The 60,948-nt window shown below is 35.9% G+C and overlaps 3 protein-coding genes and 2 long non-coding RNA genes across 7 annotated transcripts in view; 2 read left to right on the top strand and 3 right to left on the bottom strand.

Moving 5' to 3' along the window:
• Positions 1-1,424: 1,424 nt before the first annotated feature.
• On the bottom strand, positions 1,425-17,485 carry apip (APAF1 interacting protein). Of its 3 annotated transcripts, XM_028014644.1 has the most exons (9): positions 17,393-17,425; positions 12,915-12,983; positions 8,038-8,138; positions 6,593-6,641; positions 6,381-6,498; positions 3,802-3,937; positions 2,169-2,336; positions 1,921-2,029; positions 1,425-1,837 (listed from the first exon to the last, which is right to left on the bottom strand). In XM_028014644.1, the coding sequence occupies exons 1-8, from the start codon at positions 17,408-17,410 to the stop codon at positions 1,930-1,932; spliced, it is 759 nt and encodes a 252-aa protein (XP_027870445.1). In that variant the 5' UTR covers positions 17,411-17,425; the 3' UTR covers positions 1,425-1,837; positions 1,921-1,929. The 3 variants fall into 3 exon arrangements, with proteins under 3 accessions (XP_027870445.1, XP_027870446.1, XP_027870444.1); XM_028014645.1 differs by having other exon boundaries at positions 1,425-2,029; positions 17,333-17,485; XM_028014643.1 differs by having other exon boundaries at positions 1,425-2,029.
• Positions 17,486-20,908: 3,423 nt separating this feature from the next.
• On the bottom strand, positions 20,909-29,155 carry LOC114142979 (uncharacterized). The gene is made up of 3 exons (XR_003595137.1): positions 28,784-29,155; positions 26,251-26,396; positions 20,909-24,220 (listed from the first exon to the last, which is right to left on the bottom strand). It is a non-coding gene; the product is annotated as an uncharacterized LOC114142979 (long non-coding RNA).
• LOC114142977 (mucin-5AC-like) lies at positions 27,661-31,033 on the top strand. Its single transcript, XM_028014642.1, has 5 exons — positions 27,661-27,791; positions 29,162-29,824; positions 29,932-29,976; positions 30,061-30,139; positions 30,232-31,033. The coding sequence occupies exons 1-5, from the start codon at positions 27,713-27,715 to the stop codon at positions 30,410-30,412; spliced, it is 1,047 nt and encodes a 348-aa protein (XP_027870443.1). The 5' UTR covers positions 27,661-27,712; the 3' UTR covers positions 30,413-31,033.
• On the bottom strand, positions 30,767-44,371 carry LOC114142976 (excitatory amino acid transporter 2-like). Its single transcript, XM_028014641.1, has 11 exons — positions 43,738-44,371; positions 40,575-40,714; positions 38,559-38,711; positions 37,555-37,805; positions 37,342-37,450; positions 36,750-36,876; positions 36,423-36,656; positions 35,377-35,571; positions 34,911-35,045; positions 34,293-34,503; positions 30,767-33,356 (listed from the first exon to the last, which is right to left on the bottom strand). The coding sequence occupies exons 2-11, from the start codon at positions 40,702-40,704 to the stop codon at positions 33,285-33,287; spliced, it is 1,617 nt and encodes a 538-aa protein (XP_027870442.1). The 5' UTR covers positions 40,705-40,714; positions 43,738-44,371; the 3' UTR covers positions 30,767-33,284.
• A 13,449-nt stretch (positions 44,372-57,820) lies between these two features.
• Positions 57,821-60,948, top strand: part of LOC114143415 (uncharacterized) — an 8,849-nt gene continuing 5,721 nt past the window's right edge. Inside the window, exons 1-2 of the long non-coding RNA XR_003595242.1 lie at positions 57,821-58,000; positions 60,454-60,948. The exon at positions 60,454-60,948 is cut by the window's right edge and continues 5,721 nt beyond it. This is a non-coding gene — a long non-coding RNA (uncharacterized LOC114143415). The remainder of the gene's footprint in view (positions 58,001-60,453) is intronic.

Here is a 60,948-nt window from a genome sequence, read left to right as displayed (position 1 = left end):
AGCACCCTAGTTGAGGTACATATGTGCTTTATGCTGAAGAACTAGCCTAGATCACTACAACCAAGGAATTCACAATAAAAATGGCCATACTGATTATTATTATACAAACACTTAACATAATTCCTGAAATATCAGCTTCATCAATAATCAATTCCAATGCAGGTTCTGTTCCTTTCTTGTGTAATTTTCAGAAGCTGAAAACTGTTTTCTCTCCTTAAAAATCAGTTTGTGAATATTAAACAATTAAATTTATATCCTTTAATAAAAATGTAAACATCAAATGTAACTGATTTTAAGTTGTGTGTCATCCATCAGCTGGAAAATGCCCATAATTCCCCCTCTAAAATCACTGACTGTTTTAGTTACACACCTTTCCAATACTGTAACATCTTAAGCCTAAAACCACACATTAAGATTGAATTAGTGGTTTATCTTCAGAAGCATAGTGCAGCCACAGTGCAGTCAGATTCACTTTGTACCTCAGTTTGTCTTGAGCTCTCAATAAAACCCACCCCCATCTTTCCTTGACTTAATGTCATGTTCAAACCAGGTCAAGTTTAGAAAAAGACATAGTGGGTCATTTTTCTACTGTATGACAGTACCTGTCCAGCAGTTCAACTAAATCATAAGGTATCTGTGACAAAGATTTCTGTGCCAAGCTGGCCTCGTTCCATGTGTGATTGATGTGCCGGTGTCCCTCCAGAGCGCTCATATTGTAGTCTTGATGTGACTGTAAGTAAACTTTTCATTCAGCCATAAATATTAATATAAATGCATAATAAAACAAGTATTTGGAAATACGAAATATGCAACATTTGCCAGTATTAAGACATTTTTCCCCCCCAGTCTGACATTTGAGAGTACAGAGTATTTGCATGTTTTTATTTTTTAATGCCTTGAATGTGAATATGCTTCTAGACTACCAAAAATATCTAAAACTTATTATTTTTTTTCCAGATACTTGTGATGTTCAGACGGTCTTTTTCATCCTTTGGACTTGTTTAGGAAGACGCTTTATCTAAATTCTTTATTAGGAGGTGAGAAATCTTGGCAGCACAAAAAAGACTTTGGTTTCACTTCAACCAACCCCCACCCACCACTCCAATAAGCCTACGGCACATTTGACAGCGCTCTGTTTTGAGTGAGTAAAGTTGTGGAAGCGCTGGGATAGTGGCAGCAAAGGGAGCTTGTTAAAAAAATGACAGCTCTGCCTTTCATGAGAAATAAGTGTGCACACAACTTAACGCATGCTGTGCAAGGATCTACAGGCACTGCACAAGTTTTGCGCTAAACATGCTTCCCTGCTGCTGGGATGGTGGAGGGGACTGAAAGGATGTCCACGAACACAGCACGAGTTCTTTCGTGCCACAGAAAGTTATTTTCTGTAAAAGATGTTTGACAAAATGACCACAGGCACTCGAGTGTACGCTGTGATTTTTATTCCACCAGTCAAAGTTTTGTGTCATTTGTAAATGAGTTGTTTAATATGAAATGTGGCTTACAAAAATGAAAGGGACAGATAAGTAAACAAAAAAATCATCAAGTCACAACTGACATCTCATGTTTTATTCGCCGAGGCAAAGTTAAAAGTATTACAGATTAAGTGAGATCTGTGCTCTAGTTTTCTCTGACATACAGCAATTCCTTGATTTCAGTGCAGCCAGGCTTGAACAGAAAGGCATTTGAACCTGAGGACATTGGTTTGACAGCTACTCTCTTGTGAGTTGTCCCACAGTGCTTTACAGTGTACCTGCAGCTACCTCCAGATTGCAGGCATTCGATCTTCAACCCCAAATTTGTCCTTACCATCACATTTCATCCATTTTGAGGCGAGCTGCTGTGAAAGGCAAATGATTACAATCTGCTCCCCTGATTGAACTCGACTAACCTTTCTGTAACAAATGTCTCAAAAATAAGCACCAGTAAATGTCACACAATTCCCTTTTCTTCCACCGGAAGGGCTGAGGGGTCCAAACCGCACTGCTTCATCTGGACAGCAATATCAAACAGGTAATCATAGCATTCACACCTGAAAAACACAATGATTTAAGGAAATAATTAACATAAAAAGCAGAATTTGAATGTGTTTGCTTAACTACAGTAAGACAAATACTGTAGACTGATTTGATTTATTAGGGATACACTTGCTGGAAAAAATAAATGCTTACATTGTTTTTGCTTTTTCCCAAGACTCTCCCCAAACATAGACGCCATGCCGGCGAACAAGAACTGCACATGAATCCGGGTATTCTTCCATCGCTCGGGCCATCCTGTCCTTCAAGTCCTTCTCCTCTGGTGTGTTTTCAATAATAGGAACTACCAGCATGTCATCATACCTACAAAAGCCAAGTATCAAAACCAAAAAGGCACGCATTATTGAAACCTTCTGAAGCTGTACATTTTATAGCAAGAATCTCAGTCCCTTGCAAAGCATCATCACACCTTGAAATGTTCCACAACCCAGGCTGTTACAACCACAAACTTCAATACACTTATAACAATCTGAAAAGAGCAAAGTGTGTTGCTATTTAGCCTCTTTGAATCTGATATTCCTGATTAAAATCAAGTCTATATTTCTTCAGGAACCACCTCATTTCTAAATAGAGAGGCAACTGCATATAGTTTAATTTCTATACACATAAAGCTGTTCTGGAAAAGCCTCAGAGGTTTGTTAGAAAAAAAGGATGAATGAACAATGAATCATGAAGACCAGGAAGCACACCAGAGAGGAATGAGAAAAAGTCCTGGGTATATCAGCAGGGTCAAGTCATAAAACATTCTCCCAAACTGTGCTAATTAGAATACAAACCTAGAAAAAACCTGTGAAAGAGAAATGTAGTTGCACAAAGTTTTGACTCATGGGAGCTGGATATAAATGCCCGATACACTTTTCAAAATCTTTATAAAAATTTCAAAAACTGTGCATTGCCTCATAGCATAACAATTATTATTACTTTGTTTGGAAAAGCACATAAAGTACATGAAACTTTTTGGTTTGTGACATGACAAGATGTAAGAAAGTTAAAGGGCATGAACTTTTTTACAATTCACTGTTAACTGTGAATGTTATGTGAATGAAATGTTATGTTAACTACCATAACATTTCTTTGATACAAGAAACATATAATTCTGGCTTTGCTCTTAAACAGTCATTAGAAATATACATCTCTCTTTTCCTGTGTTGTCTGCTGCATTTTTTGTTCCAGGCAATAAGTGAAGCTAAACAATCATTTTCATTATGTTTAAGACAAAACAAAGTGGGTAGTTGAGTAGTTCGGTTTGGTTAAAATCTTCATAATGGTAACACTAACTGTGGGAAACCACAATATGGACATTACAGAAGCAGTGCAGACAAGTCTTAAATGTTGACAAATCCAATCAACCATCAGATGAGTGTGCATCAGGTTCACTGGGAAAAATATGGCAAGACCGGGCCCATATAGGCACACTGTCAGAAAAAATTCTGGCAAACACTTATTATGGGGAAATAGTATGTGCATGCAGTGAATCAGATGTATGGTGATTTATGCTTTTCCCAGCAGTGGTGAAAGACAAAAAGCCAAGTCCATTGATTTCAAAAGAAAATTAAAAAAAAAAGCAAAATAAACACAGGATGGTGAAAGTTTCCACCATAAAATTTCACAGCAGATGTGTTGCTTCTTCAGAGCAACACATTGATAAATTAACTTTGGAGGGCACGTTTTCATTTAAATTACAAATATTTGCCGATGAGCCGAATCTTTTACCAGGAGATTAAACCTTTCTCCTGACTTCACCAATGCTTGCTGCTTGATTACATACCGATAGTTTGTGCCTGAGGTGCCCTTACGAATCCCCTTTATCATCTCTTGGTGTGTTATCCTGAATTCTTTGCCAGGATACAGCAGCGTTGTCATGACAGCAGCCTTGGAGTGGGTGTGTATAACTGCCTGTGCCCCTGAGTTTTAGCAAAGGGAAAAACAATTTCAGGTTTTTAAGTGTTGTACTCTGGTATATTCTCTCTTAAATGTTATTTATGGTCCAACTTAAGGAATAAAATATAGCACATGGTGAAATATGAAAGAAAAAGCTAAGTTGTGTGTGTTGATAGATTCTAATTGTAATGACTGACCGTCAATTTGAAGTGAGAGATTTTTTGAAATACTGAGCATTGCTGACTTTATCTTTATTAGTGGACATTCTTTAATGTTTTTAATGCTTTTTTATGAAAACTGTGACATTTCTTAAAATCACAACTTCCACATGTAAGATATGTGAGATTAACCTATGGTCTTATTAAACATTTCCTGGAGATTTTTGCTAGCTATCATGTGATTATCATACAGGTTAGCTGTGGGCAAGACAACTGCTTCTAAATCGTCTGTTTTTCCCCAAACGTTCTGAACCCAAGCAAAGACACAGCTGGGAGAGGGAAAGGATAAGTGATACAGGCAAATGGTAGGGAAACTTAAGCAACATGTCTTCAAGCATGAACATTGTTGCTACAAGTTCAGTCTAAAATGAACCAGCAAAAAAAAGGATCCAAAACCAGTCTGACTCAAACTCCCTTCAGCACATTTTATTTATCTGATCACTAACATTAAGCCTACATAGTTATATAATAAACAGGCAACTTGTAGCAGCTTCCATTTACCTCATCTGATGTGATTTTATTTTCAGTTGATATTGGACATGATTTGATATGAGATCCTCATTGCACTATAACCTTGGTTAAACTAAACACTGTTTTGCGATGTCACAGCATTTGTACAAAACTTTAAAATAAAAATGTATAGCATAGGCCTGTCACGAAATTTGGCTGAGTAATTAATAATCTTTTTGTTATATCTGTTATCGCTTAAAATAAGCTCACAATCGCTAATGCGTCTACGTCATGGGCCGTGTTTGTTCACTGTAAATTCACGTGTGATATAGTGGGTTTGACGGGATTTTCTGTCTGAAATCTGAATGTCGGTGAGAGAAATCGGTTCTTGTGTGGTGTGTTGCTCTTGCCGTGTGGCTGGACACCACACGGCACGATCGAACCCCTTACACCTACAATTTTCTGTCGGTTAATATGTGGTCTCTCAGGTTTTGAAAATAGGCCGACGTTCGGCCCATTCTAAAATTGTGTAGTGTGAACTTGGCATTACACTAAGCAAATGAGGAAGGGAGGGGTCAGTGGAGAGCACCGGAGTTTAGCCTTTTTTCATCCAGTGTCATCAATAGAAAGAGAAAAAGGCCAGAAGAAACGATAAAGGCGATAAATTAAAATGAGGTTGATAACTTTCATTTATTGTGCGATTAATTGATGTATTGTTTATCACGACAGGCCTAGCATAGCATGATCTGAAAATGACAATATTATTCCTACCAATGAAAAAATATAAATTTATCTGACATGTATTTTGAGCTACAAACATTCCAAAAATTAGAACAGCTTCACAAATAATTTTGTGTCTCTTTGTAGAATAACTGCAGAAGCATAATAGGCTGACATTACATGGTTAATTTGCCAAGCTATCTGCTCAGGTAGCCAGCATCTAGTTGTTTTTTTAACAGATATGCTGCTCATGGCTTACCACTGTAGTTTTAAAAACAGTGATATGTGAGGTCTTTTAATCTTCTTACCATCTGAAACATTTTTCAAGGCCTGACTTTTTTTTTTTTTTTTTGTTACAAAGAAAAAGCGTAGTACCCTTCATTTTGCCAGTTGACAGGCAGTGCTGCATTACTCTATGCTCCATACAACCAGAGAAAACTGATCACTACGGAAATTTCTCTGACATCTCATTAAAAGAACTTTAATCTGTAAGAAAAGCAGGAAAGAAAGTTATTCGGTTGAAACTAACACTGTAAAGCTTTTATATACTTCAATAACTGCAACTGGCTCTTGTCCATTTCATAAATAATATAACAGTGAGGGACAACTCATTGCAACACACAGCTCCCATTCAAAATAACTCACTTTAGGCACAAAATATTAGATCAATACAACTTTCACTTACCATATTTTCATTTACAAATGAAGCCCTGAATGTGTTTGCCATAGACCCTAACCTTTAGGGTTAAATCTGTAACAAGCTTTAAAGAAAATTCATACAATTTTAATCTCCAGTTTCCTTCTCTTCTTAAAGTATGCTCTCTTTTGCTAAGAAAAAAAAGAGAATAAGATGACCGCTGACAAACTCAAATTGCAGTTCAGACACAGACTGGTCCATTCCTCACACCCTATAATTTAAATTCTCCTCCAGTCTTTTGCTGAAGTTTAAAGTTTATGGAACTTTAAAATGAATGATTGCACTCACAAAGTGGATGACTTGTAACGTTCATATTAAAAGGTACAAATGGGTAGAAACAGGTTAGCATTAGTGGGACGCCATGTTTGAGGAGTGACTAACCTCTCATGGTGTAGGCGTTCATAAAAAGTGGAGTACACTGGCTTTTCTTTAACTTCTTCCAAGCAGGAGGACAACTGATGTCTCTCTCTTCTACGTCACACACAAACATATCCTCTGGCTGAATACAACCAGAGATAAAGCATGAGAAACAGGCACAGAACTACTGAGAAATGTGAGTCATCTTTATTATGAACAGGTTGAAAACTGCTCACCTGTATTCTCTCCTTCTGAACGCCTGATGGTGCAATGTAGATCTGATCACTGTGATTTATAGAGAAGTGGTTAAACATTATTGTCAGGTGAAGAAAGAAAAAGCTGCAACATTGCCAAGAGCATGAAGATTTCTTTGAACTAAGCTTGTGTTTCCCCTGCCTTGTAAAAAAATGCCATCATAAAACGTGGGAAAAAAATAAATCTCCCATTACAAACCCCACATCCTAAATTATGTTAACTTTCGCTTCTCTGTTACATTAGATTTGAATTTCTGTCAACAACTGACATAGAAGATAAATATGATTACTATGCATGTCAACAGATCTTATTCTCCCACTACTGCATTGAATTTGCTGCGAAAATTCATATTACGCAGGCTCGGTGGCAGCACCGAATAGAAGAGAGTCTGTAATGAAATGTAAATAAATGCAGAACTGCAGCATTAAATCGAAGGTGCTAGATGATCTTCTCTAAATCTTTGAAATAATCTTGTAGAATGTTAAGTTTCCAAATAGAATGCAAAGGATGAAGCTATTATAGTGAAATCTATCGAGCAAACGTGTCCAGATAAAGATCCATTTTATTGATTTTGATAGGATGGTTTGACAAGGCTGCCTTAGTTTGTGACTCATTTCTGAGTCAAACCAAAACTGCAGCTGGGGGATCGAAACTTAAAATTCAAGCCTGCACTCACAATACAAAAGAAAAAGCATTTTTTTATATCATCCTATAACATTAGGATAATATGCACTCAATTGCTTGATCAATTTAACCTCTGCTTGTGAAAATCTTGTTTGAAACCAATTGTTTATCATCTGAAAACACAATGAGGAGATAATAAATGTTGGGCCCAGACTCATTCTTTAAAGGCAGGGTTATTTCAAATTTAATTTATTTTATTTTTTTGAAGAGGATGAAAAAACATCCTCTGCACAGGGTCTATGCTGCAGAGGGACTAGGAATTTTATATGGGAATCTCAGGCATAGTCATTAAACAAGATGAAAGGGAAATTCTTCTTTGACTCATTTTAGCGTTTCAGTGTTTTTCTGTCTGACTGAAATACCAATGCACATAGAGCGGCAGTCAGCGAGTCTTATTTAGCTTATTGGAGGTTTCATCATGATCCCTTGTTGACTTCAATAAACGTCTGCAATTGTACATTTCAAACAGAGATTTGCTAATGGGCGGTACTTTCTTTGTAGCAGCCAAAACCACAGATTTCATTCAAGTAAGTAATAACCTGTCAATGCCTTCAATTTCAATTCCAGTTTGTTGTGACAGATTTGTTGCTTTTACCTTCAATTTGCAAACGCTGCCTTGGTACAGCTGACCTCCTACTGAACTTTATACAGCTAATTCATAAATAGAACTTGATATTTGGCACTGTTGGATATTTGCAACAAGTTATATGACATCAGAACAAAAATATATCCATATACGAACCCTCGTCTCAAACTGATCCCACCACCAGTCCCTGTCACCCATCCAAGCTGGTAGAAGAGCCGGCATAACTCGGGAATGAGAACACGGGGATGTGCCTTCTCCTGCAACACACACAAACACACACACAACCGCTCACTAAGGAATACGGGAATTATGGCTGAACAATGTCATTTCATGTCATTTCAGAGGTGCCATAACAGCAGAAATGGCAGCAATAACATCTAACATATTTTTGTAAGTTGTTTTTATAGACAAATAACACATTTCAAAGAGATAGTATGTATTTTCCAGGCACAGCGTGCCATTTAATAGCACAATCCAGCAACTAATACATTTAATTTAGAGAGTAAATCAACATATTGTTTTTTTCAGTTTCACTTTATTTATTTTAAATTGACTGTTATACTCCTAATTCCACTGACTGAACAAAGTAAAGTTCTGTTTTTACATGTTGGACCAAGCTTTTGAAGTAATTAGTGTATTTAAGTCGATTCAGCACCAATTTTCTGAATCTGATCAGTATTGGTCGATACTAAACCTCAGATATCTGCATTGGTATCAGAAGTGAAAAAAATGGAACAGGTCATCCTTACTTCTATTGTTATAAAAATGCTATAATCAAACATGACTTAAAAGAAACTGGACTTTGCAATTTAACACCTTGAAATTGGATCTCTGTGGCTTTAAGAAACTCCTGCTCTTTCAGAGACTCCGCCTTCAGCATGTCATCACAACAATATTTCTCCATTAAATCTTTAATATTGTTCTTGGGAGCGTTGTGCCGAGAAGTAGCTTTTATGATGAGCTCGGCATATGTGCAGCTCCACCAGGTGTTTGCTGATTGCTGATGCCACTAGTCTGAAGGAGTAGAGTGGGGACGTGGCAGGGGAGGTGTGGTCTGTGAGGCAGAAAATTGGTTCGGAGACTGAAGTTCTGAGGAGGAAATGTGTGGAAAAGGGGGTTATGGCTGCCATGGCCATAGGTGATTAAAGGATTTCTCAAACATACATAATACCCCAACTTTACATATGATTTGATCAGTGCATATGTAATAAAGAACTCCTGAACTCTGTGCTCATAATTTATGAAAACTATATTCCAGACTAACTATGTAGAAAATGCTTCACTTTGTCTAAAAAGACAGAATAAAACATAATCTACCTTCAAGAGACACTTTCTTGGTACACCTTTTCATTTGCTTTACAAGAAACTCAATGAATGTAGGCATTTAGACACAGCAGGGACAACTTGCTGAAGTCCAACTTGAGTACAAAAAAGAGAAATAAAGGAGATTTAAAGGACTTTGAATAGCGTTTTAAAGGCCTAACAGTCTGCTCTGAGTGTTTCAAAGACTGCTGATCTGCTAGGATTTTCAGGAACATCCATCAGTGGGGTTTACGAGAGCGATCAGAAATAGAAAAAATATCCAGTGAGTAGCAGTTGTGTGAACAAAAATACCCTATTGATGTCAGAGGAGAATTAGCAGACTGGTGTGATGAGACAGATAGGCAGCTGACCAAAACTGGACAATAACAGATTGGAAATACATCAACTTCGTTGAGTCTGGATTTCAGTTGCAACATTCAGACAGGAAGGTCAGAATCTGGCATAAACAACGTGAAAACAAGAATTTAATATGCTCTAAATCAATTCAGGCTGCTGGGTGTGTAAAAATGTGGAGAACATTTTCTTGATCCACTCAGGGGTTTATTACTAATTGATAATCAATTAAACATGACAGCGTACCTAAAGATTGCTGTTGAACATTTCTACTCTTTCATCTTCTAATTTATGGGATTAAACTCTTCACCAGGGGGGCCCACAGTGCAGCCCCTAAATGATACAAATTGGTCCCAACAGTGAAGGTAGTTGATAAAGACAGAATTTTTTTTGGTTTTTAATTAGGGCAAAACTATGGCTCACATCTAAAAAATCTTCTTGCAAAAATGTTAGCACAAAATATTAATCTTTTCATAATCTAGATTTCTGCTTTCCCTTTCCACAGTAAATAATACCACATCTTTCCACTGACTAGTACATTAAAGCAGATCTTGGCACACCCAAATCTGCGTTTATTTAAATTAATAAAATTTGGCTAAATACAGTAACTGTTTTCAAATAAAGAATCAACTAAATCATGTCTTTATTGCTGAAAATAGACAATCCTTTTGGGTTTTCTTCTATCAAGTCCAAATTAAATTAGTAAATTGGTTCACTTTCTCTTAATAAGGAAAACATGCCAAATGTTCTAGAAGTTTTGGACTACAACCATTTACACATTTATTTCCAAAAAAATAAAAATCAGACCATTTTATTTCAGTTGTACCTCAAGAGTAAAGCAGACACCTTTTATGACAAAAATCCAGATTCTGGACAAAAAGAGCAGTTAGCTTGAGAGAGAGATAAAGAAATTTATTTTAGTCAAAAGACAAAATTTAACACTGAACTGAGGAGGAGGGTTGCAGTTTCAGCTTTCAAGAATCTGCAACCCTGTTTTGAAACTCATTCCAAAGAAATTACATAAGCAATCCCATCTTGATTCAAGTGACCAAGCACACAACCCACTCCAAACAAAAGACCCCAACGAGCCAGGTGAGGAATGAGCGGGCTGTTGATTAAGGCGAATGCTTCAAGGAAGATGGGCCTCCATGTGCTTACAAAACAGCAAGTTGCTCAACTTCAAGTCTCCAAAATTGACAAAGAATCACAGACGAGTGTTGAAACGTTTTCAGGAAACCCACACAAAAGTCTGGATGCATTCAATTTAAACCTGTTGTAGGAAAAGATTCCATGTTTAAATTATTGTTCAGAACGGAAAGAAAAAAATATCTCAAAAAGCTTTTTGTGATTTCAGTTTTTAAAATAGGTTTTATTTATTTATTTTTTTGCCCTTTGAGAACCATTGGTCCATGTTATAAAAGGTTTGAACATCCCTGCTCTAGTCCTGAGGGGCCATTAGCTGTGTTTCCATTGACCAGATAATTGCGTAATTTGACAAACCGAAAATAAATTTGCTTAAAATACATGGCCATTTCAAACTCTTGTTTTATTATACAAGGTTTTGGCACTAAGATGAGATGTGTTGAAGCAGACAGACATCTAAAAGTTGCACAACTCTGGCCCTTGAGGACTAGAATTACATTTGGAATTTCTGTTCTAAAACTTCCAGCAGGATAAAACACCATGGAACAAAGTTAAAATAAACTCAAACCACTTTTTTGGACATAAGGATGACTCCTCCAGTGGTATCCACATAAACAAGCCAAGATCTCATTACAACAAAGTGCCTTTGGGATGTGGTGCAGCTGAAAAATCTGCAGAAACTCTGTGATGTTGTCAAGTTAATATAGAAAGAAATCTCTGACAAATGTGTCCAACACTCAACTAAATCTATACCAAAAAATGTTAATAGAGTTTTAAAGGCAAAAGAGAGCCCAACTATGCATTGATGTAGTAAAACAATAAAAAATTGGTAACCTGACTGGATTTGCAAAAAGTAGCTAAAAGTAAAACTTTAATCAAATTTGAAGACTGAAATCACAAGAATCTCAATTTGGGTATTTGTTAAGATAATAAAACAACAAAAAAAACACTAATCAGGATGATTAAACTGACTGAAAAATTACTAATATCTTCTTACTATAATCTACATTCACAACATAAAATGTACATGACAAACTAGCGCAGCTGTCTCATTTCTTAATTAGCAGTTGATGTAGCAGCAAAACACTTGTAAGTACATCTCTCGACATTTGTGTGTTTGTTCCTATAACAAATTAACAAATTGACTACACTAAAAAATTACAGACTCATGAGACGGTTAGTGCAGCCAAGGTCAGTAAACCGGTTATTAGCAGGAAATGATTTTTTTTCCCCCTTCTCACTACTCTTTGGCATGCACAATTTTAGTGTTGCAGTTTATGCTGAGATTTTGGCTGAGATGTGATTTTTCCTTCTTTTCTTTTTTAGGTAAGGTTCTTTAGAAGCTCTTACGTAATTTTGGCACCGTACTTTGAGGCGTTAACATGCTGGCATGCAGCTCTTCTGCCAAGCTTCTGCAGACTGGGAGTCATCTTGTCAGACAGAATTTTGGCATTTTCTCATGCAAACATGCGAACTGTGGTCGGCTTGGCTAGAATTACTTAACTCCTTCATAGACCCCTAATAATAATATACTAAGACTGGTCACATCTGACCAGAAAATGTGTTGCGAAACTCAAATAGACATATTTGTCTGCTTTGGAATCATGTCTACAGAGGTTGATGGTATATCCCTGACAATGAGTTAGGTGTCAAGTAAACTTGGATTTCCACTCATAATCCTTGTGCCAATCCTGGAACACTTGTATGTTTGCTAGTGTCTAGCTTATTAGAACATAAAGCTTGTTTCTAACAGCCTGATTTATTTTGCAGCTTTGAATGGACTATGTTACAGCATTCTATCATCTTCTGGTATCCTTTAGTTTTTCCCAATCACTGTGATCACACTTAGTATTTCATCTTTTACTTTCCGCATGCAGGCAACACACTCAAAGTAGTAGCAAGGATTTGTTGTTTAAAATGTATTCTACATCTCCAAGCTGTTATTTAAAAATCACATTTGTTCTCAACTCTGCATTAATATTAATACCTTTTTTATTCTCATATTTCCTCTTTTTCCTTTTTTTTTATTTTGTTAGCTAGCTTAAAAAAGAAAATGCTCTATTTGCTGTTTATATATATTCAGCTATAAAAAAAAGCTGAGACAGCATTCACCTTTTATTTGCTAAAAAGTAGACAAAGGATAAAAAATAAACTTTTGTTCTTTACTCCACTCTTTAGTTTCTCTTTTTATAAGCTTCAAAGCCTATTGTGCTTATGAGTAATATTATACTTGCTTGTTTCTCTGCGGCATCTTGACACACATCTGAAGAGCCGTTGTTAGTCCCACACAAGGCCGACATCTCCTGTGAGAAAATAAAAAAAACATTAAATGCATTAGATGACAATTCAGTACCTCATTAGAAAACGTCTGTGCAATTTTTATGTCAAATAAAACAGGATTAGCACTCTTGAGTAACAAGGAAATATTCTTCTATTATACTTAGCATCTTGATGTCAACTGATTACCCAGTGGAAACATTTCTGTGGAAATAACAAGGAAGAGCTGGGAGGTGGAGATCTGAATTCCTTATAACTTCCATTGTTTTCCACTACTAGACAGAAACTGTAGTTTCGTATTAAACTGACAGACAATTGTGCACCACTGGCAAATGCCCACTGTTATTTTAAATCAGTCTCAACAGTGAAAACTTGTATTCTTTTTTTTTCTAGAGAAAATATCTCGTATTTGATTACTATGGAGGTCTGTTTCTGCCACCTCTGGTAAAAATAAATAAATAAATAATCATCTCGAAATAATGAGATAGTATCTCAAAATTTCAAGATACTCTCAAGATCCAGGATAAAGCATCCCCTCTCGATCCGCGTTTCCCCATCAGATATGGTTCCTGCTGCGTCTCTGGACCCCCCAGTTCTGTGGGTGGTAACAGGTGGTTTGATTCTTGCACACACTTTCGACTTCATTATTTAAAAAAAAAAAAAGCTTTATTTCTTGTTAAAATATCGACAAAATAATTACTACAAATCTCTTACAACTTACGGTAGTTGAAAAAGAAAGTTAACTTATTCTGACGTTTCAAGTTCAAAAAGTGGTCAAAAAGATAATTTTACAAAAACCTCCCGTCATCACACCGGACATTTGCCCAAAACAATAAACCTCCATCAAGCACCCGGTGTGTTGTTAATTACTCAAATAAATGGAAGGGTCTAGCAGTTACCAAAGTAATCTAAACAATTCCAAACATATAAACTAATTACAAATTTTGGTTCTAAACTAACTTACGGTACATATATTCTAACTGTCCACAGAAGAAATGTGTGTGTGCTCGAGTGCGCGCAATAGTATATCGAAATATCGAGATAATTATGCATTTATTTTTTTTTAACCAGAGTGGCGGAAACAGTCTTCCATACATTACAAACTTTTCAACTAATAATGTGAAAGGAAAAAAAAGTTAAACATATAGCACCTAATGATTTCATATGTACAACAATTTATAACCTAAAAGAAAACAAAAAATAATTAATGTTAGTTCAGCCACTACAATCTATCGTGTGGGTCAGGGCCAGTCAAAGTTCAATCAATTGTAAATGGCAGGTAGTTTAAAGGGAGTACGCCCATTGTACTCCCATTTATTGTGATTTTGTAGGAAATGATTTGAAGTTAAAACAGGGAGATTAAAAATATATAACTTCTTTGCTCTGACTTGTATGAAGTTATTTACTTTTTATTGCAAATCTGGATTGGAATTATATATTTCTAAAACACTAAAGGATCCAAAACAGTGACCATGTATGCTTTGTTGTAAGTAGTTGTCTCTATCATTGTGACTTGAGAAAAATGCAATCCAACATTCTTCTTGCATCAGAAATGTGTAATTAATGGGAGTTTCGGTCCAACTTGGATCTCTGTCAAAAGCAGGTGGAGCCCTTCAGCTCTAATAAAAAGCCAGTTTTCACTTGCTGAGAATCTATTACTTATATAGTTTTACAACTGAATTGTTTCCAACGAAAGATTTCTGACTCTACGTGTCAGAACATACACTCTTTGATGAGCCATGCCAACATTAAACATAGTATGCAAATCTTTATAGAGGGTGAAATATGACCATGAGGTGAAACTTTAATAAGGAGATCCTAGTTTAAGGACTACCAACTGACACATACCTGAAGAGAACATGGAGCTTAATATAAATGACTGGCATAACTGAATTCGGTCCATAAAACAAATTAACTTGCAGCAAATAAAATGTAATTGCATCTGATTAATCCTACCTGCTCAGGAAGAGGGCGGCATAATATTAGGAAAACAAAAGCAAATATTGCTGAATATTATACAATTATCCCACATTTCTCTCACTCTTCTCATTTCCAGCGACACACACAATGCCACAGAAATACCAAAGAGTTCTGATCTTGGCAACTAGGATTCATATCTACTGTGGGGATATGAGACTATACAAATGGCCAAATATACTAATGAAAAACACAGATTTATTTAATACATGGCGCCTGAAATATTAGTCTGCCAAATATTGCATCCAAGCTACCCTTTGTTACAGTAATATTGTGGACACAGGCGTTGCGATAATGACTGCTAATTCACTTTAATGTGCAAATCCACTGTAGGATAAACGCCACATGGTATTTATGGTAAACACAAAATAACTTAAGAGGACTTTGATTATTGCTGTAAAAAACTTTAGACACTAATTATCAAGTTTTGTTGATATTACTGTCCTAGATGTCCAAACATAATATGGAAATTAGTGTCCAAAATGGTTAGACTCATTAGAAGTATTTTGGAAATTGTGATGATGAAAAATAAAAGGAGAAAGAAGGAAAATGTAAGTTAGAAACATTCAACACTGCTCTGGAATAGTGCTCCATAAATCTGATAATAGCCTATGCAGATATATTTGGATGGTTTATTTTACTGGATTTCCTAATCAAGAAAGCTCATGTGAATTCAATTTAAGCTGAACAACTAGAATAAAAAATGCTAATGTAGCCATGGCAAAATGATAACTGCAACATCTGGTGTTGGCTGAAATAAACGTTCCATTTTAGATTCATAATATAGAAGCAATCATGTATATTATTCTAAACTTATGTTTACTCCAATTTGTTACTATAAAGGGAATCCTGCAATGACTGTGTGCGGATAAAGGGCCAGCTTTACTTGGTCTTTATTGTTAGGTTTGCATTTTAATATTTTTTTTCTTTTTGGTAGTTTTTTATATACTCTCTTTTGGTAGTTATTTTATCTGTCCTCATTCCTGTATCATTCTAAATTCAGCCCTCGTATACTTACAAGGTTTGCCTAAAAAGTCAATTAGACAGCTGCAGCTAATCCAAAATGCTGCAGCTGCTGTTCTCACTAAAACTGCGAAAATAGAGAACATCACCCCAGTTCTGGTGCTTAGATTGGCTCTCTGTAGCTAATCACTGAAGGGCTTAGCACCACAATACATGAAAGATCTGTTGTATCAACTTTCCAAACCACTCTGGTTCGGATTCTGGGGATGCAGAGTAGACTTGAACCAGAAAACCTAACATGGAGAAGCAGCATTTAGTTTTTTTGCTCCTCCAATCTGGAACAAACTTTCACAAACCTGTTTAAACAGTGAATTTCCACAAAGCAAAACTGCTTGGGGTTGCCTTTAATATCATTGATTACTTACACTTATTTAGCAACCCAGAACAGGGATTAGTACTTGGGAACCAGAAAAACTACCTTAGCAACTACTTTTAGACTCCTATTTTTCCAAACCAGAACAATTAGAACAGGAATTAGACCAGAGGATACTTACTTATACTTATCTAGCAACCCTGAATAGGAATATCTAGTTTACTTACTTTGGATTAGCTTTTTCTTCTTTTGCGCTTTCTTTTGGTTTTTTATTTTATTTGTGTTTCCTTTTAATTAAAGCACTTTGTATTGCCTTGTTGCTGAAAATGTGCTATATAAATAAAATTACCTTTACCTTTAATATGTGTTCCAACTGATCATTGTTTTGCCACTGCAATGTAATATGTTTTGTTTGTTTTTGTCTTATTTTACGTAATAAACGATGTAAGCATTACAGATTGAGCAAATATCTCAATCTGCCTGAAATTGAGATATTGAAAACTTCAATAGGTAAAATAATCTTTACCTATTGCTTTATATGCACCGTTAACCCACTTTGAATTTGCTTGTTTTAACTGTAATGTCCTATACAAATAAACGTGCCTTTCCTCAAATCCATTAAACTATGGTCACTTAACTTTTAGCACACGAAAGCAGACAATTAAACTACAATGGCTGCATTTTTACAAAATATATCACCGGCTAAATTAGAGCAGCTGCAAATGGTGCATAATCATAGTGCTTTAGGTGGCTAGGCTAAGGAGCGAAAACAAAGCATACTTTTTCCATTTTTATTGAATAAGAATTACGCTTTCCCTCGAATTACGCTTTTAACTAATTTACGTACAAGAGCCCTGTAATATACCAGCTGGTCCCCACTTTAAAGCAGACTTTTTTGTCCTTCCACTAAGTTTGATGCTATATAGCGGCTAACAGCCGAGGCTAACATCCTGGTATTATACGTTCGGTTTGCGAAACTTCATTATGACGCAGTTCACCACAGCTGTTTAGATTGTGGTAAAAAAAATACTTTAAAAATACATAAACGGGACAAATACTTACCGCAATTTGGTTTTTAAATCTACGATTAAATTTACGAAGCTACAAACTGATTATACTGACGTCATTCACGTGCGACATCCAAACATGTCGATGACGCGTGTGGTCGTATTGCCCTACAGATTGCTTACAGGGGACGAGGTGGGATGGTCAATCAGTACAACTGAGGCAATCTAGCGCTCTCTTCCAACACATTCTCCCTTTTTTACGGTGTTCCATTCCATAGACCTGAATCTGTAACAAGGGGTGTGTTTTAGAAAACCAAAACCTGCTCCTGGGGGATACAACAACGAGCCTATTGCCTGATGTGAAATAAGAGATTTGACTCAGCTTCAGCTTCCATAGGATATCGCTACATCACTCCAGCCTGGTATTGTGATGCCGTATGTGTTCAGGAACAGGACTGTTTTACAAGACTTTCAGATTGTGTTTCTTTAAGAGAGACTTGAAAGTATTTGATCTGAAATGTTCACCTTTGGCTCTACTGGATTTTGTGTAGGAGTATCAAAAGGGGATGGATATGCACTTCAAAACATGCAATTCTCTTAGTTGTAGTTGTAAAAAAACAAAATAAACAACAACCACTTCATAAACATACACTACTTTGTGTTGGTTCATCACATAAAGTGAAAAAAAATAAAATAATAAAAACACTGCAATGCTTGTGATTGTAACATGACAAATGTGAAAGGTTCAAGGGGTAAAAATTACTTTTTGCAAGATTATGTATCAGAATATTCTTAATTTACATCAAATACAAAAGATAAGAATAGTGTTGTTGGCCCCTTAACTGCTTTATGTTTATTCATTCATCTAGGTTATAGAAAACACAGTCAGGACGCACAAAAGGTTGCAACTAAATGTCCATAATAACCTATCTATATGTATTATTTATCTTTTTTGCTATTTGCCAAGCAAATCTGATGGTAAATAGCAGATTGCCAGGGGTGGTTTGGCACCTTTTTGTGCCAACCCACAAAAAAGTGGTTTGGCATAGAACAATGTGGTCTAATGAAGCAGTCCACCATGCTTTTCTTGCTTGAAAAGACCATAATTTTTTTTCCACAGTTTTCTTGGCACATGTGTTATAGTTACAATTATATGCTTTCAATCTGTGTCATTCAAGTCTTTTATTGGCACTGCAAAGATAGATGTTAAGGCACATTTAAAAGCAGCTTAAGTACAGCATGTAACTTTAGTTAAGACAACAGACATCTAAAAGCTCACTAATCTACTGAATACAGAAATCATTGTGACGAAGACAGATATATAGGTAATTCAATGCCTCAGAACAGACAAGCTTCTGTCAGTTTCAAATTGTTTTTTGTCTTTTTTTTCTGTTTGATTTTACTGAGTCACGAACATACTGAGCAAGATAGAAATACTATTTATCATCACTGCAGCAGTCAAAAGTGAACAGTTTTTGTTTTCGCCTTGGACACAACTCATTTAATCTGACAGCTTAAATATTTACATCTGTATTTTGAAAAATCACTTGGAATTCTTATAAATCATTATAATGAGATATTGGAACATTTGATGTTGTCTGAAATAAACCAAATCTGAAGGTTTTTGAAAAAAAGAATGGTTACACTTCAGTCAGCATCTCATGAAAAGAAAGAAAAATGATCAAATAAATTCTTCTCAAAGACATGATGTAAATATTTCTGTTCAGACTTTGAGGTCTTAAACAAGTCTTCCCTTTTTTCAGTTACTGATTGAAAAAGGTGTTTGATTTTAATGAGAGTTAGGAAATATATTTAAGAAGTGTTCAGAGAGATTTACTTTTGATAATTAAAGTAGACGCCAAGGAACTGAACAAGTAGCTGAGGGGGAGCTTAAGGCAGCTAAGAGAAGGCTTTATTGTACACAAAGCAGACTATTGGTTTCAGAACAAGATGGTAATTGACTTCCTGGTTTATTTAGGTTTTCCAAGTTCTTTTTACAATGTCATAACATGGCTGTTTTTTTTTTCAGTTTATACCAGATATACACAGAATATAAGGATGCATACACTTTTGTTTTCACAATGTCTGAAGATAAATTACACCAAACTTCTCTTGTTTTAAGTCAGTTACAATTTCCAAAATGTTTTCTATTTGCTAAATGCCACAATAATGAAAGAAGGAATGTCACGTAATTATTTATTAATGGCTTCAAAAGCAGAAGTTTATATACAGAATGATTAATATCTCTTTACACAATGAGAGAAAGCCCAGATAATGACATCATGGCTTTGGGAATTTCTAATAGATTATCTGAGACATTTGAGATAATTCGAGGCACACCTGTGGATTTTTTAAGGGCCACACCTGAAGCACGCTGCTTTCAGAATATTTCTCACTTTTGGAGACATATTCTGTAGTCTGATGAAATTAAAGTGGAACTGTTTAACAAAAACGGTCATCATTACATTTGGAAATAAAACAGGGATGCTTGTATTGTCTGTGAAGCATGGGAGTGACAGCATGATAACGTGAGACTGTTATTTTCATAAAATAGATGGAATAATTGGGACATAAACACTAGTGTGAGATGCTTGTGGAAGTAAATTCAAAAGGTTTGAAACAAGTCAGACAGTTTAAAAGACAGTTATGCGTGATTCTAAACAAATCTGTGTCAACTTCTGAATTAGTAGAAAGCTACAAAGAAATCACTACAAAATGTTTTTGCTGATTATTTCTGGCATTAAGCAAATAGAAATAATTTTGGTAATTGTAACTGACCTTAAACAGGAAATGTTTAATTTGATTTACCTTCAGTGAGAAAAAAATGTGTATATCTTTTTTTATTGAGTGTATGTAAATATCTGGTTTCAACTGTATTTTCTGAAATCACTACTGAAGTCACACAGACATCTTCTAAGAAAATACAGGCATGCCTGTTGTACTTGTAAAACATTCAGTACAGACCAAATGTTTGGACACACCTTTTAATTCAATGAGTTTCCTTTATTTTCATGACTATTGACATTGTAGAATCACACTGAAGGCATCAAAACTATGAATAACACATGTGGAAATATGCACTAAACAAAAAAGTGTAAAACAACTGAAAATACCCCTTATATTCTAGTTTCTTCAAAGTAGCAACCTTTTGCTGTGATTACTGCTTTGCACACACTCTGCATTTTCTTGATGAGCTTCAAGAGGTAGTCACCTGAAATGGTTTTCACTTCATAGGTGTGCTCTGTCAGGTTAATAAGTGGGATTTATTGCCTTATAAATAGTCATGAAAATAAAGAAAACCCATTGAATTAGAAGGTGTGTCCAAACGTTTGGTCTGTACTGTATATGCATGCAACCAAATGCAAACCATTTCTTTTTATTACACATTCAAACAGGTTTGTTTCATGCACACTTGCCTTGACATGCTAACTGTGGGACCTCTTTCTTAAATGGCTGACGTGTGCTCTGATCAGGCACTCCTCTTATTGTTTACTTTGTTTCCTGATGGCATGACTCCAACTGTGGTTGACTGTAGAAATAATAGCTCCAAAAAACATTGTAAGCAGTGAGAACCATCACAGCAATATTTTTTTTCTGACAGAAGTCAAATAAGGTCAGGCCATTGGCAAAATAAGAGTTAAGATTTTACCAAGTTGCATTAGTGACATAAGTATTGGTCTTTTTGTGTTTTGGTAGCACATGATGATATGATAGGTTTCATACAATGACTGATGATTCTACATTTTGTGTGGAGTAAAATGGAATCAGTAACAATCTGAGAGAGAAAAAAACTAATATTGCAAATTACATGTAAATACTTTGAAGTGACCAAAGACAAAACACTGAATAACTAGATCACAAGAAAAGACAATGCATATCTCATCATATCTGTCATCATGGCTTAGGATGCATGGGAAAGATACTTCTAACTTTAGCCGGAACAAGGAAATTGTAAACGCACAATTCTGCATCTACATGGAACATGTTCTCCATGGAAAATGAAGTTATTCAAGGGAAATCATGTAGAACAAATTCTACAGACACCTATGCATCTGGAGAATATGAGGAAGAGATTCCAGATTTGACCGAAAATACAAACAATGCAGAACAAGTTTGGAAAATGTCATGACACGGAAGCTTGCCAATAGGAATACTGTTGTAGGAAAAATGACCACACAAATACGACAAAGAAAAAGAAAAACATTAAAATGAGGAAAATGTTAATTGACTCAGAAATGGTCTTAATGTATAAAGTTGATAACAAAAAACAACAAAAGATACAAAAAAATGCTATAATATATTTTTCAAAGAAAACACACAAATCAGACAAAAGTCTGAATATATGTGTGTGACAGTGTGTTTGTCACTTTTATTGGAAATCCATGCTGCTAATCCATACCTGGGGATTTGAGGTGGTGCAGCACCAACTTTAAAGGCTGTTGAGCTTTTTCTTTTTGGTTTTAAGTTGTTTAAAGTTATTACATCAGGTAGTCATAGCGAGAAAGATAACTTACTCTAGTTCTTTTTTCCATTGGCAATGCTCCTTCATCTTTGACTTTTCAAAGATAAACCTTCTCTAATAGAGCTGTCATTTTATTTACAGAGCAATGTCTGCAAGCTACCTTTGGAGCCATAACACATGGTTAAAAAAAACTGTCTGCTGCGCTTTTGCCTGATTTAAACCCTGACTGTTCCTGAAGCCAAGAGTTACATCAGTCTTGCTGTCATTGAGCTCTGTTGAATTAAACAAAGTATCGTGCTTTATCAATCTCAACCTGTTTTCCGTAAGTTGTACTTTCCCACAGAAGGTCTAGATTCTGCATTAAGATTAAAAGTTAAATGTTTCTTCAGGTGTGGTGTTTTTGATTTATTGAAACTAATCAACTGCAATGCTTGTGAGCAAAAGTTGACACTTCCTTCAGCAGAACATAGAGACTTTGCCAGAATTAATCAAGCTCTACTCTCAGCAGGAGTCAAATCAGGTATTATTTTAAAACAAAATTCATTTCACCATGATTTTTGTTGCTTGAATTTGATTTCTGAAACATGGTGTCCATCCATCCATCCATCCATCCATCCATCCATTAAAAAAACATTGTAATGCACAGATTTAGCAGTGATCCTTCATGCTGAGGGAAAGCTAAAGCGCTGTGCAGAAGTATTTGCCCTCTCTGGCAGCCTGTGGTGTAGTGGTGGAGCCTACGCCCCATATAACGAGGCTATAAGTGCCTGACACAGCCATCTGGGATTCACTTCCTAACCTTTCGATCTGTGCCGCATGTCGCCCCCACCTTCCTCTCTCTGCCCATTTTCCGCCTGATTGCTGTCAGTAAAAATCTTTAAAAATAATAAATGCTGTCTTATGGAATTTCTTCTGTTTTAACATGTTCCAGATCACCAAACTAATTTTAAATTCAGACAAAGATAAACTGAGAAAATTTTAAAAAGCTAATAATTATTTCATCAGTAAAAGGAAAATGTTACTGAAAGCAAGCTTTCTTTTCCTCATTGGCTTTTAAGTCAGCTTGTTACAAGAAGTGTTTTCTGAAACCTCTGAGTTCAGTACAACTGATAGAGGCCATTTCTTGAGGAAACAACACATAAAAAAAAAAAATCTCAGCTGCAGCATGATAAAAGGTAGAATAGCCGGCACTTGTTTAGGCTTTATCTAATCTGAGAACTCCAATCTGGTTGACACTACAATCATTCATTCACCTGTGCACACGTCATCTCTCCTAGTTTGATTTATTCTAGACACTGTAGTCTAATCAGTGTTTGCCATCAACAAGAGAAGCATTGTTTTCCTTGAGTCTACATTTTATTGTTTATGTAACACTAATAAAATTTAAGTTTTATAAGTTTTACTAATTTCTTTTTATAAAACACAATTTATTCTTTGTGATTCTAAGATCATGTGAATGTGCAAATACTAGAACTTGGGCTATTAGACTGGATGTTACTCATCTGGTCCTTAATAAGCATTGGCAGGGTAAAAGCCATACTTTTTAAACTGGAATATTCAGCGTCTGGTGTTCTCATGAATTCCTTATAGCTATAGAGATCTTAAGAGCTCACCAAACCTATATTTATTAGATTTTCAATGGATGAGTCAGAACAAAATCACTAAAAATAAACCATTCCAACATGATGACTTAGAAATCAATTTAAAGGGACAGATTTATATATTTAAAAATTAAGACTTATAAGAAAGAAAGGTTTATCACAATCTTGGTATGTGATTCTCACTTAGTCACTAATTAGCCAGTCACTAATATCTCTAGAAGGGGATGCATGGTTAAAGATTATAAAGGATGCTTCTTTTGGAATAATGTGCTGAGGACTGATATGGGAGCTTTGCAGCTGCTGGCACTATTGTTTCACAACAGGAAGTTTCTGGGTTCACCTCTCAACCAGGAACTTTCTGCATAAAGTTCATTTTTTTCCCTCTGCGTGAGTGGGTAGTCTGGTTTCCATCTGCAGATAGAAACTGCATGTCATTTTTTATTGCCAAGGATGAGTAATAAAGACTTAAAATTTTATTACAGTGTTTTGTGACATTTATTGTTATAACACTAGAAGTCACAATGACATGATAATTGTGCTCATCAGGAGACATTTCTCGGGTTTAGAGAAGGTTCTTCTACTTCTAAGCCTCACACCTTTTATGCATCATCTACATCTATCAAGTCCATTAACTTTGATTGTTTGTTTTCGCTCTGTTTATTTTGTCTGTTCAAAGAAGTTTCACTTGGCCTGTTTTTTCTCTTTAAAGGTGGCATCTTCCTGGAGGGTGGCCAACTATTGTGGCCATTATTTACGGTCGGTTTTTATAGATGAAACACACAGCATGTTTGTCCAGAACGAGAAATTGCTGTAAAGGCAGCGCTTGATGCAGTTAGCTGGATTTCTTCCGATGTAGCATTCACACTCAACTTTTCACCATCTGGGAGAATTAGGAAGAGGCAGTGATATTTTAAACATAGTCAAGACACACCATATGGTTGCCAACATAAATCATTAAGGGTAATCCCTGTCATTTGCCTCCCATGTAAACAGATCATTTTCTTTGCTGCCAGGCAGCGCGGGATGATTTGGCAAGTTAAAATTGCATCCAGCAGCTGACACAACTGAGTGAAATGGAAGGACGTGGATCTAATAAAGTGCTGTATTTTATTTTGTGGTTTCTGTTTACACTCGTTCCCTTTCCTCCCACTCTCCTGTAGCTACAGTACTAATGGATTAAACTTTTTGAAAGCACAGAGGTGAAACATTCAAGTATTTTTTGTATAACCTTATATGTAAAACAGTTATTACAAGCTCTTATTTTTCAGAAATGTTTACAGTGATCCGGGATTTGCATGCTGCCTCTGATTTTTAATGCAGGTCACTGACAAACTGGACCCCTAATATTTCTCCCTCTTTTTCACAGCGGTAGCAAATTTGAGTGCTGCTGTTCACAGGTCACTGGGCTCAGTTGCCTCGGGATTTTGGACATTGGAACAATGTTAGCTTCCATGAAACATGAGATAACGGTGAAGCAGAGGATGAGGGAGGACAGCTGCTAATTGGCTTGGAAAGGCCATTGGACATGCCCTTGAAGGGTTCCTGCAAGTGTTTATCAATTCATATAATTAATTATGCAAGAACGGGAAAAGGGACTTTTTTCTTCTTATCTTCTATATTCAGTCTGAAACTTTATGATAATGGCTAGAAGAATTCATATGAGAAAATGATGTGAATGCTAAAATGTAGACCCTTAAAAATAAGCTGTTTGGCCAAATGTGCTTGTGGACAGACACTGCTTTTGAGAAACTGGCTTTTTGCTTTCCATCGCTTAAATATAATGAATTTTTAATGAAAAACCTCATAACCCAGGGGGCTATGTGTTTGCTGCTTCAGATCCAAGCCTGCTTTAGAAAACTGAAAAAACTGTTCAGGCAAAATTAAATACTGCTTCAAGTCCAAACATCTGAAGTCTGTAGAAAAAGGATTGTGCCATTACCATTTCACCCAAATCTCAGATGAACCTTTGAAGTTTGGGTCTTGAGGTTACATCTCAAATGGATCAACCTTCTGATGTTTTAAATTCTTACAATTCTGACATTTCTACACAATGTACTTGTTTAAGTAATGCAATGGTCAGTTTATCAGTCACAATGCCGTGTTTTAACTTGAATATTGTAGATCATCATCAAAGAAATAAAATCATAAAATAAACATATTTAATCCACAAAATATTCACTATGTTGAGGAAATACGAAGTTATTGTTATTTTATAAATAATAATTCAATTTTTTAATGGTGAAAAGTTAGCTGCACCTTCTTAGGGCAACAAGAAAATGGAACTATTGCCCAAACCTAATGAGTACTTGGGTCCTTCTAATCCGATAAATGCAACAGTGACTTTGTTTCTCATCTGTTCATGAAGGCCGTCAGATCAAGGCATAATGTGTTTACATATTTTATCCTTATTTTATCACAAGTTCAGTTTAATCGATCGCTTTATTCTAACGGTCTGGCAGAAAGCAGGACTGCGTATGGGTATTTAACAGAAGGCAATTACTTCCAGGTTCGTCTTTTTCTTTCTTTATAACATATCATTGTTCTGAAACATTTAAGTGCGGAACAAAGCTAAAACAAAAGAATTCCACAAGCGCCTGAGTTGAATGTAACATTACTCTATTTCCTCATGCTTTACATCACAGGACTTATTTTTTTCCTGTGTGACGTAATTTGAAATCTATCTTGTATTACATACTGACTAGACAACCATGAAGTGAGCCTGACTGAGAATCACAGCAGAGTCTAGCCACAGAGAACTTACCATTACACCCATGTAAAGGCGAGTATTGCGCCTGAACCTATTCATTATGTTGTGCATCACAGCTAATATGCTGTAAAATTCCATTCTTTCCGGTGGCAGAAAGCAGAGCCTGTGCTGGGTGTGGAATACAAGCTTGGACAAGCACTCACCCACTCATGCTGAGTAATTCATGACGCATGTCGCAACTTCATGTATGAGCCAGATAGCCTGAAGCTGCAGCTCTTCTGTGACGCTTCAGTTTTGTCAAGTGCAAGCGTATCACAACAGCCATTATGTAGTATACAGTACACACAACCTGCAGGGGGATGATAAAGAGCTGAGTTTGTGGCAAAACTTTTCAAGCTAAGTCAAAAATCACAGCTTTAAAGGGTTAGAAGCAAAGGCAAGGGAAAATGGGGAATTTAAGTTCCTGTGTCTTCTGTGACATGAGAAGGACAGAAGACGGAATAATAAGAAAATGCAATGAGATGGGTGTGTTGTTTGATGTGTCTCCAAAACTGAACATAATTTATGATGTGCTGAAGACTTGAACAGTCAATATAGAGAGAGCATGCACTTTTGTTAAAGCAGTTTCACACAGTTTCAGGCGTAGTTTCAATGTGTTTCCCATACCCTAATTAAAATGCTACATAAAGTGGAGTACTTATCATCACTCATCAGGTCGCTAAATATGCAAATATATTTTCTTATATCAAGCCTAACTTGCAGCTGAATCTTGTTGCCAGTTTCTACGGTGACAACAAAGGCAACATGCATCATGATTTTAGCATAAACAGTTTTTATTGTAAGATTACATTCTTGTTTGCCAAATTATGCAATGGGTTTTTCCAATTCGTCAGAAAAAAATTTGGAAGAAGAGATAAGCTTGTTCACAAAAGCTAATTTGCTGAAGAAGAGTGGACAGGAAGAAATCTTGAAGTATGCTGCTGCTTGTATCATCTCAGCAAACTCCCTTTATAAGCGTAAATGTACTTTCCAACTCCAATATTATGTGATCACCACAGTGCCTGTATGTGTTAGTTCCTGTTCCTTTTTGTCCTTTGTGTAATTTCAGTTTTTTTTTGTCTCTGACACTATTGTTTAAAGACAGTCTGGGTGTTGAACCTGTTTTAAGTCCAAAACGTTAGTGTATTATATCACTTTTCATTGTTATTCACAGCTGTTTTAAACTTGGGACTATATGCGACATACATCAGAAAAAGGAGTATAATAAATATATATTTATTTTATTAACTACCATTAAGAATACAAAAACAGATCAAAGAGCTGTTTAACTTATCTTTTTTGAAGTAATTTTTTCTATATGAAAGATGACAAAGCCTTACGGCATGTTTTGTGGTGTTTCTTTGCATATTCTTTAATGTTGTACAACCAAAAGGAAACAGGAATTTTTTATCATGTGCATTTTGTCATGTTCTGCCTAAGGAGGAAGGAAAAAGCGTGAGAAAGTGAGTGGAGGAGGTGCTTTCATAAACAGGTGTGTCTACCTTCCTGAGTGCTTGTCAACCTTATCTCTGACGTGATACCATCTGCTAGTATATAAAGCAGAGGCTTCATACATTCGCTTCAGATTCACACTTACAAAGTTCAAGCTTGCTAATTGTTGACTTCATGAACATGAAGATGAGGAATCTTCTTCCAGCTGTTTTTTTTGGACTTCTTGCCTTGATCCACTCCTCACCTATCGACTGTAAGATATATATTTCTTTCTATAATATTTAATTTTCAAATCAATAATATATTATTAGAATATTGTTGATGATAAAATTGTAACAATTCATTGAGAAGTAAAAAAAATAGCTTTAAGAGATTGTCACTTAATTCTGAACATGATTTAGTATGACAAACCAAATCAAAAAATTTTATTCTATAGTAGGTAGTCTTTTAACTTTACACTGTGACTCAGCATGTAGCCAGAATTCTCTGTGTATTTTAGCTCTAACTCCTGCACGAGTCATATTTCTTAGCTGCTGCTCAAATCTCAACGCCACCCCCAGAGAACACACAGAGGGCTTTGTAAAAAAAAAATTGTGAGCTGCTCTAGGAGGTGCATTTATGTGTTGATCTTGATTACTGTGAAACCAAATATCAGAAAATAGTTGTTACACGAGTTTGGGCAACAACTAATCTCAGAGGGGGGATACACCTTATCTGAACATGACTGAGCAAAAAAAGAAAAAGAGCACTATTTAAAGTTAAGGCCCTTAACTTTCATTTATTTTTTAATGTAACAGACCAGGTTATTGTTTTCAGTGATGGAGAGTTTCCTACCTTTTTTGCATTAGTATAGGTATTGTTATCTAATATCTAAAAGTATTAATGCAATATCTTTTAAATTTTACCATCAATTTGTTGATAAAACAATTGATGTAAAATAATCCTTCAACCTTTTAGCTATGTAAAAATGAGCAATGAAGAGAACAAACAAAATAAATAAAAATGTCATAAATGTGAATTCTGACTCCTCACCATCAGTGACTATGAGTCAGGGTATGGTGAGAATCTCTGAAATGTTGCAACAATAAGACATTATTAAACACAAATTGAAATGTCACTTTTGCAACTTAAACAAAGAAATCCATATAAATGAGAAGCAAACTTTTATCTTCTAAAAATGTAAATAGCATGTAATAATTCACAAATTTACATTTGTAAGGACAAAACAAACATTAGCATGCTTACCAGTGAGCTTGCTCCATTATTTGTCCTATTGCCTTCTCTTTAACAATTATCCTTTCCTAGTAACAGTCAAGTAACTTCATTAGTCATCATTGTACCGATGAAGTAGGTGTGTCAAATTTTCAGAATGATGCTTTGTCAAAGCGCCAGTCTCTTTTGTTACCCAGATATTAGTCACACAGGTTAATCACCATTAACCTGTGTGACTAGTTCCCACCACACCTCATGTCAAAGAAGAGTGTAAAACAAGCTAACACTAGAACTCATGGTTCAAGGTTCTGTTGTAATACATAAAAGAGCTTATTAACTTTCCTTTCCATTCATGTCAGGACCAGTTTATAAATATATCAGTTTATCCATAGATTTTTCTCTTTGTTCTAGCTATGACCCAGATCCCTGCCAGGCCAGAGGAGGACGTTCTAGAAGAGGCCATGACTGATGGGTTCCTTGTTGAACACTTTGCTGGCCCCTCATTCACAACTGAGCCACCCAAAATAAATACAACAGTTCAGGCATCCCAGGCATCTTTGGAAATCTTACCTGAGGGCAGCGGTTTCTACCCTACTTCTACAACTGACTCACACAAAACGACCACAAACAACTTGCAGACATTCTTTGTTGACCCAAGCGAGGGCAGTGGTTTCCTCGGGACACCTACGTCACCAACAACTGAAACACCTGAAATCACTAGAACTATTTCTCCATCTCCACAAGTGACCTTAGAAACCCCAGTTGAGGGAAGTAGCTTCACTGAATCCCCTACAACAGAATCATCGAAGCTATCTACAATGATTCAACAGACGAGCACAGATTTCCTAGCAGATGGTGATGGGGACAGTTCAGTTTTCAGTTTAGGTCCCACGACAACATCTCCGAGTGCTTCAACTGCATCAACCCCTACCTCCACAAAGGAGTCTGTGGAATCACCGTCCATTGAAGATTCTATAAGGCCAATAGGCAGTAACTTTAACAGAATATTGGGAACAAATCGAGATGAGGTCTTTACCGATGGAGTTTCAACAGAACAAGTTCATCGCCCCCATGGTAAATGTTCTGTAAATAATTATGATTATACATAAATTAAATATTTGATAGAACAGCATTGTATTGTCCTAGAGAGTGTTTAATTCTAAGTTGTTCTGTTTCTTAAGAATCAACAGAAGATGAAAGCATGCACAAAGGACACAGCACACCTGGTAAGTTTAGGCATAGTTTGTAATATATAATATATTTGTGGCTCATTAATTCCATTAAAATAACCAATTTTCCAATTTGTACAGGTTGGATCATCATCCTTGCATTTCTAGTTGCTCTGGCTGCACTTATAGCTCTTTGCGCTGCCATTGCTACCAGAGAGAAGTAAGACCTAATTGTTAGAATACCAATCACTATTTTTACTTCTACACTCTTTAAGTGCTGAACTAATTTTTTGTTGACTTCCTAATGTGTAGATGGAATGGTCCACAGCAGACATCTGAGACAACTGAGAAAAAAACTAATGCTTCGAACCAGAAGAGGGAGCAGGAGATGCAGACTTTCCTGCACAAAGATGAGCCCAAAGAGAATGGAATGGAAACTGAGTACACGGTTATTCCACTGGACGATCTTGCTGACCATTATTCACAAGACTGAGTTTGAGAGACCAACTCTATGCAGACTCAGCTGTTAATCATAAGACTGTTTCTTAAAGAATATAAAATTTGAACAGAGGAACAAAACTTGACAGAATTGCTTTTTTGATCAGAATTTTTTTCTGGACTTTATCTGGCAGTCAAAATTGTGTTCTGTTTTTCTTTTTTCTTATTTTTTAATGATGCCTTTCAAAAGCTTTAATGAGATCTGTTCTTGAAACGTAAAAAAAAAAAATTGCTGAGATATTTATTGCCATATTCAACTTTTTTTATTACTTGTAAGATAGACAACCATTCATGTGTGGTGCACAAATATAGTTTATTTCATTTCAACAAGGAAAGATTTTACAATGTATATTATTTTTTTCCTCTTTTTTTTTGTATTTGTTTTAATATTATTTGAGAGTCTTGATAGTAATCTTATTGAATAATGTATTGTGAGTTCTAACTTATATGAAACTGCTCTGCTGCTTTCCCATTTTCATTTTGCAAGCTGGGAGCTCAGCTTGCTAACTCCACTGCTCTTCCTTCTCCCACACAGCACTTCAAAGGTTGTGAAATGCACTTGCAGAATATTCATTGCATCCCACGTCAAACAGGAAATAAACACAACAGAAACACATCGGTAAATATTTATCTGTGTTTTTATTTAATATGTACACACATGTATTAAAAGATTTACGCACACTATTTTCTGGACAAATCCTTCAGTACAAGTCCATTCAGTTCTGTTTGCATGTAGTCAGCCAATGTTATGAACAGGGAAAATGTTATTTATTCTTCAATATATGCATTGAATAAAAATGAAAATATATATCTGAAATTTTACATGATGAAAGTAAACAAAAACAAAATGAGTCCAACTCACTAATAATGTATATTTCAAATCAGAAAACCAATGAAAAATGAACTTTGATGCATTTCACATATGGCTGATTTTAAAAATATAAATAAAATTATGCAGTTAGTCTTTCAAGGTGACAAAGCCATACAAATCAGAGGGCTTGATGGTTTTATTCATGTAGGCATAATATAGCTGCCAACATTAAGTTGAACACACACTCAAAGCCACCTCAGCAGAATCAGAACCTAAAAATACAGTCTTCATGGGATCGTCATAAAATTTGCTCTTTTTTATAAAAAAAAGTTATAGTTTGAGTATGTCTTTATCTTACTCTTTCACAGCCCATCAAAACGTCTATTAGGCCAATAAATAAGTACAGAAATAGTATTGCTCTATTGTTGCTTAGCACTGTTAATAAGAATAGTATTTTTTTTAGAAATATTTACGATAGCAAAAACACTTGTGACAAAAAAAGTCAAGTCTATACATTTGATTTGTATATCTCTAAAAGTGAATATATACACAAAGTGCAAGCAGGCACTTTAAACAAGGATGTATAAGCTGCTGCTTATAAAAAATAATCCATTTGTTTGCTAGGATCAATTAAAGTTTCTTAGCCTGTGATACTCAAAAACGTGAAAACAACATTCAGTGACTTTGTTGTTACAGTGCTGGATGTATTAAAGTGCTGAAGGCAGAATTTAGTGTGCACTTGCTAAACAGATGTGACCATAGATAATTAAGTCTAGATCCAATTACAAGCTTGTTATTTATATGCAAATCTGATATGAAAAATCTACAAAATCTAATACAATCTTGTGAGAAGGCCCAGCCATCCTCAGATGCTGTATTTTCTCTGCAAATGTATCGGGTGAACTTAAGTCCGATAAAAAGCTTAGCAACGTCAGTCCAGAAATATTTTAGTCAAAGTGATCACACTCTGAATGTGACATCTTCAAGGCAAAGTTGTTATATAGCACAGAAAAAAGAACAGTTTGTAATAAAATACACTAAACTATGTCCTGCTTAGATTTTCAGAGAAAATCTTTTTTTGTTTGTTTTCTCTTGTTGAACCACTAGCTTTCTTTTCCTTTTAATCTTTGCTCTTTTCAGCCCCAAAATGCACCGAAATAATCAAACATCCTTCCGAGGTCACAGGCAAGCAGACACTCATTGGTTCATATGTAAGAACAGACACATAAAGTAGAAATAGATAAATAAATAAACACAGGAACCGATTTCCTCTCCGCAACACATTCTGTTCTGTTTGTTGCCACTTTTAGAAGCCACTCCCTGTCTTAAGTCTTAAGCTTCACTTCTTAGGCTTGACCACGTGTCTGAAGGTATAATCCTATAAATCAAACAGTCAGAGGTAATGCAATGCTTTACAGTCCTGTACTTCAAGTTAATGCCAGCAGAAGCAGGGCTTCATTTTGGTTATGTTCTTTTTAGCCTTTGGATAAATCAAACAGCAATGAAAGTTACACATTTGTGAATGTCAAATATTTAATGACAAAGCTCGCATTTCGCCAGCAAATTTCTTACTTCATTCTGATTCTTTGTTACAATCTTGACTGCCAAGGCAATTTCTCCAACATTTTCATGTCTTTGTCCCTTAGGCCATGAAGCAAGTGCTTAAACACAACAATAAATAAATCAGTCGTCTTGACAAGAAAGGAAGAATGCAGCAACCCTGAGTAAGGTCCTGAGTGTCGTCAGCCAGCTATTTGACTCATCCGAAGAATTGCTTGAAGCAGAAAAGTTCATTCCAGTTTATGTGCATGCATAGATTTGCAGACGTAAGATCAAATTTAAGATGCAAAAGCATAGTGTCCTCCAGCGGTTACCCAGGAGAGAAAGGGAACCCTTCGTTGACTTGCAGAAGAGTTTCCATTCTGTGTCATCTCATTGCACTCTCTGTGTCCTTTCACAAAATATATATGCTTTTTTTTATTTGTTTATTTTTATTAAGTTAGTGTCCGCAGAAAGTTACAGCTGGTCAAATTCAGGCTAAAGTGCTGAATCTGCATTACTTGAAATTCCATGGATCCTCCTCAACAATAGAGAACTCTGGAGTGTTGCCATTTTTGCCGTTTTTGACCTGCAAGCAATTATCAAGAACAGCTAACTATTTGGGCCAAGGCACCATCATTAACAAATACTTAGTGGTTGTGGGAAGAGAAGCCATTCCTTCATTACATTCAAAGCGTTAACCGGTTGACAGACTTTAGTTTACAAATCCCCCCCAAAAAAGTCAAATATGCCATAAACAAACAAATGGAATGATACAGAGGTTCTGTTTACATGTTCCTCTAACTGAGAACACCAAAACAGTTCTTCAAAGTTGGTCATGTATCTTATGGATTCTCTCCCCAACCGAATTACAATACTGATAGTAAAACACAGGCAGTGAAATGTCAACAAAATCTGCTGTTTGTACACAAACAGAACTACAAAAATAAGTCTGAGAGGCATTTATGAATGTAGTGCATCGCTAGCGATGACATATGGTGAATCAGCAGTCTTTATGCATACCACTGGCTGCAAAAGAATTTAAAACGCTGTCTGTTGATTGACGAGTGTAATTTGGTTAGGGTTGCCATAAATACATGTCCAATTAGACAAAGCAAATAAAAATGACACCACAAAAAATAAATAAATAAAAGTATAATGTAAGCATTCACAAGAAAACACAGTGTTGTCAAAGTTTAAAATATATATATTTTTTTAGTATTTATGAGACTTCTTGATTAATAAAATGAAAAAGTACAGACTTTGCTTTTGCTGAACCTGGTATCACAAAAACTGCTTTTTTGTTCCATTTATGGGTGAACAAATAAATATGGACATATTTATTTTAGAGTTTCACCACTTATAAATATATTTTCATGAATGAAAATATCACAAGTGCTATGACCAAAGACACATATAGGGATCAATTAAAAAAAGAAAAAAAGAAAGCACACCAATAGGACAAACACAAAGCTGAGGGGCTTCTCTACATGCAAGTCTCTATGTCCGTTAATGTGAAATGTACCTTGCAGTCGTCTATCAGAATTGAGTTGTGGTGAGCATACATATTCTGGTTGGTGTTGTTTTCAAAAAAAGACTGTGTCTTTGCCATCTCAAAGTCATCCATCCGACTCTGCTGGGCATCATACATGTCTAGTTCGTCTTTGGAAAGGTGGTAAACAATTCCGGCACCGTAGGAGTCCCCGACCACATTAACGGAGGTGCGGAAACGATCTCTGCATGTTGATAAATGATAGAAAGAAAAAATATATGAGCAAATTATCACAACAAACTACAAACATTAGTGTTGTTCTATTAGATAGATATGGTTCAAACTCTCCAAAATTGTATTATTTGGTTCTAAATATTGAACATTTATTTTTTGATCTTCAGTTGGTTTTCTCTTTTCTCTTCATGTCTCTTTTTCGAAGTTTTGATGTCATAAACATATATCATCATTAAATTGATATAAAAAAAATCAATCACAATGATTGTGATGTTTATCATAGTGATGTGATTTTCTAAAATTACCTAACTGTTTACATTGCTTATAAAATCCTAAGTTTTAGAATCAAACTAATGCTAACATGGTCTTGAGCCCTTAAGTTTTCAATAATGAAATCAGTGTTTGTGTACAACTCACAGCAGCCAATCAACAGCGACCAGGAGGCTTATGTCCTGAGTGGGGAGCCCCACTGCTGTGAGAATCAGAAGCATGGTCACAAGTCCTGCACTGGGAATACTGGCAGCTCCAACACTGGCCAAGGTGGCTGTCATGCTAAACAGGAGACAAATTCATTTCTTAGCAGGTGAGGCCAAAGGCTGAATGTTTTCATTTTTCCTTGCATGTATTGAATGTAAATCCAGTAGAAATACCATAAATAACAGATTCACAACTAAAGTCTGGACATTCTAGGGATAAATAAATAAACAAACCAATCCTTGAAGAATTAAAGGTTGCTTGGTTTAAATTATTTCAGTACATTTTAAGTTTAGTGAAGAATAAATTAAAATATGATGAATGGTATTTATGATTTGACAATTTTAAAAACTCAAGGAAAAAAAAAATACAATCCAATTGTAACATTTATCTCTAGCCACATTCTCACCTCACAGTGACTATCTGGCCCCAGTCCAGCTCAATCCCATTCATTTGAGCGATAAAGATGGCTGCCACTGCCTCGTAGAGCGCCGTACCGTCCATGTTGATAGTGGCCCCCACAGGGAGGACAAAGCGTGTGACCCTCTTGTCAATGCCCAGGTTTTCCTCTAAGCATCGGAATGTGACAGGCAAGGTACCAGCACTGTTGAATCAAACGACAAAAACATTCTCCATGATGACAGTGATATTTAGGTTTTATACTCCATATATATTTTTAATCAGGTCTAGAACAGAGAGCCATTACAAAAAAATATGTGAAATTATCTAGATGGCCACATAAAATTGTATAATTCAACTGAAATGTCTGGTTAGTTTTATAGTGACTTGATCTACGTATATTTCAGCTGTAAATAATTATTGATCCCTGGTAGGTTGTTATTAGATGTTCATGTACTGTATTTCTTAAAGAATGATTGGATTCTGCTAACATCAGTTTCTGAAAGTAAGAGTTTGAAGAAAAAGCCTGAAATCAGAAACTAACACCAAAATGTGGTTTGTTGTATCTCTACACAGGTCATATTCTCTATAATTCCTGTTGATTCTCATAAAATCTCAGTCTAAACTATTATAGTGCATAAAAATCGCCGTTTAAACCTTGATATTAAATTTACCAAAGAAAAAGTACAATAGCTTGTTTAGAATTAACTGTTTTTTGTATATTTGGCAAAGAGTGGGTAGTTAGAAACTTAAGCTCACATCAAGAGGGAACAAAATGGTTTACATTCCTAAACAATTAGAAGCAAAGTTGAATTTATGTAGGTAAAAGTTTATGATACTATTATGTAAAATAAGGCATGCTAAAAAGCTTAATTAAATGCAATTTTACTGAAGCAATAGATTAAAATTTTTGTATTGTGCTGAAAAGAGCCCTATTGTTTTCTTCTCAAATACATATCTTGCTATCATAGATAACTGTATGATTGTTGTGCAATATTATAGCAATTGATAGAGAGTTCAAACTATAGAACATAAAAAACCTAAAGTCTATTTTACCTAGATGCCGTTCCGAGTGCTGTGACCCAGGCTTGAAATATTCCCATAAAGAAGGTGAAGGGATTCTGTTTTACTATCACAAAATATATTAGCGGAAGGAAAATGCCTCCATGGATGATTAGGCCCACTATCACAGTCACCATGTACATCCCAAGCTGCCTTGCAACCATCTCCAAGTCAGCAATGGAGATTATTTTTCCACAGATAAGACAGGCGATACCAATAGGAGAATACCTGAAAAGAAATATAATGTAACATTGTTAAGCAATTTCCCTTCTTTCCAGAATGAATACACAAAACACAATAATAGAGAAAACCTGCACTCACCACATAATTGCGTTCACAAGCTTCATAACAATTTCATTCAGAATGTTGAAAAACTCCAACATCAGCTTGGCCTTCTCTCCCATTTTCCCCATTATAACTCCAAAAGCCACAAAGAATCCAATCAGCCCTGCATGCAGAATAATAGTGATGTTAATTTTGCTTGAACGAAAGATTGTTTTTAACACATTTTATCTCTTGCATTATTCATCATAATGAGTTTAACCGTCAGTCCGAAAAGGGTTTGGATTTCAATCCACATAGCTCTTGTTCATTATGTTTGATTCATACCTCCTAATTAGACTCGTATATCTTTAAATTGAGGATGAACCAGGTCATGTAGAAATGTAAAGAGATAATCTAAACAACTAGTGATGAAAAGACTAAAGGTTTTTCTCTGGTATGCTCTTACAAACCTTACTTAGCTATAAGCTTACACACAGAAATAAAATACATTACAAATATTTGAATTAAAAAATATGCTTTTTTCTTTTCTTATATAACTAAAAAATTAAGTGAAAAATGTTTTATTTTTCTTTAAGGGCACTGTCAGCCTATTTCAGACATAATGTGGGATTTTTGAATTTGCACCTACCTAGGACATTCATCCCACTCTTGAACTGAAGTGACCTCTTAACTGTGAACTGTGGAGGTGCTCTCGTCCTGTTGGTTGGCACTGGTACTTTGGTGGTTACTGTCTGGATCTGGACAAGAAAGACATTTTAAAAACAGGCAAAAAAAGAAAGAAGTGGGAGCAGCTGACACATCACGTTATATGGTGAGAGAAAATTCTTTGTGTGACGCCTACCTGCTGGAAACAGGCCTGGACCAGATTCTCTGGGAAAAGATTTCGAACGAGATCGAAGAAAGCATCAACGCTGGATACTTCATCGTTCTTTTTTCCATGTCCTAGATTAGCTCTCAGTTTGGGATTCCCTGGATGGATGACCAACACCAAGATTACTCCGAGGACGGCTGCAATTACTGTTGTTGACATGTAGTACACCATCGCTCTGGTGCCTAAACGACCACTGGATTTGGCATCCAAGCCCGCAAGTCCTGTTGGAAAGACAAAATATATATTTCAGGAAAAAAAAAAAATCCAGGAAATTTTTTTTCTTTAATTTTTTTTAACGTTTAAGAGATATTTGTTGAAAAGTTGATATTTGGAAAATGTTTTTCAGCTTTCCTGTTTTTCCAAAGTCACAACTTTTACATCCAATCAAATCCAGGTTTATTTATAAAGCACCATGCAGGACAATAGAAACAACACAGAAAACAAATATCAGCATCCAATACTAAATCTCTGCTGCTAGGAAAATAATTTGATTTAAATTCTGATATGTTACTATATCAGCAACATGAAATGAATCAAATTAAAGTTACTATAACATACAGTAAAATTACAATGTAAACTTTGTCTGCCATAAGTCATAATAGAAGAGGCAGCATCAAGAACAATACCCTGAGCTATGTTTAATGTTGCAAATTAAATCATTTTACAGTTCAGGTTTTGTCTTGCGAATGTTTCAAAGAGAAAAGCATCTTCAAACTGAGAGGAAACAATACCAGCTATAAAACATACAGATTGCTCATAAGTTCCCTAAGACAGAAAAAAAATATCTTTGTAAGAATATTTTAGTTAGCGAAACAAACACAAATTTTAAAAATTAAAAATAACACAAACTGTCTTTTTCCCTGTTGCAACCCAGCTCCCAGGTTACAGAAAGTACAGTGTGACCTCATTTCAGGACACTTGTTTGCAAATTCAGCAGAACATTCCATGCCGCACAGACACCGAATCTCACCCACCTGTGACCAAACTGGAAACAACAAGAGGCAAAATAAGCATTTTTAGCATCCTCATTAAGATCTCCCCAGGGAAGGCAATGATCATTATAACGTCAGGAGGGAGGGGTGATATGTGCCGTAGAAGCATTCCAGCAATGGAACCAAGAAACACACCTGTAAAAGAGAGAAAGAAACATATTAAAGACAAAGCCTGGTGACTTTACGGACTGGAATAAAACATCTGAACCCTTATGTAAACACATATTCAGAGGAAATATGTCAACACCCTTTCCGCAAACAGAATCTCATATTATTCACATATTTCTTTTAACAATCAGCATAATAGTTGCAGTTTCAAGATATTTGCCTTCCATAGACATTGTGATTGCAGTGCTTTTGTAATAAACAAAGAGCAACGATTTAGAAGATTTCGTGAGTCAGTAGTGACTAATCTAATTTATCTTTTCCTACCTACCCTGCACTGAAATCTACATAAATAAGAATTATTGCAAGAAATCTTATGAAAAGGGTGGCCATTAATCAGTGTATTTCAATGTAATAAGCTCCAGAAAATTCTGAAACCTTCTTTCTTTTACAAGAGATTCCAACATGCAAAAGGTTGAACTCTCTTATATTTACGCTCCAGTGTGTTCACACTGCGTGGGTGGATTTTTCTCTGATGTTTCGAGTTCCTCTCAGAGCCCAAAGACAGGCAGCAGCTGCTGCAATTGTTGAAGCCAGGTGCAGCAGTTGCTCTCTACTGATTGCACATGTACTGTAGGTATGATAGGACACACATGGCTATCACCCGATCCTGCCAGTGGCTTTTGATGGTAGATGATGAACACAATGTTAAATAGCTGCAATTCGATTTTGGTTCTGGAGGAGAGATTTACTCATAATTGATTTCAATTTTTCCCATCATGAAAGTTGACGGAGCTTTTCTCTTTTTTCAGACGCTTCTTCAAAACAACACACAAAAATATGTTCAAGGAGGATGAACTGAATGGAAACCTTTGCTAACAAGTTCAAATTAGGTTAGGAAAGTATGTTCCCTAATAGTCAAGCAGATCCCTTGGCAAAGCAGTGTGGGAAGAGTTTTGCTTTTAAATGGCGAGAAAAATGTTTCCTGGCTGGGCAAGATCAGAGGTGACCTCTCAGAGGATTGTGTTTTATTATGACATTATTCACTATAACATAAACACGAAATAATAAAAGTTACTACCAGGAGTCTCTCAGGCACAGCCTGAAGTCATCCTATCCCATTGATTCATTCACTTTATTCATTATTTCAGATATTTTTTCGATGCTCTAAAAAAACCTTTTAGGTGTTTTTTGAAGAATAGAACATCAGAGAAAAATTCACCCACACATTGTGGACACATCAGAGCTTAGACGTAATAGAAACTCCCACTTTATATGGTTGAACTGGGAGTCAACTTTTCTCTCCGGTGGGTTTAAATGGGGGCATCTGGCACAGGTTGGTGCACGTCCAACCTGTGCACCAATTTTCTTGCTGATGGACAAATGGTGCACACTCAGTGAGTCAGACATGTGTTTGACAGTTATTTCATGATCTGAATGTCCTAATTTAAGAAACACTAAGCCAAAATCCCATCTGGGCACCAAATTCATACACTGCCGCAAACTGAAATAATGGCCTATGTGAACAGGATAGTTGGATTCTCTTTGGATATTTGTAGAATATTTTGAATATTTGTAAACATGAACACCAATGATATGTTTACTGCACTTTTGTTTGCTTCCGTGTCATTTACAGGAATGAAATAAATAAAAGATGGCATAGACTGATCCTCTGCAGACTCTGAAGCCTGCAGAGAACACTCCATCTTCACTGGAGCTTTATAATCCATCCACTTGCTCCAGTCCCGTTTTTTGGTGACGCACTTCATGTCAAACCAGACTATTGTTTGAAATATGCTTCCACCCCCTGTGAGTCCCTGAACAGGATATATGAGAATTGAAGATAAATGGATTGTGTGTAGACTTATGGAAGTAGGGGGACAATAGACTTACCCAGGATTGTGAGAGTCAGAACCATGTTCTTCATTATCTTTTCACAGATATTGCTGCATGGATTCTCGGGAGTCTCCACGATTGGGTCTATGTGGCTCTCGCTCATCCTGACCTCCACTTGCTTCTGCATTTTGATGGCACTGAAAAATACATAGAAGAGTTGGTATTTAGGAGTGATAGTTTTAATTATTCTGTGGGTGTTGGTTCAGTTTTAGGAAGCATCTTCTTGGTTTAATCTTGTATTCAATGAGATTTGGTTCCTTTTTACTTATCCATATGTGAGTTTAGACTCTCAGTTGTCATATGAATTCAAAGTTGTCTTTAGAGTGCCTGATCTTGTCTCTAAATGCCTTGTTACCAACTGTTCTGTCTCTTGTTAATCAATTCAAGCCACTATAGCCTCTCTCCAGTATTTGTGCGCTATGTTTTTCTTTGTTCTTTTCAGATGATTGTTGTTGACTTCATATTTGCCTTTCTACTGCTTTGTTCTGCTAAGTAACTGTTCAGTTGTTTTGTTTGCCATTGGCACTACTTTTTTATTTTTCTCAGTAGACTCATAAAAAGCTTTTGGAGTTCTGCTTTCTGGTCCTCTTCTAAATAATCATTGCAACACTAACAACATTCGTGCAATGTTATTCACTTATTATTTCTTTTCAGCTCATAGAAGATAATGGCAGAGGTTGTGTGGTTGGATTTTAGACTTTATTTAAAGCTAAAGCTACTCACACAAATTGTTAGATTAAATTTTCTACTATTTTATAATTGAAAAAGTGATGAAAATATTAAACACAACTAAATTAATTTAACTATGTGCCATTTGTTTCCTTAATCTGGGCAAACTCTTTAAAAGTTTCAGGAACACTCTCAAATATAGCAACTGATATTCTAAAAAATAAAATAAAATAATCATAATTCCTTCTGTTTCTGTGTCATTTGCAATTATTGCTATTAATTTTCCGCTACTGGAGGAAGGCCTAGTCCTGTGTTTCTGTGTTGAACTATCTCTTTCCTCTGAGATGAAGCCACAAACAGAAGCTATTGCTGCCATTTACTCTACATATTCTCTTTTACTTTCCCATAGAAAGCTTGTGTGAACTTTTTTCCTCTGATTCTAGTCCTCACAGCCAGTCTCAGCTGACAACCCATCATACTGAGCCTGGTTTCTTGTTATTTCTTCCCTCACTCACCACATGCTTAGTCAGGAGGTCAAATCTCTGCGAAGTCAACAATGCAGTTGTCTAGGTTGCCTTGGATATATTTTTACCATTAAGTATTCATTGGTTCCCTGAATTTGACTGTAGTATTTATAAGATTGAATGAAGGTGTATGCAATGACTGCATATGGACGTTGTTTGAATGTGCTGAATTTATATGAATTAAATGGGGACTGAATCTGACTCTTAATGACAGGGATTGAAGGTCACCATTTTGCCACGTAAGTGCCTGGAAATTACATTTCTTTTTAATTGGCACTGAATAAATAAACTCAATACAACTGAATTATATCAGAAAAGAAGTTACTAATAATTTGTCTTTCAAAATAATGTGTTTGATGTTTCAATTTGAATAAACAGAATGCTTAGTTTCACAGATATCCTTGCCTATGGCTATGTTATCTTTGCCTTTGTTTAATCAGCTTTGCATGATGATTAATGCAAATTTGGAAAATTATGTGTACTGAAGATATACAATTAATCATGAAAGATGTATAAATATGTGAATAAATAACTGGCTCCAGGATATTTTGTGTTACCAGACTGTTATTGAAAGGTCTTTTGCAGGTCTTAGAACACTAAGGTATTCTACAGTCTATTCAGAATGCTGAAAATTAAATTCTGGATGCTAATTGCACTTAGCAAGCTCATCCATCCTAATGTGTACTTCTCTAACTCTCTGACCCTCATTTTGTCCTTAAAGCAACACATAGCTAAGGTTTGTTGTGGTCTAAACTAAAGCCTCTTTGACTAAAGATCAACTCCCCCGAGGAGCCTTTAAATCTCCTAGAGAACACAGACGTACACAGTTATGTAACAGTGAATCCCTGGGGTCACTTGAACCACCTTGACCTCAATGACACCAGCAACATCAACGTAAGCAACAAAAGCTACAATAAAACCACTGTTGTTATGGCTCACTAAAAACACTCTTCTGCAAACAACTTAATCAAACGTTTTTTTGCAAAGCACATTTCAGCAACAAAGCAGTTTAAAGTGCTTTATGTCATAAAAACACAAAAATACAAAGTCATAGAAGTCATCACTGCCAATAATTGAGAAAATCAGTAAACATTATAATTTGTCCAGTGCCGTCATTACAGATTAAAATGTTGGTCAGTGCTTCATTTATGATGGGTCAGAAGCAACTCTAAACAGGTGGGTTTGTAATATAGATTTAAAGAAATTCAGTGTTTCAGCTGTTTCACAGTTTTCTGAAAGTTTGTTCCAGAAAACTGCAAAATGATTATAATTTGGAATAACTGCTTTACAAAGAAACTTAAAGGCAGTGCATAAGGGGAGGACACGACAACTGCCAAGTCAATCAAGGCTGTCTGATACAGTGTGCTCTGGCAGTAATGAGACTTAAGCGATTTAGTAAGGATAAAATTAGCTAGTCCAGCTCACAAGTGGTTGAGTTATGTAACAGAAAACAGGCTTCCTATGAAAAGTCAAGGTGGTAACATCATCTGCCTGAATCTCTTATGCAGAACATTGCTAATTAGACTTCATGAAGCTGCATAACAGACTTCAAGCAGTGCATTAATAGAAAATATCATTTCTTCACATTAAAAAGTTAACATGTTAATTATTGATCAGTAGTCTATGTAGTATCTGTTTTCTAAATGATCGTCGCATAGCAACAATAGGGTTACTATGAAACACAAGCAAAGCATTAGCATGCAGGGCAGATTTGGTAGAGGTATAGAGTAAAGAGGAAATAATATATGCACTTTGTCCAGGACACAATGATTGAATAACATGTTATTTACCAGTGCATCACAAAAGACAAGATATCTGCATGAAAAACATTGATGTATACCATCATTGCAAGAGCACACATGGTGAGGGAATCAAAGTTGCATCACAGATAATGATGCTTCATCTCAACGTTTAGTCGTCATTTGCAAAGTAAAAACGGCAATTGCAATTTTAACAATAAAACTTACCAGATGTATGTTATTCAGGACAATGTTTGCACTTGTTGGGAGATATCACACGACCAATGCAACTTTTGGAATCCTCTGCAAAGTCATGGCTCAATCATCAGCAAACCGTCAAAAAGATTTTAGTCCTTTCAGTTGCAGCAACAATCTGCTGGTCACTTCTTGTTGTAAATCCACAATCAAAGTCAAAGATGCCTGCCCTTTCTGCTGCAACGACGTGTGCAGAGGTAAAGTGGTTAAGTGGAGGTGTGACTGAAAGCTCCCCGACAGGAAGGGTGGAGTCATCCTGCCAAGATTAGGGAAGAACTGAAAAGCCTTGGTAGCATTTTTTTTCTTCTTTGTCTTTAGTTTGAATATGTTTGGTTTCTTGTGTTTTCCAGAGTTCCTGCTTAAAAATCAGTAATGCACAGATGACCTTTGACACCAATTTGTGCATGTCCAAAAGCTGAACATGTATCTTATAAGTGATAACAAAAAGCTAGCTGCATAATGTTTGGATTGTACAGAAGGTCAAAACTTGAAAAATTGGGGTTTTGCTCGAACATTTAATTGGTAAGAGAAGCACAATATTCATGTGCATTTTATACTATGCTAGATTGTAAAGAGAATGAATTCTGCACTTCCAAAACCTAAATGTAAATAAAATTCAGATTCAGGAAAGACACCAACCAAGTAGAAGCTTAGAATTTCTAATTTATTTTTAAAGACCAACTGAACACATTTTAAATCATAATTCAGAATTGTTGAAAATCAATTGTCTTTGCTGTCATGTCAACAACAGCTACTTTTGAGTAAAATAGACATACATAATTGAATTGGGATAATTTTTTTTCTGATTTCCATGGAGAGTAAGAGAGCTCTGTAAGATCTGACACTCAATGTTACCAAATTGTGGAATAATTTACCAATTTAAAACCAAGTAGAATAAACTGTTTGTAGTACTCAAACATTAAAGCCTGGAAGGCTTCTTGTACAGCTCTCAGCTCAGAATCGCTTTAATGGACCCAGCTCATTAATATACTCCCTTTGTACATGGCAGCAACAAATAGAGTGACTCCGTGCAACCACTTATTTATGTCAAACATTGCAGAGTCACATCTCCTCAAACCGGCTTTGACACTTAGTCTCAGTGGCTCTGGGTAATTTATTTATTTGCTATCAAAAGTTCAACCTTACGCCACTGACTTTTAAAGCATTTATTTTTTATTTGTTTGTAACTTGTGGGAAAAGCGCTATACGTTATTTGGAACATTAACTGTGTTCCAAATAATATACGTCAGTCTGAATTCTCCTGAAATTTGTGGGGGTCAAAATGATTAACTTTTAAAATCCTTGGGTGCTCTGAAATGTTAGAAGAGTTTTATTGCAGGGCAGACCTCAGCGCATGCACAGGTAGGGAAAAGCCAATATCGGAGCACATGGCAAAGCATTTGTCCGTGCAGCTCCACCTTTTTCTTCCCACTGCAACGAGCCGTCCTCATGCTGCAACACCTGACAACACAAGGCCATGCTTAGACAGCAGGTGTCTATAATTAACTAATCTGTCCTGAGCCATTCTAATTCCAGCGCACATTTACACCAATATGTTTCAGAAACAGGGAACATGTCTACAGCTGTGAAATCCTTGAAGTAGACAAAACTTTGAAAATTTGTGTGATTGAGGAAGGAAATGTAAATCTGTGCATTAGGCCTCATGGTTATGCCATCCAGTTTGTAAATACACAGCAAGTATTATTTGTCACTTGTCAGTAATAGTTTAGTTCAGAAAAATTTCTAAGGTATTACATATGACTGTGCACAAAAATTTCCATCCACAGATGATTGACGCAATAAATATAATAAAATGTTATACAAATCCATGCAGACAGTGGGAAAACCTAAATGCATCACAACTGCTTTCCCAGGGGTTAAAATGCTAGACAGTAGTCAAGTATTCAAATCTATTTGTTTGATGCATCATCATCAAGAAGGAGCAACAGAAAAAAAAAAATAAAAGCGGAGTCTTGTTGGTGTTAAGCCTTCAGTAAGTGACATGTGTCTGTACACAGTCAAGGATATGAGAAATTTGTTGTAATCTAATCTACAGTGTAAAATGCCAGACTTTTGGATAAAGAGGCTTCATAGAGCAGTTGTTAGCACTGATGTCTTGTAGCAGGAAGGCATTGGGTTTCTATCCTGGCCTGAGGCCATGACGTTTGCATGTATTCCCTGTGCATGGGTGGATTCTACCTTTCCTTAACATCACCAGAAAGTCTTAACACAGCTATCCTAAACCCAGTTATGATGACATTTCCTCTGCTTAAGGACAAAACCTCACTTTGCAAAAGGATTTGGGATTTTCTACACATCACACAGCAGGCAATACATTAAGAGGTAAGAAGCAGCACTTTATCAAAATAAGCACAGGGAGTTCCCAGGGATTTGTCTCAAGTCTCTGCTCTTTATTCTGCTGACTTTCCAGTTTTGCTGATACTTCAACAATAAAAGTGAAGAGCAGAGGTGGAACAGTGAGTGAGCTGGTGTGGGAATAATGTTTTGTCATTCAATCTAAACACTAAACTTTGAAAAGAAAAATTCTATTCGCGACTCCTGCAGAAAGGATGATCAGCACAAAATTCTGGTCTGATTCATTCAGGATCTCATTTAAACTTTCAGGATCGTAAACTATTTCAGCTCAGCAAATAACAGACTTCTCATGAGACTGCAGTGAGAAAACATTACTCAAGCCTTGCCACCTTTTTAACCTTTTACAGAGCATGCTATTTAGAGGATTCTGATAAGTTACCATTCACATTAGAATTTAAATGGAACTCCCACCGAGGAAAAGATTGTCATATTTGGTAAGAATAGCTGCAGGATTTATCAGGGTCACCTCCTTGGAAACCAATTCCAACGACCATTATAAGACGAAAGCTCTCAGAATTGTGAGACATTTCTTTTACAGTCTAGGTGTTTAAGGTGTTTAATCTGAAAGAAGACACTCTATACCCAATCAAAAAGTAAGAAAATGACGCTGCTTCATGTCTTAGGCAATAAAGTTGCTTAATTTATCCATCCCTCCATCCATCCATTAGAAATAGAAACTTTAACAGTACAGTACAGTACAGTAACCTTGACATTTATTAGCAATGCTATTAAAGATGTGCAAAGAAAACAGAAAATGTTTTTTCTATCTATTTTCTATTCATAAATTGAACATCTTTTGTTGCCTAGCATTGTTGTTACAGTAATTTTAATTACCTCTGCACATAATTTTTGTCATTTTGTCTTAGAGAAGAACAAAAAAAAAAAAAACAGCACTTCAGCAATAAAGCTATGATTAAGTTTAAAGATTGTGGTTTATTTAGAAAACAATTTTGCAAGCTGTGAAATTCAATCATTATGTAAGTAATGGAAAATAGGACGGCACAACTGCAAACCTTCCAAGATATGAAACTCAATCTAAACTCACAGCAGGAGAAGGAGACCATTAATCATATAAAGAGCTTAAAAGATCCATGTTAAGTTTTGAGGACCTGCAGAGATCCAAATAAGTCAGGGGAATATGTCGACAGGCCAATTACTGGTCATGAATATAACTAGCCTTTATGGAAAAATAGAAAACAAAGTTATTGTTGACAGAATGTTATAGTTTGCCACAAGCTGTGTAGAGGACACAACAGACATGTTGAAGAAGGTGCTCTGATAATACCAATGTTAAACTGGTTTATTTGGAAGAGACAGAGTGGCGAAAAAACAACATTAAACATCAACCAAATTGGCCACTGTGAAATTAAGCTGCGGCAGTGTTATGCTGTGGGGACACTTTTCACCACAGCAGTAAAGCAGGTCAGAAAAAAAAAAACTGTGTTTAAATAAAATTAAAATTAATTAAGTAAGTAAAAGATTGTATGTGATTAGCATGAAAGCCAGTTATGAAACAAGCAACAAACATTACAAACATAGTGGTTTAAAGGAACTCAGTGTCTTGGCTGTTTTACAGGTTTCCATCAGTTTGTTTCGGATTTTTAGTGAATAAAAACTTAGTCCTGCAAAGACACTGCTGTAGTATTCAATTTGTCTCAAGATAAGGATATGGATCAATTTCTCAAGATCTTTTTGGGACATTAGTCCTTTAATCCTAGAAATATTCTTCTGGTGATAGAAGGTCGACTTTGTAACTGCCTTTATGTGTCTCTGAAGGTTCCATCACTATACTTATTTCTTGTAATATTCTGAGCTAGTGGGAGCATGCAGAAATTTAACAAGAAGAGTCCCAGAATTGTTACCTATTGACACAAAGAAGTCAATGTTCTTTAGGTCAGACTGCGACCAGTCCAGGTCTGTACCAGAGACCTCTACAGTTGCTTCAATAATATTTTATTGACGGTGTCAAATGCTTCACTGAGGTCCAACAGAACCAACATCCTGGTTCTTCCACAGTTTGTATTTATTGGTAAATCATTGAACACTTTACAAACGGCAGTCTTTGTTCTGTAGTGAGCATGAAACTCACGCTGAAAGACATCCAAGCAGTCAGTTTTTGCTAAGAAAGTATTTAACGGTTGAAGCAGTTTTTCAATCATTTACAATGATGCCCTCCTTTGTGCTGGTCTATTCCCTTATTTTGAAAGAAGTTGATGTTTTTCATTTTAAAATGGGAAATAGCAAAAAAATCTAAAATGTTGAACAATGTTAGAATGAATATTTGAAAAAAGCACCTGAATGCCATAACTCAAGTAGCATCAGCCGAATATAGCTCCCAGTCAGCACTCATTATGAACAGTAAGATGGATGGATGGATGGAATAATAGATCAAGTTAGTAAAAGTAACAAATTATGTTATTTTTTTGTACTACAAATTGTTTTCATGTGAGCATCTTCGCCAGCTGACAGTTTTCTAAATTCCAAATAGATTTAGTATTCTGCTCTCTTCATCTGATTGTTTATGTTTTTAAGAAGCTTCAACAAAAATCAAAGTTAGATTAATTAAAAACACTGAATCTGTATGAATGAAAAAATAAATCTGAGATGTAGGAAGTAAATCGAAGAAACACACTACAGAGGAACTTTGGTTTATGTTTGATGGAAATCATTCTGACAGCTGTTTTATGTAAATTACTGACCTCATAGAATGCATGATCTATTTATTCTACAAATCAAAGGAATATTAACTCAAAGAGCTTTGTGTCTTTTATTCGCTCAGCAGAATTAATGAAGCAATTAGTGTTTGTCATTTGTCTTCTGCCTTTCCATCTCAGTTGTCTTTTTTTTATCCAGTCATTTTTTTAAATATCCCCAAAGCAACTGATGTAGAATCTAAATTAGGCATAAAACCAAAATTAGAATGGGTTTTGAAAAATGGGCCAAACACTTTTCACACTATACCAATATTTAATTGGTAGAGACAAATGAGCCAAAAAAAAACTTCATAAAGTGATAATTGAGTTAACTGCAAATCAGCAAATGGACCATAAGCACTGATTTTCTGCAAAGACTTTTAGGGCCACTGCTCAAATGATACATTGTTTTAAATATCCTGAAGATTCAGCTAAACATTCAACAATTTTAGAGAAATTTGTCCTTCTTCAGGTCATTTAACAAAGATCTGAATTTATTTAAGGGTTGTTTGATATAGTATTTATAAACTGCTCATGCATATCCCACCACTGCCCATAGTCTGTTAATGTTGTCATGCATTCAAAATAATCAACCATGTTTTGCATGAGCTTGGAGTGAAATCACGGTGCACCACTGATGATTATGCATCAGTGCTGATTTTAACGACATCTGTCTCAGAAGAGCAGGATTTCAAAGCCGGAGCTCATCTCCAGTTCCTGATTAAGGGAGATAATTGCTCTTACTTATGCAGAAGATGTACAATTTTAAAAAAAAAATATGGACAAGAAGCTCTTAACTTGCTCTGCCATCATGCCTCCACTTGAGAATGAAGCAGAAAATGGCATTTTCTACTCCGATTCATTTCAGTGCTCTTGTTCCTTATGAAACAGAATATCACTAAACAAAGCTAAATTATGGGGATGTTTTCAAATCATGTTTTATCAAAAGTTAGTAAAAGAAATGGGCATTTATGTATCTCTGCACTTCAAAAAATTTGTTTTTAAATTTGTATATGTACAGAGACACTCTTGATTTCAATATTAAAATTAGGAGCTACAGCAACTCACTACAAAATTATTAGTTATTCATGACAGTCAGAAAAAAAAATAGTTTTTGCTTTTTTGTTGATGCTTTTTAATTTAATTTAAGAAATTATGCATTACAACTTAGAAAGCCAAGGACAAGAACACAAACAATGGTATATTTTACATTATCTTATAATAAGATTATTATAAAAATATGTTTGCCTTCTGATAAGATTGTTGAAGTAACTTCTGGCAGCTTTCCGAACCAAAATTCTTTCACAAATGATAGAAACCAAGCTCAGTCAGAATTGGATGCATTTTGACACATGGTGATCAGTAGAGACGTGGGTTCAATTTCATCTTCCTTCTGTTATATGTCAATGTGCCTCTTGGCAAAGCACTTAACATCAAGTGAAATGAGATGTTCTAGTTCTAAGTTGTTTGAACGAATGGTTTGACCAGAGAAGTGCTATATAAATTAAGTTCATTTACATAACTGTGCTGTGAGGCTGCATAATAATGCACACCAGACTTTTCAGATTGCTTTTTGGTTAAAGAAAAAAAATTAAGTCATGTATCATTTTACTTCCACTTCTCAAGTATTCAGAAGTTTATTGTGTTGGTCAGTTATAACAAATCCTAATATAAGTGCATTAAATTCGATTGATGGCATCAGGTACTGTGACAAACTGAATTTTAATTTCATTGAGTTATTTCACAAAAATCTTGACAATTTTTGTGAATAAAATGTGTCATTTTTCTTTACTAGGCTACTTTTCTTTATCCATTGCCTAAAATTCTGAAGAAGGAACTTTTAAGCAAATAGACATAGATCTAAGGTGCTACACGGCTGAAGAAAATTAGTTTCTGAAAATGCTATTTACTGTATCATGTGATCATACAAATTAGAATAACGTTTTCTGTATAATTAATTGACTTTGATAGATATTTGGAAGATTTCAGAAAAACCTAGAGTGTATCTGACATTGCATTAACCTGGCAGTGCCGGACAATTATCCCTCTTGTTTCAGAGCCAATTTAGACTGAATGTGTAATTAGTAAACTAGACTGCAGTGACATTCAAACTTTTCCATATCATAAATCAGAATGGCCCATCTAATATTGTGCTTTTAGCAGATAATCAATTGGCCAGTATCACAAAGAATACAACACTAAAATTAAAAATGTTCTTCTCTTGTTTCCACATCTTTACTTCGATCATGTAAATATATCTACTCTATACCAGTGGTAGAAACTGTTTGATACTAAGTAAAAAAAAAAAAAAGTCAAATAACGAAAAACATAAATCAGGAAGTTATTTATGTTTGTATTTCAGCTCATTTCAAGACTGAACCCCCACAGCAAAACCCAACATGACTGTCCACATATAAAATCACAGGAAAAAGACTTGCAAAAGTGTAAAATACATTGCACTTGAATAAATATAAAATGCAGAGAAAGGCATTTCAATTAGCTTCTTTAAAGCTGGCCAACAGGCATATCTTTTAGCAGTTTTCAAACTTAGAACATGAATAGCATAAGTAGACACTAACACTTGTTTCTGGTTTTCTGCTATTCACTTGTGCTGCAGTGGGAATTAAGCTTTTTTAGCTGCTATTCTCATTTGAACAGTTTCAGCTTAACAATTCATCATTTTAGCTGTTAGTGTTTATTAGCTCTACATCATCGCTAATTAGTTTGTGTTACCTTGCCAATACTTGACAGCAAAATCTCTTCTGAGTACCACTAAAGGCTCAAGTACCATCAGTGGTATTTATCTCACAGTTGGAAAACCATGGCTCTGGACCATGAAGGTAACAAAATGATATAGAACTGTGAAGACTCCTTATACACACAGGCCTGAAGCATCTCCTTGGAGTGACTGAAGAAAAAATGGTTCACTGGGTTTGCTACTTCAGCACCACAAGCTAATGAAATCAGTTAAACAGCAAAGCACAATGGGGATACTGAATTTCTTTGGACCACGGATTATATAACTTTAATCAAATGAGGTCAGAGATTTTAGACAGCAGTTTAATGTACGCATTGATCAACAACTGACCTTTATGGGAAACAAGTAGCTCAAGCAATGGCTGCACAATGCGCACTCCATATAGAAAGTAATAATAATCACTTATAATCATTTTATTAGACCAACCACATAGTTTACCTTTTTGTTGCTTGAGACAGCAGACAGCTATATTTGCACTATAGTGTGGCTGTCAAGGAGATTCTTGTCTGATGTGACTACACCTTCTTAATGGATGCAACTCAGGGGTTTATGAATAAAAAAGGGGTTTTACTTGGGAACTTACTTATAGTCCAGATCATTGCACACATTTGACCATTTTTACATTCTGTCTTAACCACAGTTTTTCTAACAGTAGTTACTGAGGCAGCATTATTTTTTATCATGATAATTCATGGGTTTTTTTGGAAAGATTTCTGTTCGTGTATTTTGAGGTTGTTTTTTTTTTTGTTGTTTGTTTGTTTTTTTAACCAGAGCTGGGCAGCAATCAAAGTGTATGTTATCCCATCTGAAACAAACAAAAAAATAATGAATTAAGAAGTTGAAGTTAAATACAGAACGTTTCACAGCAGTGTATTAAAAGGCTTTTTTCTTGTCCATAACTCCGCTGCCATATTTCCACTGTATTTTCAAAATGTGCAATACCCAACAAAAGCACATTTTGTCTTAAAATGCAAATTAATGTACTAAATTAACTGCTTCTAGTTAAGTGTACTTCCCTGTAAAAAAAACAACAAAAAAACTCCAGGACCACAGTCTCTGCCTGCTTTCTGTCCTCTAAACCCCAGTTGATTCTGGCAGATAGTCTTTTATACTCAGCCTGGTTCTGTTGTAGGCTTTTTTCTATTAAGATCTCTTCATGGCCACGACATGTTTCCTCAGAATGTGGAATTAATACCAAGGCAATGACATGCAATCTGCTGTGAGACACATAACGTTTCATTAATTAACATCATTAACTAAATTTGATTGCAGTGTATTAAAAATTGTATTTTAATTGCACTGTGTGTAACTGTATTTCAATCTGGCAAAATTATGGAATTGCACTGGATTGATCCCATTTTGCATTTCTGGATAATTGGATTTGAATTGGACCTGTTTTTTCTTCTTATATGCCTGGAGGTGACATTTGTTGTGAACTGATGCTGTGTTAATAAACTAAATTGAACTGACTAATTAAATAAAGATCATTATGTGGTCTAACTCCCCTTCCTAGTTGGAACAAAATGTAATTTTGTGATTGAATCAGGCCTTATTTATTTATTTTTTATACCATTGGTTTTTAATTTATAAATCTTACATATTTAGGAATTATTATGTTTAGCGGATGGGGTAAAATAATATATGTTGCATCTCAATTCAATTTTTAGAGGACATTTCTATAGACAGATTTTTTTTTTTTAAATCATGCTTTACAGAGTAGCCTTTTTAAAAACGTGCATGGAAGGCTCATGTTTTTGATCTGTAAGAGGCATCCCAGAGCCCTCTGCTGGGCAGCTGCCCACGATACTTATGTTCTCCGACATTAGGCACAGCAAAATAAACTGTCTGATGTAAAATCCATCAAGTTAATTTCCTTGGAATTTACAGTCTAAGCCTTTAGGCAGTTCTTTTGAACTTCATCTTCATGCAGCCTGTTCTTGAGTTGTGGTGGGAGTCGATCGCACACAGCATCATATCTTTACTGATACACATGTGGCCCAAGGCAAGCTGTTTTGCATCGCTTTAAGAGCCTGTCACTTCAAAACAATGCATTAGCTGACATTAGTTCCTGTCTTGAGATGTAATGTCATTAATCTTTTAATTTGACAGTTTATGTATTTCAGCTCATTTCAAGACTTTGCGGACTGATGATTTTTATTTCTTTTTTTTTTTTAGTAGAAGTGCTGCCAGTATGCTGACGTGACCTAGATCAAGCCGTCATCCCAGGACTAGGAGTGGGAATTCAACCAAGCACCAATCATCACTTTCAGGTATGCTCAGAATGGGGTCACATCACTGACAGAACTGTTTGTAACAATTTCTCAGTCAGAACTGTATTTTGAAATATTTTGGAGTCATGAATTTTATGAGGAATGTCATTCCTGTAAAATGTGTTTTTTTTCCTCCAAAAATTTTTTACTGTAGCCACTATGACTACATCACTACAAATATTCATGCAAAACATGTGCTCTTTTTCTAATTTCCTATAATATCCAGTGAAAGTGCTCACCTGAGGAGGTCTTCTCTTCTTCACTTTATGGGCTTTTCTGGTTTCCTGATGAATTCCCTGCTGTGCCTACAACTTAAGCAGCAATGAGATTTGTGGGGGTTTTGAAGATAAATTAAGTGTAACGACAGGTTTCTCCTACTCTAAGTTAAAGAAGTCTAAGCAAGCTAAACAAACACTGTAGACATGCACAACGTACACACAGAGGAGAGAGGATTTGAGATGAGAGCTCTGTGTGCCTCCTCCCAGGTGCGGGTGGGATGTTCTCCTAGTTAAGGAACTTCAAACCATTTTGCATCATAGAATCCTATTAAATCAAGGACTTCTGCAAAACACAAACTTTCAAGACCATTTGATTGACACAAATAGAAAACCTTTTATCCTTTTTACAACTATTTCTCGATGTAAATCAACAACTTTTACGCAATTGCTCAAGGTAGCTATTAAATTTTTATGAGCAATGCTGAATATTTTTAGAGAACACTTATATAACCGTGTAATAAACATTCAGATCTTTAATTCTCGGTCATTATATGTCTCTACTGTTGCAACTTGTTTTGAAAGAGGAGGAATCTGTGCACTCACTGTTTAATTGGCTGGCTGACTTTACAGGTGTCCTGCATAAAGCCTCGTTGATCACAGCAGGTGTCTGTGTCGCAGGAGTAGGAGCTAACTTTAGCAAATCCTCTCAGTGTGTTTCTCAATGACAGCACATGTTGGACAGTCTGCAGAGAAACTCACAGTTGCAGAGTGTCCCATGTGCACATAGCACAGACCCACACGCTATCTACTGTGGCAGGTGAATTTTCACCTGGCACGTTGTGTGCTGCCGAGCACGTGTACATGTGCAGAGCTTAAACCTGGAGGCAAAGGGGGATTTTCCTTCTTCAGTGCATTCTCGTTGATGAGCTACTTGAATGCAACAAACTGCTGAATAAATGTGATATTCAAAGTGAATTATGTAGATTCAAAAGCCAGATAAGAGAGCAAATTTGCGAAAAATGGCAGTTGACTTTGCAGACCGAGTCTTTATGCTTCTTGAAAAATGTTTATCTCTAGACACTCAGAGGTAAGAGGCCCGGGGCTGGCGAAGATGCAATGACTTGTTAAGAAGGACTTTAGCACTTAGAGATCTTCTCTATAACATCCAAATAAGCACTTGGTTCCCCTTCAGCAAAAGATAAATTGGGTTAGAGGCTGACTGCAGATAACTTTTGGTTTTATGACACAGGAGAGTCAGAAAAACATACACCCCCCGGATATTATAGGAAAAATAAATTCTTCATAGAGTTTTTCCCTCCAAAGGGGAAAATGTCATCAGTTAATATATATCTTAGGTGCTGGCAGGTAAAGAGCATGAAGACAGCAAATAACATTGTTGCCTAAAGATGCCTAAAAATCAGCAGCTGTTGTGTACAGTATTGACTTTAGCAGCTGTGATAGACGTGCGACCTGTCCAAGGTGTACTCCAGCCTCTCGCCCAATGACTGCTGGAGATAACCCCTCCTGTTCCCCTCCCCCTCCTGCAGTCCTGAAAGGATAAGCGGGTTTAGGTAACAGATGAATGGCTGGATGATCATGGCTGCAGCACGCTAATTTGCCAAAGCATCATTGCCCCTTGGATTCTTTGTGACAGACTGACACCAAGGAATGCACAAATGTGAAGGAAAAGGGAGACTAATCTATGATGTATTTAATTTTTATAACTAAATGTCTGATAATTGCGGCTTGCATATATATGCAGCTACAGTACTTGATTTAATTATCTGCAAAAGTACTTGCTTAGATTTAGGTGTAGATCAATCTAACACAAGAATACTCTTTGTTGTATGTTTTGGTTTATTTTCCTTCTGAAAGATGAAACTCCTCTCCAGACTTAAGCCTGTTTCAGCTTTTAACAGTTTTTTGCAGCACTGACTGCTATTTAGCTCTCTGCATCTTCCTATTGACCCTAAGCAGCTTCTCCCTTCATCTGATCAGAGTACCTCATTTCACATATTACCTCTGTCCCCTACTTGTGACAAACTGTAGAAGAAAGTTCTTTTGATTTTCTTGAAAAAATAAAATAAAATCTTGCCACTCTTTCATGGAGAACAAATTAGTATTTGTGCATAACTATTAATTGCATTGTCAAGAAATCCCTGTACCTAATCACTGCAGCTTCTCCAGAATCACTATGAGCCTTGAGCCTTTAGCTACTTCTCTGAATTATGCAATGGTTGGGAGACATGCAAACAACATGGCAGTGTTTTTTTTAACACGGGTGTGATGGATAAACAGTGCACTGTAGGATATTCAAGACTTGACATATCCATTTTTACATATTTCTTTCCTCATTATATTGCTGATTGTTCACTGAGGTTCTCTGAGGCCTTCTAGATTGTAAAATTAAGTGACTTGACAACACCTTTTGACTACAATAGATTGTACTACTACTATTGATGTTTGGAATCTCACTGGAACATAGACCTTCAGGACTGGAAAGTTTGCTAATAGCAAACTGTTGTCAACAATCTCTGTGGTATGTGCCCCGCCTTAAGAAAACACTCCTTTGACAATAAGCAACACAACTCTTTCAGAGAGTCCTGCCAGGTTTCAGGTTGTTTGTTGTTTCAGTAAATTCCACGTTGCACTGTAAAATAGCTTGTATTTTTCAGAGATGGAAGGGTTTTATGTGATCACAGAACTTCACCATATACTATAACATAGAACTTTTTTTTTTACCCCTCCAGGGGGTCTTTTGTGGGCTCTAGTGTCCCTTATATGATAGTGGGCTGACAGGAAATGGGGGAAGACATGCGGCAAATGTCGTCGGGTCCGGGAGTCGAACCCGCAACGGCCGCGTCGAGGACTCAAGGCCTCCAAATACGGGTAGCGCTACCCACTACGCCACCACGGCACGCCCATAACATAGAACATTTGATCAAGTAAGAGTCTGCACTGAGTAAAACCTAAAGGAGGAAAGATGTAAAATGACAAAAAGTAAAAGAAAGAATGATTTTTTAAAAAGTTTTTGAGGGCAAAGAACACATTTTTTTCACATTGAGAAAATTACTTTGATTCTCTAAAACATTACAAAGTACTTTATAAAAGTATCTAGACAATTCTTTTGAGAAAGGCATGTATCAGGTCCTAAACAAATATCAGCTAGGATGCCTGTCTTGCTCAGATTTCAATCTAAAAATAACAGTAAAAAATATTTTAGCTTTGTAAGGTCATATTTGTTTTCTTTTAAGAATTGCAAATGACTAAATCTTTTTGTTTTCACTGTATTAAGATACATTGTTTTATTTTTATCTAATGTTGTAAACTTCATGTCTGAATGCCAGCAGATTCATTTTGTTCCCTATAAAACCAAAAAATTTGTATGAAGTAAAATAAAATTCAATATGCTTAATTTCCAAATGTAAGTCTATTTAGGATTTATGTTTAAACGCTACATTCAATACTTTGAATGCCATCCTTTATGAATCATGCTGTAAACTTCTGAAAATTTTGAAATACCAAAATTAATTATTTTTTTTTTTTTTTTACATTTTTGAGTCTCAATACACCTCTTGTTTGACAGTCTGCACAAATAGATAAAGAAAGATTAGATAGATCTTCTCTTAGTAACTTGGTATTTCTTGCTGTATTCTCTGTGTTTTATCCTGAGGCGCTAAAGGCTTTTCAGTTCATAAATGCATGTCTGAGATTGCATCCCTATGACAATGTTCACAAGAGCAGGATGAAGGAGCTGCTTGTCTTTGTCTGCCGCACACTGAGCTGCCTCCAGTCCTCGGTGCTGTACGAGCAGAGCCTCACTGCAGGCTGGGAACCAGTATGTGGACCCCTCTGAGGCCCCCTGCTGGTACGACACGGTGCCTCCACAAGACTCGTGGGCGCTCGCAGTGTGATCAGGAGGTGAGCGGATATAAATGGCTGCATGCCATGGCCACTGAGATTATGAAAGGTTGATCCTGCTAAAAGGTTCTAATTTGTCACAGACTGTATAGCATTAGCAACCAAAGGAGCATAGATGAAAGCCAAGATGAAGTAACAACCAAAGTGATCTTGCATTTTAAAGTGAGGCTATTAAAGTTTGGTAAATTAGCTGTCGCTCAAACCAAGGGCAGAGATTACAAATAAGACTGGATTCTAATATCTGTTTTCATGACTAGATTACAACAGATTTCTTTACAGTGTACCTCCTAATCTCAGTCACATTGAGTTGGTCGGGTCATCATTATTTATGGTCAAAAAGGAAACTTTAAGCTCTTTTAAACTTGCTTTTAAATCTATAAATATTGCCAAAGTAATTTAGATTTTGAAGAAAAATAACATATGTTGGGAAAACATCTCAAATGAAATGTGAGTAAATGAGTTTGAGGAAATTTTATTACAGCTTTTGAAAGAAAATTACAAAATATATTGTTTATACACATCACGTCATGTATTGAGCTATTCATATTTTTACATATTGCATGACAAAAAATTATTTTTGTATTATGGACAACTGACAATGAAACAAGACATACAAGGTCTTGTAATGTTTAATAACAATTAAATATGTTTCTTATTTCTTCTAAAATTTTGAAAGTCTTAGTAAAATTTAACCATTTTGTGGACCCCTCTGAGGCCTCCTGCTAGTAAGGCAGCAGAGGGCCTCAAATAGTCACATACATCATATGTGACTATTTGCTGACCAACAAGGCACATTCAAAAAAAATAAATAAAACAATTTCTCCAGCATACATTCTTTTTCACTACAAACTGAAAATGAATGGTTGAAGGAACAAGATTCCAAATTTTACAAATGTATATTTTATTCTGGGTGCCTATCTGTATCTAACTACTGAGAAGTATTGTAAATTTAAACAGCACAGAGTTCAACGTTGGGTATAAAAATAAAATCATAAACCAGAATTTGCCGGAATAATAGGAATCAGAATAAATGGGAAGGGAGGGATAGGAATGTTTCTTCCTTCTGAAAAAACAAGAAATCGCTAGTGTTTGTAGACAAAACATCTCTAAGGTCATGCCTGATGTCCAGCCTGTTTCTATGGTTTGTGTTTAGCTGAACCAGAGCTGAGAAACCACACTCAAAGAGATAGACTGCATTAATTGTAGGAGCTTATCTGGGAAGGGAAGGATACTTGCTCATCAGAATCCGAGAGGCTTGCCTACATGAATTTTAGGGTTTGGTCAGATGATATACCTGTCAGCTGATTCTCTTTATTGCTTTGCAATGTGACAAATTCTCTTAAAAATCATACTTTGGATCCACACCCCACTTTTGGGTCAGGATCTACCAGCTGAGAAACACTGTTGGTAGGAAAAACCTTGGGGCCAAGGGATACAGATGCTATCTTGTCGTAATTCTTGTTATTCCATGCTGTTTGACGACATATATTGGTTTAATGTTCTAATGTAAACCTACCAATTTATGGCTAAACTGGCAGTTTAGGGGAGAGTCATGTTTTTATAGCCACAACTTAATGTGGTTTTTGGTTTTAGCATAAACAAAAGTGCATAAAATGATAGAAATCTTCTTGTTTCTATGTGTTAAATCCACTGTACGTGTTATTTGGAAGGCAGCCTCTTTTGCTCTGTACTGTATGGATGAGCAGAGCAGGGCGGAGTTGTTATCAGGTTAACTCAGATTTCACCACAGACTCTTGTAGCAAGCTCAGCAAAGGCTGTTTTCTGTATTCAAGGTCCCTGCCACTGCTTTCAACTCTTCCTTGTCTCTTTGAGGAGATGAAGGTTGATCCGAGGCTTGTTATTGGAGAAACACCACATTTTTATGAGGGCCACAGTGTTGTCCACACAGAACTTAATGTGGTCAGTGATGTAGTCTGTGATGCCGTCGTTGTCCTCCCCATGATGAGCACTGAGTTCTGTACTGTTAGATGATTCAGAACTTATTGATGGTGTACCAGTGGGATATAAGTTATGTACGTGATTTGCTTCATAGACCACAAACTGAAAGAAAGAGGAGAGTCTGATAAATCTGTCATCGACTGTCCGTCTCACATCACTTCCCTGAGCAGCATGCTGCACAGACAGATAAGAATAAAAGTGAAACAGCCCAGGGGTGAGTGTACATTATGTATGGGGAGGCAGAACAGGGTCATCTGCATTATTTATAAAAGGTATCAAAAGGCAATACCTACAGAATATCATGAAGACGGATATGTGATACTGAAAAAAGGTGGCAATAAACATATGGCTCTCCCCCAAACTGCCAGTTTAGCCACATCTTGGTAGGTTTGCAGTTTGCAGCTGTTTGTTTACTAGTGCTCTCTAACAAACATCTGATGTGTTCAAAGAAAAGCTTCATTAATATTGATATTCACTGATATTGAATTACACAGGTGGACTCTGTCTCCCTCCGCAGGGGAAAATTTCAAAGGCAACTGGGGGAATGTCAAGGTGAATGAATTTGGATACATGTCGGACTTGAATAAAATAGAATCAAATTTGAATCAAATTAAAATCATATTATTTCCTTTATACTTCATGAGTAGTCATCACTTTGTTATAATCACATAATACATTTATTTTGCAGAATGTAACAAAATGTGAAAATGTTCCAGGGTGTTAACTCTTCAGCAAGGGAGCCAACATATTGACCAAAGCTGTAACGGCTGTTTGAAGTGAACACAACGCAGTACAACATTTCTGAACCGTTTTGTTGGAGGACACAGATGAGTTCCACCAAACCAATCAGTAACTTTGGAGTTTAGATTCTCGGAATGTAAAGTTCTGGTTCTTACGTGAGCCTGTGAGATCCACAAGATCAGAGAAATGTTTTGGATTTTTGAGAAAGTCAGATGTTTCAGGTTTCAAAGTAAGAATGGTCTTAAAAA

This window comes from Xiphophorus couchianus, chromosome 4 (genome assembly GCF_001444195.1).
Source record: "Xiphophorus couchianus chromosome 4, X_couchianus-1.0, whole genome shotgun sequence".
In the NCBI taxonomy this organism is placed as follows: Eukaryota; Metazoa; Chordata; class Actinopteri; order Cyprinodontiformes; family Poeciliidae; genus Xiphophorus; species Xiphophorus couchianus.
The sequence above is the reverse complement of the archived record's forward strand: the minus strand, read 5'-3'. Positions and strand labels throughout refer to the sequence as shown.

Excerpts from the sequence above, each read along its gene's own strand:
- apip (XM_028014643.1), bottom strand. Across the intron at positions 6,499-6,592 it reads TTCAGAAGGAGAGAATACAG|CCAGAGGATATGTTTGTGTG; the intron begins GTGAGCAGTTTT and ends GGTTGTATTCAG. Across the intron at positions 2,030-2,168 it reads TGGGAAAAAGCAAAAACAAT|GTGTGAATGCTATGATTACC; the intron begins GTAAGCATTTAT and ends TGTGTTTTTCAG.
- LOC114142977 (XM_028014642.1), top strand. The coding sequence starts at position 27,713 with ATGAACATGAAGATGAGGAATCTTCTTCCAGCTGTTTTTTTTGGACTT. Across the intron at positions 27,792-29,161 it reads CCACTCCTCACCTATCGACT|CTATGACCCAGATCCCTGCC; the intron begins GTAAGATATATA and ends TCTTTGTTCTAG. Across the intron at positions 29,977-30,060 it reads CAAAGGACACAGCACACCTG|GTTGGATCATCATCCTTGCA; the intron begins GTAAGTTTAGGC and ends CAATTTGTACAG.
- LOC114142976 (XM_028014641.1), bottom strand. The coding sequence starts at position 40,704 with ATGCAGAAGCAAGTGGAGGTCAGGATGAGCGAGAGCCACATAGACCCA. Across the intron at positions 36,877-37,341 it reads GAGTGGGATGAATGTCCTAG|GGCTGATTGGATTCTTTGTG; the intron begins GTAGGTGCAAAT and ends TTCTGCATGCAG. Across the intron at positions 33,357-34,292 it reads TTCTGATAGACGACTGCAAG|GTCAAAAACGGCAAAAATGG; the intron begins GTACATTTCACA and ends AATTGCTTGCAG.